The sequence below is a fragment of the Lathyrus oleraceus genome, chromosome 7 (assembly GCF_024323335.1).
Source record: "Lathyrus oleraceus cultivar Zhongwan6 chromosome 7, CAAS_Psat_ZW6_1.0, whole genome shotgun sequence".
Lineage (NCBI taxonomy): Eukaryota > Viridiplantae > Streptophyta > Magnoliopsida > Fabales > Fabaceae > Lathyrus > Lathyrus oleraceus.
Genome location: NC_066585.1, coordinates 349,834,710 through 349,906,798, shown reverse-complemented (window position 1 = coordinate 349,906,798; position 72,089 = coordinate 349,834,710). Strand labels below are relative to the sequence as shown.

General features: G+C 37.3%; 2 protein-coding genes and 1 long non-coding RNA gene across 4 annotated transcripts; 1 reads left to right on the top strand and 2 right to left on the bottom strand.

The window, feature by feature from the left end:
* Nucleotides 1-30,705: 30,705 nt before the first annotated feature.
* On the bottom strand, nucleotides 30,706-34,167 carry LOC127106874 (uncharacterized). 2 transcript variants are annotated; one of them, XM_051044167.1, is made up of 5 exons: nucleotides 34,008-34,167; nucleotides 33,762-33,924; nucleotides 32,085-32,178; nucleotides 31,329-31,528; nucleotides 30,706-31,072 (listed from the first exon to the last, which is right to left on the bottom strand). In XM_051044167.1, exons 1-5 carry the CDS (start codon nucleotides 34,065-34,067, stop codon nucleotides 31,026-31,028), a joined length of 564 nt encoding a protein of 187 aa, XP_050900124.1. In that variant the 5' UTR covers nucleotides 34,068-34,167; the 3' UTR covers nucleotides 30,706-31,025. The 2 variants fall into 2 exon arrangements, with proteins under 2 accessions (XP_050900124.1, XP_050900122.1); XM_051044165.1 differs by having other exon boundaries at nucleotides 30,706-31,010.
* A 5,033-nt stretch (nucleotides 34,168-39,200) lies between these two features.
* Nucleotides 39,201-41,162, top strand: LOC127103780 (uncharacterized). Its single transcript, XM_051041015.1, has 4 exons — nucleotides 39,201-39,658; nucleotides 39,774-40,068; nucleotides 40,144-40,368; nucleotides 40,893-41,162. Exons 1-4 carry the CDS (start codon nucleotides 39,201-39,203, stop codon nucleotides 41,160-41,162), a joined length of 1,248 nt encoding a protein of 415 aa, XP_050896972.1.
* Nucleotides 41,163-48,947: 7,785 nt separating this feature from the next.
* Nucleotides 48,948-50,191, bottom strand: LOC127106934 (uncharacterized). Its single transcript, XR_007795551.1, has 2 exons — nucleotides 49,826-50,191; nucleotides 48,948-49,703 (listed from the first exon to the last, which is right to left on the bottom strand). It is a non-coding gene; the product is annotated as an uncharacterized LOC127106934 (long non-coding RNA).
* Between the last annotated feature and the right edge of the window lie 21,898 nt (nucleotides 50,192-72,089).

The following is a 72,089-nucleotide window of genomic DNA, read 5'->3' as shown; positions in this document are numbered from 1 at the left end:
AAAAACAGCAAAGAAAAATAGAAAGCGATAAAGTCTCCTCCCACACTTAAATCGAACATTGTCCCCAATGTTTTGAAATAAGATAAGGGGAGAGTAACCTGGCATCCTACTGCTGACCACTGGTTCCTTCGCCATCCTGAGGGTGACGACGGGATCGGCTGCGACGACGGTCTCTCTGATCCATCCTGGCCTGTAAGGCATCCTGAGCAGTCCTCACCTCTCGAAGGTTGCTTAAAATGGAACCCCAAGTGGCCTCTATCAGCGCTGAATGTTGACGGTGGTAGTTAAGATCAGGGGGTATGATATCAACAGCTAGGTAATCAACAAAGTCTGCATACCATGGCACGTTACTTATAGCTAAGGATATTTTGAAGTGCTCATGAGGGCCTAGGATATCGTCTTCAATGGTTTCTAATTTAACTATCAGTCTATCATAGGCAAAATCATCATTTATGGGTACTAAGTTTGGTTTCAGGTGTTCTAGCCTAGAAAGGTGATCAACTACTACATTTTCAGTGCCTTTTTTATCTCTTATATCTAAATCAAACTCTTGTAGTAATAGAATCCATCGGAGTAACCTGGGCTTGGCATCTTTTTTACTTAATAGGTAACGAATGGCAGCATGGTCGGTGTAAACTATAATTTTTGCTCCTACTAGATAAGATCTAAATTTGTCTATACCGAAAACTACAGCGAGTAATTCCTTTTCAGTTGTTGCGTAGTTGAGTTGGGTAGCGTCTAGGGTTCTACTGGCATAATAAATTGCATGTAATTTTTTATCTTTCCTTTGTCCTAGAACGGCTGCAACCGCATAATCACTAGCGTCGCACATTATCTCAAAAGGTTCTGACCAATCAGGGGGTTTCATAATGGGTTCTGATATTAACGCTTGCTTTAAAAGATTAAATGCTTCATTACATTTTTCATCGAAAATAAATTCAGCATCTTTCATTAAAAGACCAGTTAAGGGTTTAGTTATTTTGGAGAAGTCCTTGATAAAACGCAGGTAGAATCCAGCGTGTCCAAGAAAACTACGGACCTCTCTAATAGTTTTGGGTGGTTTTAGGTTTTTTATAACTTCTATCTTAGCTCTATCTACCTCTATACCTTTTTCGGAAACTATATGTCCTAAAACAATTCCTTCGGTTACCATGAAATGACACTTTTCCCAGTTTAGCACGAGGTTCACCTTCACGCATCTCTCCAGGATTTTCTCAAGGTTAGCACGACAATTGTGGAAATCAAATCCGCAAACCGAGAAATCATCCATAAACACTTCCATGATACCATCTAGGTAATTTGAAAAGATTGACATCATGCAGCGTTGGAAAGTAGTTGGGGCATTACAGAGGCTGAATGACATTCGTCTGTAGGCAAAAGTTCCATACAGCAATAGATAAGGCTTGGAACGGAGTTCCAACCTCATCCTCAGCTTCCACATAGGAGAAAGATGACAGATGGCTGACCAACAGCGCTTTCTCACCTCCCACAGTCACCAACTTGCCATTCTTGACAAACTTGAGCTTCTGGTGCAGAGTGGAAGTAACAGCTCCTGCTTCATGAATCCATGGCCTTCCCAACAAACAGTTATAGGCTAGGTGAATATCTATTACCTGGAAAGTAATCTAAAAATCACTTGGACCTATCTTGACTGGAAGGTCCACTTCTCCAATGACTGTCTTGCGCGAGCCATCGAAGGCTTTGACAATTACTCCACTATACCTCATGGGATCTCCTTGATAAGATAACTTTGACAATGTTGATTTTGGAAGCACATTGAATGACGACCCAGTATCAACTAGCACGTTTGACAAAGCATCTTCCTTGCAGTTCATTGAAATATGCAAAGCCATATTGTGATTTCTTCCCTCCTCAGGGAGTTCTTCATCGCAAAAGCTCAAATTGTTGCATGAAGTGATGTTAGCTACAATGTGATCAAAATGAGCCACGGTAACATCTTGCTCCATGTATGCCTATTCTAGAACTCTCTGGAGTACTTCTCTGTGTGCTTCAGAATTCAAAAGCAGAGACAGCACAGAAATCTTAAGGGAGTCTAGAGCAACTGCTTAACCACGTTAAATTCACTCCTCTTGATTAGTCGGAGTACCTCATTATCATCACTATTGGATTTAAAATTGCTGGATTCACCAGACTTATCCCTTGAACAACCAACAGGATCTACACTAGGCACCTCCGCCTTCTTACCAACAATCAATTCTTCTCTATTCTTCGGGATCACCGGTCCAAAAACTCAACCACTTCGGGTCACCTTCGTAACATCTGCAATGCTCACTACTGAAATGGTCGTAGGAAACGGGACCTCTTGACCTTTCTCTATCATCGTAGCATTGTACTGGTACGGTACAGCCTTATCATATGCATACGAGACTAGGCCCGCCAACCGTATTACCAACGGCGAAACTGATTTATTGCTGACATTCTGGTTACTGCTGTTATCATACTGAATCACCAACCGCTCTGGTTGCTTGAAAACTGGAACAATGACATTAACATCGTCATCTACATGACGGGATTGAACAATCTGGATCATGCCTTCATCCATCAGGCGCTGGATGTCCCTTTTCACGACAACACACCCCCTTGGGTTCACGCTACAAATATCACAACCTTCGTGATCATGTTCACAGTCACTCACCAAACAGATATCTTTGTGCATCTGCACCAAAGACCTTCGGATGAACCAGACATCAAAAACTTTAAATTCACCAAGACAGCCGTCCACCATGTTCACTGAAGAATTCCCATGGGCGGGCAAGGGATTAGCTTTCACATTTGGCGCGCGGTCTTCAAAAGACACCATGCCACTCATCATAAGCTTTTGCACCTCGTACTTCAGCGGATAACAGTTCTCAATATCATGCCCAGGTGCACCCTGGTGAAAAGCACAGCGAATTTCAGGTTTAATCCACCAAGGAAGTGGTTCTGGTATCTGCAGTGGATTCCTCGGTTGAATCAAATTCTTGAGGACTAAAGATGGGTATAGTTCTGCGTATGACATAGGAATCGGGTCGAAAGAGACCTTCTTCCTCTCGAAGTTCTGTTGCTGGTGATGAATGTTGGTGGAATTGTTGTTGTTGTAGGTGTTTGTTCTTTGTTGCGGTTGTTGTTGACGTTGATTTTGATACCTCTGTTGTTGTTGTTGTTGTTGAATTGGTGTTGCTGGTTGATTGGAGAATACAGGAATGACGAATGATACTTGATGATTATGGTGTTGACGGGGTGGTAAATTTCTTCTGACTTGAGGCCTCCTCTGCCTCCCATTTTTTATTGTGTTCGTTTCACTGTCCTTCCTCTTACTGAAACTACTCACATACTTCTTGCTAGTCGACGCCTCATCTTTCGACAATCGTCCTTCACGGACCCCCTCTTCAAGTCTCATCCCCATATTTACCATTTCGGTAAAATCACTAGGGGCACTGGAAATCATACGTTCATAGTAAAATGAACTCAGGGTTTTGAGAAAGATCTTCGTCATCTCTTTCTCCTCCAAAGGAGGAGTGATCTGGGCAGCCAACTCCCTCCAACGCTGGGCGTACTCCTTGAATGTCTCATTATCTTTCTGAGACATGGACCTCAGTTCGTCCCTATCTGGTTCCATATCCACGTTGTATTTATACTGTTTCACAAAAGCCTCACCTAGGTCATTGAAAGTGCGGATGATTGCACTATCTAACCCCATATACCATCGGAGTGCAGCACTTGTCAGGCTATCCTGGAAATAGTGAATCAGCAGCTGGTCATTATTTGTCTGGGTTGACATCTTGTGGGCATACATCACAAGATGACTGAGTGGATAAGAATTTCCCTTATACTTCTCAAAGTCAGGCACTTTGAATTTGACTGGGACTTTGACATTGGGCACTAAGCACAGTTCAGCAGCACTCTTCCTAAAAAGATGTTTGCCTCTCAGCGTTTTCAGTTCCTTGCGCAGCTCAAGGAATTGGTCCTTCATCTCATCCATCTTCTCATAGACATCCGGGCCCTCATATGGCTCGGAGTGATAGATGGTGTTTTCTACACGCGGCAAAGCGTGCATAACGGGAGGTGGCACAGACATGACCGGGCTAGATGCCGACATGGAAGCAAAAGTGGGAGCGAAACCCTCTGGCACAAAATTAGGTGGCATTCCCCAAGGGAATCCAGCAGGCAGATTCGGAGCGAAGTGGGCGGTGGCAGCAGGCACAGTAGAGGTAACCACTTCAGAGATGACAGTCCTCGCGGGAGGAGTTGCAAGAGTTGGAGAAGCTTAGCTCTAGGCAGCAAGAACTGACTCCATCATGGCAGTCAGTCGGGCAATCTCCTCTTTAAAGTCTAGGTTCTCTTGCTCAAGGTGTTCCATGATCTTTGGACGATTAGCTCTGGTGTTGTACCGGTGAGTCAGCTTGGCTAAAGCACAGAAGAACACCAATCAGACACCTGGCAAAAACCTGCTTATGCAAATGATGCATGAAATGCAATGCTTGATTATTTTCCAAGGAACTTACTATATCATTTGCAAATATATAAAAAATTGAAATGGAAATTGCAATAATTTGATATGACCAAAAATCTCTTTTTATTTATATAAATTGGAAGGATTACACTGAGTAAAATTTCAAAAACCAAAATAAAAGATACAAGAGAAAAGGAGACTAGTCATCCTAAGGATCCCTAACAACAATGTCAGAAGATATGGATGAAGGCACGTACTTCCTTCGAATGCGACGAATCTCGGTCTCAAAAGAAGCCTTCATCTGAGTCTTCTCGAGGACAAGCTGGTCAACAATCTTCTTCCAAGCAACGGAAGGCTAAGACATGCTAGAAGATGAAACCTCTGGCTCTCTCTATCTCTTCGTCACTCAGTCTTCAAGTAGCTCAATCAGTGCATCTTTGTCTTTAGACTCCAATAGAAACTCTTCATGCTTCTTGCTTAAAGCATGGAAACGCTCTTCCCACGTATCTTTCTCTTGCTTCATCTTGATGAGTGCGTCTTCCAACTCCTCTACATCTTGGTTAGGGAGAGTTAATGGCTCAACCAACACCATAGACATAGGTCTTTCACAAGGATAGGGCATCTTCAACTCCATAGCTCTCTTCTTCACCCAAAGAGTGTAAGCTTCCAAAGATACACAATTGCGTGAACCAAGCTCGGATCTTCCTTTCCTATGCACATTATGCCAAGCATGCACAATCTTCTGCTTCAAATGTTGGGGATCTTTACCCTCTCGATATAAAAGACCTTCTACCAAAGTGTTATTAGGCTTGTATCTCAAGGGGAACCCAAGTTGACGACGAGCCAAAGTAGGGTTGTAGCTAATTCCTCCTTGGGTACCAATGAGAGGCACATTAGAGAATTCACCACAACTATAAATAATCTCCAAAATGCTTAAAGACGGATCATACCAAACTATATCATCATTAGTGAGAGACATAAGTCTCTGAGACCACCTTAGACATTGTTTGTTTTCCACAAAAGCAGGCGTCTGAGGCAAGTGTGAAATAAACCACTTGTACAGAAGAGGAGTACAACAGACAATAGTTCCACCACTTTTAGAATTCCTTAGATGCAAAGAGAAATACATATCACCCAACAAAGTAGGCACAGGATTCCCAATCAAGAAAAGTCTAATGGCGTTAACATCAAAAAAACCGTCAATGTTAGGGAACAAAGCTAATCCATAGATGAGAAACACAAAGATAGCTTCAAAAGCATCCATACTACCAGCTTGAGCAAAAGTGGTAGCTTCCTTGATGAGGAAAATAGATGGCAATCCAAATAACCCTCCTTTCTTCACCCAATGAGCCTTTATCTCAGACTTCTTCAAGTGAAGAGCTTCAGCAATAATACTAGATTGGGGAATCTCCTCCAATCCATTAAAGGGTACTCTACTAGAAACAGGTATCCCCAAAAGATGAGAATACTCCTCCAAGGTAGGCCCAAGCTGAAAATCTGGGAAAGTGAAACAATGGTAGAGAGGATCATAGAACTGCACCAATACGCTCAACAATCCTTCCACTACATCAACAGACAAGATGGACAAAAGCTTCCCATGACGTTGTTTGAAGTCCAAGGGATCTAATATAAAAAATGCTAGCTTCCTTAACTCTTTCAAATCTGGACATCTGAAACTGTACTTCTTAGTGTTCCTTCGTCCATAATCCATGGTCTGAAAATATTTGCAAATGATACCTCATTTCCTTGAAATTTTGTGTGATGAATGTTATGATGCACATGAATGCATGAATGCGTGAATGCAACAATCACAAGTAAGGGATCACACACAAGGCAAACAAAGGTCAAGGGATGAATCAAGTCATTGTCAAGTTCAATCATCCATTTTGGTGGATTATGGTTTACACCTTATCAACAGCCAAGTTCCATTGATATTGACAAGACTTGATTGGATCAACCAAGAATCAAGGGTTTGTTGAAAGTCACAAGCATGGAGTCTGGGTAAGAACCATCCCAAAGGAGTGAACTAAGGATAAAAACCTGTAGATCATGTTCTAAAAAGTTCCCAGAGTCTTAATTCCATCTATCGGATATTACAAGTTAAGATGACTGACTCATCGACCCATAATATTCTCAAGAGAAACTCGTCTGAGTGTAGTATCGCGTAACAACTGTTATCAAGTCTACACCTGAACAGTTTCTGCACTACGTCCTAAATAGGCCAAGATGGGTTAGGTGTTCTAAGGTCCTCAACTTCTCAGACCCAATTAGAAATAGCAATGCCTAACCATAAATACTTGCGTGACATTTCCAAATCCAAAGGAGTCTCCACTGAGCAGATGGATATCAAGCCAACTTGTTAAGGACTACTCCACACAAGTCGAACATGACTATACCATCCTCCTATCTTAATTGCACTCAAGTTCGGGTTAGAACTTATCTCACCACTCAGAGATCACCAAGCACAACAAGCAGATTATATCACACTTACATATATACAAACATCACATTTATACAAATATATCTACACAAAAAGTAGGCTAAACCCACTGGAGACTACTCCCTAGCAGAGTCGCCACTTAATTTTTGTAACGGGAAATTCATGATCATTAAGCTATTGACAAGCTAAAGATCAATTAACAAGAGTCGCCACCGCGCTTTTATTGTTTCCAAGGGAAAAGGGAAAAAGTATGAACAAAACCCAAATAGTAAGAAGTTTTCAAATAAAAACTAATAAAAGTCAGAGATCACAGGTAAGGGGGTTGGTTACACAGAGGGAAGGTGTTAGCACCCAAAGTGTCCTAGGTACTCCTAGGGAGCCCTTTTTGTATGCATATGTATTTTGTACAAAGTGATGTTTACAAACAAATGGAATGGAGGGATGAGAAAAGAATTTATTAATTATATTTTTGTGTTTGACAAGACCTTCGGTCTTGTGCCTACGTACCAACATATAAATGAGGGACCAAAACCTCGTAGTCCGTGCTAGAAATTTTAAAGTGAGTATATTGGTTTTAACAAAAATTAAGCTTGAAAGGGACAAAGGCCTAAAATGGTTTGAATGAGTTAGTTCTTTTTTGCTTTTTTGAAAGTTTAAGTCAAGTATAGTTAAGTTCATATACAAGGTTGATTTAAGAAAATAAGTTTGAAAATGCAATGGCATACGGCCAAAGTTTCTATCTTTTTTGTAAAAATGGTCAAAGTTTAGAACAAAATAGTTCACACAAAGAAATTTTGAAAATGGAGGGAGAGATTTTGAAATTTAAGAAATGGGGAGAAGATGAAGAGACTACCCTATACACAAAAATTTAAAAGTTTAAAGTTGAAAAGATCTGACCAAATGGGAGCAATCCACTAGACAAGTGTATCAATAGAAACCCAGAATTCCCTTGGACTTTTTAATTCAAACAACACACAAATACACAACCATATCAATCTTGAAGACCAAAGGCATCAAATAAAGATGGCCTCATCCAAGCTTATCCACTTCATGATCTTCTTCAAAATAGCCTATGTAGCAGATGAATTCCACAAGTCACAGGTTCAACATAACAACTTCACAATGATCAATGTTGTAGGTGAATCTGGAAAGGTCTTGAATGATGTATCAGATGAATTCAAATTTCCAAGCTCTTGGTTCTTCAATAAATTGGCATTGGCCAAGTCCATTAGCACAGGAATGTTGCCTAAATTCTAAGTCCAATTGGGCAAGATCAAACCAACAGTCCACTCAAATGTCTTTTAGGGTTTTTGTTATTATTATGTACATTAATGGTCAAAGACCAATCAAACAAACAAAGCAACAAAGTATATCACACAATATGGTCCAAGTGGACAAAGTGAAAATTGCATAAACATAAACAATTAGAATGATATGTACAATGACAAATGATAATAGAACAATAAAAGTAAATTTCATTAAAAGTAAAAGCTTGAAAGTAAAAGTTAATGGTTAGTAAGTTAATAGTTAGTTTTGTTTTTCTTTTTGATTTCAAGACATTCTTTGAAGAACACTCAACCCACTTTCCACAAGCATGGATCCTTGAACCAAAACATCTTCCAAAGGAAGGAAAGAAGGCCAAGTTTCCACATTAAACATACCACACACAAAAAATATGCAAAGGTGTGGCCTAATCTCATCCATACTCATGTTAATCTTTCAATCAACTAGCATTAGGACTTTGAGATGTCATTGGCCAATTGAAAATGAATGAATGAAGAAGGGAAATTAGATGAAGAGGGAAAGGGATGAATGAGATCACAAATTGTTCAAAGGAGAACTTTTACCAAATTAATATTATTCATTCATTTTGCGAGATGGAATGTACATTCCATCAATCCCCTAATTCCAATAATATTAACGTGACAAAGTCAAATCAACCTTGATCAAGGCCCAACAACAAATGAGAAACTCAAATAAGTCAATCCAAATGGTCAACACAATTAAAATGGCATTTATTCAATTAAAAATATTAAAATAATGCATTAAATTCAAATATGTTTTGTCCAAATCCTAAAATCATATCAAAACACCAAATAAATGGCCATGTGGTTTATCATAGGTTAAACAAGGTCAAAGGACCTTGGATAAAAAAATTCATAATTTTTGGACACTTAAAAATATTTTTAAACAATTAAAAACAAATGAAAAATCAATTAATTCATGAAAAATCAATTAATTCATGAAAAATATTAATAATGATCCAAAAAATAATTTTAATTCAGAATATGAAAGAGAAAAATATTTGAAATTTTTTGGTGAAAGTCCCATATTTTTTGGATCAATATTAAATTTATTATGAATTATTGAAGAAAATGGAATTAAATGGAAATTCAGAAAATACAAAAATACGTGGACCATCAGATCTCCCATATTAATTGAGGTGGCAGATCTGATGATCCACAGCGCGTATTCCACCAACACCTTAGTCAAGCACGCTGCAAACATGGTAATCAAAAGGAATGGCTGAGATTAAAATATAGGAGTTGGATCACATGGTTTAGACCAAAGACACCTCATCACCGGAGCCAGAGCTCCGGTTGTCTTCTCTAGCGAGCTTCGTCGGACTGGTCATCATGAACCATCACCAAAATTTCAAACAGGGACATGATTTTAAAGAGAACACATCACTGAGCACGAATATCACCTCCATTTCTTCCAATTCCAACTATATTTAGAGATATGTGGAATTGAAAAATGAGGTTCATGATCTGAGTTGCTTCGATTTAGCTTCAAAGCAACTCAAACACCTTGCCTACATTGGTAGGACTTCTGAAATTCTGGCGTAGTCGGAATTCAGATGTTCTACTCCAAGTCATGCCATCTGATCCAACATTGTAACTAATGCAGTAAGATAGTTAACACATTAAAATCCCTGAACTGACTCACTCTTTCACAGATGTCACGACATCTCCTTCTATGTCACCCTAGAGGGAAGGAACCCCTAGTCCTGTGCATCTGGTATACAAACTCAACAGAGATCAATCATAACACTCACTTCTGTTGTTTTCCTACACATGTTATCTGCACGATGTCTTAATATTGATCATCTGTTACATTACTCCAGTGTGCTTGCCTTTTACTTGTATTTCCTGAATTAAAGGTTGAATACATTAATCTAATTACCACTTATTAGATTGCTAACAAATAGGCTATTTGTTAGGTTCATTAATTGCAGGGCAGTAGTTGGTTTCCTGGATTTTAACTCAGCTGTTGGATTCCTAAAGAATAGCCTGAGAAAAATACTGAAACAGAAAAACTAATCATCCTACACTTTAGCACATGCTGTCAGGAATGAATGTCACAACATTCAGTTTGACAGTCAGAATATATACATCATGCTATTCTGTTATGTTCTTGAGAACCAGACGGTGCTAAAGTTGTTGTACTGTAGAAGACCAACCAGTCTCTAATTCAGTATCAGCATACATGAACAACTGTCTAGACATCCAGTTTGACAGTTTCACAATGATCCTTTGGCCAGATCTGTTTTCCACTTGGAAACCAGACTTAAATATATACTGAACTGAAGCATAAAACCAACCTGCCTATTATTCAGTATAAGCTGTCAATGATGAATGTCACGACATTCTGATTGACATACAACCAGAAGGCTATGTATCAGGTCTGTTATTATCTTGGTAGGCAGACTGAAATACACGCTTAGTTATGGCATACAGGATTATAACATATGCAGAAGGAAAACAAACACAGGAAATTGTTAACCCAGTTCAGTTCAACATGACCTACGTCTGGGGGCTACCAAGCCAGGAAGAAGATCCACTATTAGCAGTATTAATTCAGAGTTAAACTCCCCCGTTTACAACTCTTCACTTAATCCCTACCCAATGCAATCTATACCTAGGAACTCCTAGATAGAAACCTCCAGTTTCCATTCCTATCACTACAAATACAATGTAATGTTAACCAACTTGAACTTGCTTCACAGCTTCATTCAAGAACATAATCACTCTTGCCTACAGGCTTTGAGTTACAAATACTCTCAGCTTTTACCACTGAGAAACACATGGTAACCTTCCCACAGATTGGGAGGTTTACCTCACACACACCCCTAAGTTTTCATTCTATGAGGCTTACAAAAACTAGGTTACAATGTGCTATTTATAACCTAATCACCCAACTGGATTTGGGCCTTCAGAAATCGCAGCAAACTTGTGCTTTGCTGTTACAAATACAGCAGAACATTTCTGCTACAAACAAGGTCTTCAATCCTAGAATCTCTCCATATATATCTCCTTATTTTGAGCCTATATATATTCTGATTGAGTCTTTTAAGACCTCCACATGGGAGTTAGGATATTCACCAAATATCCTTACTAATCCCAGAATATATACTGAATTAATTAATTCAGTTTTCTACACATGAGCGATGTCACAGACATGATGTTGTGACATCGTACATGACATGTTGGTCCAGATGTTGAACTTCTTCAACCCAACATATTAAAACAACAGAGATGATTCCATTATTTGTTTTACAAAATTAATGCCAATCCTAAGGTATTAACAACTTCAGACAACACAAGAACCAATGGAATTGAGCAAGAAACAAGGAGAATCGAAGAGATCAAATTTTCTGCAAATTACCTTCAATGGAGGTCTGAGCTTGCTAGATCTTGATCTGAATCGTGCTTTGCTTCACTTCAATTGCTTGCAGAAGAGGAATGGAAAGGCTTAGAATCAATGAACTCCTGGAGAATTGAATTCCAAAACAATGGAGATTCAAGCTCAAATTCAACTGAATTTATCAGGGTTATCCTCTTAATGTGAAGGGTTTTTAATGGAGATTCAAAGTTGGCGCAGTGTGTGTGTTAATTCTGAGCATAAGCAACTGTATTTATAGGGGAATTGGATGATATTTGCACACTCACTTTCACTTTCCAAAATTGGCAAATGATGAAAGCATGGTACATGCGCGCGCATAGGCCCATGAAATGATTGTTTGAAAGTCCAAAATGAAGTTCAGATTCTTTGGAGATGGATTGGATTGCAAGGCAATTGAGCATTGTCATTTTAAGTTTGACCCATGCCACAAGATACCAGCATGTTTAAGCCATGCGCAGCCTATGCATTTCTCATCCAAAATGCATGAATTTTAGCTCTTTAGAAAGGTGAGATCAATAGGAACAATTTTGATGTTGAACACTTTTTCATTTGGAGCTTGGAACTTAGAGATATTTGAGGTGGAAGTTTGGAAAAATTTGACATATCAAAAATTTTCTACATGTCAAGCCATATGTCTCAATATTCCACCTTGCTTAACTTTTTATGGGAGATTCAAATGAGAAATGTGTCTTAATCAAAGTTGTATCTCTCTCAAATACCTTCAAAGGGTCACTAATTTCATGTCATTTGGATTTGAAATGATAGAGTTATGCATTTTTTAAGTTTGGCAAAATCACTTTATCAATGGTATAGGTCAAAATTGACCTATAATGTAGCCTCATATCACATGTTCAAAGAAGTTGAATTTTCACCCACTCCAAACATAAAAGTTGAATTAGACACATTTAATTTGATTTTTCAACTTGGAAATCTTTCATCTCATAAAAATTGAGCAAGTTATGGCCTTGGGAAGTTGACTTTCAAATTAGGGTTTAGACAAAATGACCTATAATGTTTCAACATAGAAAATGATTTTACAAGCAAAACTAGCTCTAGATCTCAACATGAAAGTTGTTAATAATGTCATTTAGAGTAAGTTTTCTCTTGGAATCATTTTCATATGGTGCAAAGTGTAGGCGATAGGGTCTAGGGAGACCCAGTTTCGATCAGATGAATTCATCTGGCCGACCACCATCAACCAACTTGCTCATTTCCAAATCTCTTGACTTTCTTGGCTCATGGTAGATCATATATGCATAAGATTATGAAATTTGAAGTGTACCTTGAGAAATTTTATCAATTGGTGAGATAGCTTGTTGGAGAAGTTACTCAAGATACCCAGTCAAACTAGGGTTTCCAAGGCAAATCACCCTCAAACTCTTGAAGCAAACTTGATCAATATAGCATGTAGAGAACATTGGGACTCATATATGATGCTTATAACCATTCTTGAATCAATTATTGATTGTGATCTTTGTTCATGAGGGTCTCAAACCCTAGATGTGATCAATGAATCAAGGAGATCATGTCCCTTACCTACAAAAGAGTTAGATAGATACAAATGCATATTTTTGGTATTTTGGTTAGTAAAATGATAATATACAAGTATGATAATCACAAAATGCTTTGTGATCTCTCTCAAAACAAACCCAATGATAAGGGGTAAGGAGGATGCCAAGGTATGATCCCAATGTTAATGCTTATGATGAAATTTCATGAGGGATCTTAGGGTCAAAATTGGGGTCTTACACATATTAATTTTAATATTGATCCAAAAAATATGAGAGTTTCACCAAAAAAAATTCAAATAATATTCTCTTTCATATCCTGAATTAAAATTATTTTTTGGATCATAATTAATATTTTTCATGATTTAATTGATTTTGCATTACTTTTAATTGTTTAGAAAAAACTTTTAAGTCTGTAAAAATTCTGAAATTATTTCTCCAAGGTCCTTTGACCTTGTTTGACCTATGATAAATCTCATGGCCATTTATTTGGTGTTTTGATGAGGTTTTAGGAATTTGACAAACCATATTTAATTTAAATGTCTTATTTTAGTATTTTTAATTTGAATAAATGCCAAATAATTTTGTTGACCAATTGTGATGACTTGTTTGTGTTTGACTCTTGTTGTTGGGCCTTGGTCAAGGTTGATTTGACTTTGTCAAGTTAATATCATTGGATTTAGGGGATTGATGAAATGTACATTCCATCTCCCAAAATGAATTAATGATATTAATTTGGTAAAAGTCCTCCTTTGATCAATTTGAGTTTTGATCCATTCCCCTCTCTCTTCATCTCATTCCCCTTCTTTATACATTCATCTCATTTGGCCTATGATATCTCAAAGTCCTAAAGCTAGTTGATTGAAAAATTAACATGAGTATGGATGAGATTAGGCCACCTCTTTTGCATATTCTTTTTATGTGTGGTATGTTTCATGAGCATAGTCCATTATACTATGTCTCCAACATGCATTAACACCAAAATTCTATTGCCCTGCCTCAAATAGTTGTGACTTCTACATAAGTCCAATTACGATTGCTTAACATTGCGCTAAATTAGTGACATAAAAGGCATAACATTCTAGTTAGTGAGATTTTAAGTCTCCCCTCTTTCATGGTATTGTGTGGAAACTTGGCCTTTTTTCCTTCCTTTGGAAGATGTCTTGGCTCAAGGATCCATGCTTGTGATAAGTGGGTTGAGTGTTCTCCAAAGAATGTCTAAAAAAATGAAAAACAAAAGCAAAACAAAACTAACTTCTAACTCATTAACAACTAACTTTTAATTTCAATCCATTTACTTTAATGTCATTTAAATCTTACCTTTATTCATTTGTAATTGTTCATATCATTCTAATTGTTTATGTTAATGCAATTTTCACTTTGTTCACTTGGACCATATTGTGTGATATATCTTGTTTGTATATACTTTGCTTGTTTGTGTGGTCTTTGACCATTAATGTACATAATAACAACAAAAACCCAACTTATTGAGGATCCAAGTGCTTGCAATTTGAAACTTCATCTGATACATCATTCAAGATCCCTCTGAGTTCATCTGCAACATGATCATTGTGAAGCTGTTATTTTGAACTTGTGACTTGTGGAATTCATTTGCTACATGAGCTATTTTTGAAGAAGATCATGGAATGGATGAGGCTTGGATGTGGCTATCTTTATTTGATGCCTTTGCTCTTCAAGATATTATAATTGTGCATTTGTGTGTTGCTTGATTCTAAATGTCCAAGGGAATTCTGGGTTTCTATTGACATTCTTGTTTATTGGATTGCTACCAATTTGGTCAGATCTTTTCAACTCTCAACTTTTAATTTTGTGCATAGGATTAGTCTCTTCATCTTCTCCCCATTTCTTTAATTTCAAAAACCTATCCCTCCCTTTTTCAAAATCTTCTTTGATTGAACTTATTTTGTTCTAAACTTTGACCATTTTGCAAAAAGATAGAAACTTTGGCCTTATGCCATTGCATTTTCAAACTTCTTTTTTTCTTAAATCAAATTTGTAAATAAACTTAACTATACATGACTTAAACTTTCAAAAATCCAAAAAGAACTAACTCTTTCAAACCATTTTTAGGCCTCTGTGCCTTTCAAACATAATTTTTGCTAAAAACAATGCATCCATTTTGAAATTTGTATCATGAACTACGAGGTTTTGATCCCTCATTTTTATGTTGGTACGTAGGCACAAGACCGAAGTACTTGTCAAACATATAAATATAATTAATGAATTATTTTCTCATCCCCCCATTCTATTTTGTTTGTAAACATCATTTTGTACCAAATACATATGCACACAAAAAGGGCTCCCTAGGAGTACCTAGGACACTTTGGGTGCTAACACCTTTCCTTTGTGTAACTAACCCCCTTACCTGTAATCTCTGACATTTTATTAGTTTTGATTTGAAAACTTCTTACTTGTGGGTTTTGTTCGTACTTTTTCCCTTTTTCCTTGGAAACAATAAAAGCGCAGTGGCGACTCTTGTTATTTGATCTCTAGCTTATCCATAGCTTGACGATCATGAATTTACCGCTACAGAAATTAAGTGGCGACTCTGCTGGGGAGTAGTCTCCAGTGGGTTTAGCCTACTTTTTGTGTATATATAAGAGTAGAAACTATTGGCTGAAGTAAATAAGAGTAGAAACAATTGGATAAAAGCTCAACTTTATTTAATGGGATGGTAGTCTGTAAATGACAAGACTCCATAGATTTTTACAAAGTTGAAAATGGTAATTTACATGGAAAAGGGCTACACTAAATACAAATGATCCTTAATCCTTCTACCAATCCTTTGATATCCACTGTGCTCTTGACCGCTGTTGGGATGATGAATCAACGTCAACCCTTGTGCTCAACAAAGTACTTCCAAAATTGGACGATCAGTAGACTGCAGTTACTTGCCATAATTCCTAATTTTTGCATAAGTTGCCCCAAGGTGGGGTACCCAACTTATCGGGAAATTTTTCTGTTTTTATGTCTCTAATTTTTACCTGGATCGCCCTTTCGGGTTTTCAATCCACCGAGACGCTCATTTTTGCCTAAGCCGCCCTTTTGGGTTTTCAACTTAGCGAGTTGTTCTTTTCTTTTTAGGCGAAGTATTTCTTGATTGCATCTGCGTTCACAGGACGAGTGAACTCTTCACCATCCATAGTTGTAAGAATCAAAGCACCGCTTGAAAAGGCTCTCTTAACAACATATGGGCCTTCATAATTAGGAGTCCATTTTCCCCTAGAATCTGGTTTGAAGGATAAAATCTTCTTGAGCACAAGGTCACCTTCCCTGAACACATGAGGTATGACCTTCTAATCAAAATCTTTCTTCATCCTCTGCTGATATAACTGACAATGGCACATGGCAGTCAATCTCTTCTCTTCAATTAAATTCAGTTGGTCAAACCTGGTCTGACACCATTCAGCCTCAGTCAACTTGGTTTCCATGAGCACACGCAATGAAGGAATCTCAACCTCTACGAGAAGTACTGCTTCCATACCATATACAAGAGAAAAAGTGGTTTCCCTTGTTGAAGTGCGGACGGATGTACGATACCCATGCAAAGAAAACAGGAGCATTTCATGCCAATCCTTGTACGTGACAACCATCTTCTGGATATTCTTCTTAATGTTCTTGTTCGCAACTTCAACAGCCCCATTCATCTTAGGTCTGCAGGGAGAAGAATTATGGTGTGCAATCTTGAAGTCTTTGCAAAGAGCTTCCACCATATTGTTATTCAAGTTCAATCCATTATCAGTAATGATCTTACTTGGCACACCATAACGACATATGATTTGATTCTTGATAAACCTCGCAACAACTTTCTTGGTTACATTTGCATACGATGCTGCTTCAACCCATTTGGTGAAGTAGTCAATTGCCACCAAAATGAAACGATGTCCATTCGAAGCTTTGGGCTCAATCATCCCAATCATATCAATTCCCCACATGGAGAAGGGCCATGGGGAAGAAATAACATTCAATAGTGTCGGAGGAACATGAACCTTATCAGCATATATTTGAAACTTATGGCATTTCTTCGCAAACTTGCAACAGCCAGATTCCATTGGCAGCCAATAGTAATCTGCTCGCAACATCTTCTTTGCCATTGCATGTCCATTAGAATGAGTACCAAAGGAACCTTCATGCACTTCAGTCATCAACAAGTCTGCTTCGTTTCTATCCACGCATCTGAGCAAAACCATGTCGAAGTTTCTCTTGTACAGTATATCACCATTCAAGTAGAATTTACCGGCTAATCTTCTCAAAGTCTTCTTATCTTTCAAAGATTCCCCAAGCGAGTAAATTTGACTTTGGAGGAAACATTTGATATCGTGATACCACGGCTTCTCGTCTTTGATTTCCTCAACAGCAAACACATGATTTGGCCTATCAAGACGCATCACAGGCAAATTGGGAACTTCATTCCAATATTTCACTAGGATCATTGATGCCAATGTTGCAAGAGCATCTGCCATCCGGTTCTCATCTCGAGGGATATGATGAAACTCAACCTTTGTAAAGAAAGTTGAAATCCTCCTCGCATAATCTCTATATGGTATTAAACCGGGTTGATTTGTCTCCCATTCACCTTTGTAATTATTCACAACCAAAGTTGAGTCTCCAAAGACATCCAAATACTTGATTCTGAGATTCATGGCCTCTTCAAGCCCCATAATGCAAGCTTCATATTCTGCCATGTTGTTTGTACACTTGAAAGTCAATCTAGCTGTAAATGGTAGATGCGTGCCTTGAGGAGTAATAATCATTTCCCGAATGCCATTTCCATATTGATTAACATCTCCATCAAATACCATGCCCCAACGGGAACCAGGTTCTGGCCCTTCTTCAAGCAATGGTTCATCACAATCTTTCATTTTCAAATACAAAATCTCTTCATCCAGAAAATCATACTGCACTGACTGATAATCTTCAATTGGTTGGTGAGCCAAATGGTCAGCCAAGATACTACCTTTGATTGCTTTCTGAGATCGGTATTCGATATCATACTCTGATAACAACATCTGCCAACGGGCAATCCTCCCAGTTAAATCAGGCTTCTCAAATATATACTTGATTGGATCCATTTTGGATATCAACCAAGTGGTATGATTCAACATATATTGACGCGGACGCTTAGCAGCCCAAGCCAATGCACAACAAGTCTTCTCAAGCATACAATATAAGGTCTCACAGTCGGTGAACTTCTTACTAAGGTAGTATATTGCAAATTCTTTCTTTCCAGTCTCATCTTGCTGACCAAGAACACAACACATACTATCTTCAAGCACAGTCAAATACATGATCAACGGTCTTCCTTCAACAAGTGGAGACAAAATCGGAGGTTCGAGCAAATATTCTTTGATACTGTCAAAAGCTTTCTCGCAGTCTTCGGTCCAATCATAAGACTGATCTTTCTAAAGAAGTTTGAATATAGGCGCACATGTGGCAGTCATGTGGGAAATGAATCTGGAAATATAATTCAAGCGATCGAGAAAAACCTTGACTTGCTTCTCAGTTTCGGGCGCATGCATCTCTAGTATTGCTTTGAACTTGGCAGGATCAACTTCAATACCCTTCTCACTGACAATAAATCCCAACAACTTACCAGAACGAACACCAAAAGTACACTTATTGGGATTCAAGCGGAGTTTATACTTCCTCAAACGTTGTAATAACTTCAATAAATGCTCAACATGTTCCTCTTCATTAATCGATTTAGCAATCATGTCATCGACATAAACCTCAACCTCTTTATGAATCATATCATGAAAAAGAGTGCTCATTGCTCTTTGGTAAGTTCCACCAACATTCTTTAAACCGAAAGGCATCACTCTATAACAGAATGTTCCCCAAGGTGTAATGAATGTGGTCTTCTCCATATCTTCGGGTGCCATCTTGATCTGATTATATCCGGAAAATCCATCCATAAACGAAAATACTTTGAATTTAGCAGTATTGTCTACCAACATATCAATGTGTGGTAGAGGGAAATCATCTTTCAGACTGGCTTTATTCAAATATCTATAATCGACACACATGCGGACTTTTCCATCTTTCTTCGGCACAGGCACAATATTGGCCACCCATTGCGGATACTCAGCGGTTACAAGTAAATCGGCATCAATCTGCTTCTACACTTCCTCTTTGATCTTCACAGCCATATCAAGATGTGTTCTTCTCACCTTCTGCTTGACATGTGGGCATTTTGGCTTTAACGGGAATCTATGCTCCACAATCTCAGAATCCAAACCAGACATGTCTTGATAGGACCAAGCAAACACATTTGAATACTCTCGAAGAAGATCAATCAACCCCTTCTTGACTTCTGGACACAGTCGAGGCCTAATCTTGACTTCCTTTACATCATCCTCGGAACCCAAGTTGACTAACTCAACCTACTCTTCGAATGGCTGAATGGTCTTTTCATCTAGCTCAATAAGACGAGATAATTCATCACTCACTTCTACATCACTTTCCTCATCGGCTTCAAACACAGGGAATTCAAATTTTGGAGAAGGAGAAGGATCATTGTATTCAATGGGGTTAGGAACCAACCTGCATAATGATTTGATATTTTAATTTTAGAGAAGTGAATTTGTGACCAAATATTATGCAGATGGACAATTTTATTGTTTATTTATGTTTTTTGTGATTACTATTTTCAGAATAAAACAAAAAGTAAAAACAAGACATCATAGATGTGGATGAATAGAATTAATTTTATTAATGATCAATTTGGAAATGCCCAAACAATGTTCACTTCTCCCTTAGGCATAGGAGAAGGATTTTAAAAACATATAAAAGCAATTACTTAGATCGATGCAAAATAACAGGAATATCAACAGCAGTCTAATTGTTGCAAGCCTTTCCATGTGTCACAAAATTGGTGCAGTCTTCCTCTTCGTCATCTTCTAGCACAACAACTAAGTGTTGTTCATTGCCATGAATGAACCCTCCGCTACGGAAGCTAAGTTGCATATCTTCAGTCTTTGCAGTTGTTGAACCTTTCTGGAATCCCAACCCAGTTCTACCTTTGTTATCGGAGACCTCTACAATGCGCCCCAACTGATCAACATCGCCTTCTTTCACAATCTTCTTAGCATCTTTCAATGAGGACATAGGTGCCCCAACTCTCTTTTCAACAGCAATAGATAAGGCTTGGAACGGAGTTCCAACCTCATCCTCAACTTCAAAGAGGATGCTTTGTCAAATGTACTTGTTGACACCGGGTCGTCGCTGAATGTGCTTCCGAAGTCAACTCTGTCAAAACTATCATACCAAGGAGCGCCTATGACGTATAGCGGTGTAATTGTCAAAGCTTTTGACGGTTTACGCAAAACATTTATTGGTGAAGTGAACCTTCCAGTTAAGATAGGTCCGAGTGATTTTCAAATTACTTTTCAAGTAATGGACATCCACCCGGCCTACAATTGCTTGTTGGAAAGGCCATGGATCCATGAGGTGGGAGCTGTTACTTCAACTTTGCATCAGAAGCTCAAATTTGTGAAGAATGGGAAGCTTGTGATTGTTGGTGGAGAGAAGGCACTGTTGGTTAGCCACGATATGATCGAATTGATCCACTGTAACATCATGTTCTACAAAAGCTTGTTCTAGAACTCTCTGCAGTGCTTCTCTGTGCGCTTCAGAATTCATGAGAAGAGACAACACTGAGATTTTTAAGGGGGTTTGGAGCAGCTGCTCCACCACATTGAACTCACTTCTCTTGATTAACCGAAGTACCTCATCATCATCGTTGGCCTTCACATCGCTGGATTCACCAGACTTACCCTTTGAAGCACCAACTGGATCTACAACAGGCACTTCTACCTTCTTACTCATAATTTATTCTTCCTTATCTTTTAGGAACACCGACCCAAACACTCGACCACTGTGGGTCACCTTGGTAACATCAGCAATGCTCACCACAGAGCTAGTCGTAGGAAACAGGACCTCTTGACCACCTTCTATCATTGTAGCATTATACTGATACGGCACAGCTTTATCAGATGAATACGGGGCTGGGCCCGCTAACCGTATAACCAACGTCGATACTGATCTATTACTGACATTGTTACTATTGCTGTTGTCGTACTGAATTACCCACCTCTCTGGCTGCTTGAAAATGGGAACTATGACATTCACATCGTCATCTACATGACGGGATTGAACAATTTGAATCATGCCTTCATCCATCAGTCGTTGGATGTCCCTTTTTAAAACTTCACAACCCCTCGGGTTAACACTGCAAACAGCACAATCATCATGGCCATTCTCACAATCACTTACCAAACAAACATCCTTATGCATATGCACCAAGGATCTTCGAATAAAACGCACATTAAAACTTTAAACTCGCCAAGACAACCATCCACCATATTCACAGAAGAGTTCCCATGGGCGGGCAAAGGATTCGCTTTCACATTCGACGCGTGGTCCTCTAAGAACACCATTCTACTCTTTATCAACTTCTGAACCTCATACTTGAGCAGGTAACAATTCTTTATATCATGTATGGGTGCTCCTTGATGAAAAGCCCAACGGAGCTCAGGCTTGTACCACCATGGAAGTGATTCTAGAATCCGTGGTGGGTTTCTTGGTTGGATTAGGTTCTTGAGAACCAAGGACGGGTATAATCCTGCATAAGACATAGGAATCGGGTCGAAAGAGACCTTTTTCCTCTTAAAGTTTTTTTGATGATGATTGTTGGTAGTATTGTTGTTGTTGTAGGTGTTTGTTCGTTGTTGCGGTTGTTGTTGTTGACGTTGTGGTTGTTGAACTGGTGTTGATTGTTGATTAGAAAAAACCGGGATAACGGAAGATACTTGATGATGATGTTGATGGGATGATTGATTCCTTCTGATTTAAGGCCTCCTCTGCCTCCCACTTGAAATTGCATTCGCTTCTTGTCCTTTTTCTTGCTGAAACTGTTGCCATACCTCTTGCTCGTTGATGCCTCATCTTTCGATAAACGTCCCTCTTGGACTCCTTCCTCAAGCCTCATCCCCATGTTTACCATCTCGATAAAGTCACTAGGGGCACTAGCAATCATTCGGTCATAATAAAATGAACTCAGAGTTTTAAGAAAGATCTTTGTCATCTCTTTTTCCTCCAAAGGAGGAGTGATCTGGGCAGCCAATTCCCTCCATCTCTATGCATACTCTTTAAACATCTCCTTATCTTTCTGAGACATAGACCTCAGGTGGTCTATATCAGGTACCATATCCATGTTGTACTTATACTGCTTGACAAAAGCCTCTCCCAAGTCATTGAAAGTACGAACGCTGGCACTATCCAATCCCATATACCAACGGAGCGCATCACCGATCAAACTGTCATGGAAATAATGAATCAACAGTTGATCATTATCGGTCTGAGTGGACATCTTGCGAGCATACATCACTAGATGACTGAGCGGACAAGTATTCCCCTTATACTTTTCAAAGTCAGGCACTTTGAACTTCACCGGGATCTTGATGTTGGGCACTAAACACAACTCAGTAGCACTCTTTCCAAACAAATCCTTACCTCTTAGCGTCTTCAATTCCTTGCGCAGCTCAAGAAATTGATCCTTCATTTCATCCATTTTCTCGTAGACATCCGGACCCTCAGACAGCTCAGAGTGATAAATGGTATCCTCTACACGAGGTAAGGTGTGCACAACGGGAGGTGGCACGGACATGACGGGGCTAGATGCCGACATCGAAGCAAAAGTAGGCACAAAGCCTTCATGCATAAAGTTGGACGGCATTCCCCAGGGGAATCCAACAGGCATAGTGGGTGCAAAATGAGCGGTAGAAGCAGGCATGATAGAGGTAGCCACCTCTAAAATAACCGTCCTCGTAGGAGGAGTTTCAAGCGTTGGAGAAGATTGACTCTGAGCGGCAAGAACTGAATCCATCATGGCAGTCAGGCGGGCGATCTCGTCCTTCAGCTCTCTGTTCTCTTGCTCTAGATGCTCCATAATTTTGAAGTGATTGGCGCGGGTGTTGTACCGATGAGTCGGCTTGGCTAAAGTACAGAAGAAACACCAATGAGACATCTGGCGAAAGAGAAACCTGCTTATGCAAATGATGCATGAAATGCAATGCTTGATTTTTTGTTTTCAAGGAACTTACTTATATCATTTGCAAATATATATCAACAATTGCAATAACCTCTTTTCATTTATATAATTGGAAGGATTACACTGAGTACAATTTCAGAAACCAAAAATGAAAAATACAAGAGAAAAGGGGACTAGTCATCCTAAGGATGCCTAACAAAAATGTCAGAAGCCCTAGCTGAACGCGCGTACTTCCTTCGAATGTGACGGATCTCAATCTCAAAAGAAGCCTTCATCTGAGTCTTCTCGAGGACAAGCTGATCAATAATCTTCTTCCAAGCAACAGAAGGCTGAGGCATGCTAGAATATGAAACCTCTGGCTCTCTCTGCCTCTTTGTCACTCGGTCCTCAAGTAGTTCAATAAGCGCATCTTTGTCCTTAGACTCCAACTGCAACTCTTCATGCTTCTTGCTCAAAGCACGAAAACGCTCTTCCCACATATCCTTCTCTTGCTTCATCTTGACGAGTGCGTCTTCCAACTCCTCTACATATTGGTTAGGGAGAGTTAATGGCTCAACCACAACCATACACATAGGTCTTTCACAAGGATAAGGCATCTTCAACTCCAAAGCTCTCTTCTTCAACCAAAGAGTGTAAGCCTCCAAAGCTACACAATTGCGCGGATCAAACTCGGATCTTCCTTTCTTATGCACATTATGCCAAGCATGCACAATCTTCTGCTTCAAATGTTGGGGATCTTTACCCTCTTGATAGAAAAGTCCTTCTAACAAAGTGTTATTAGGCTTGTCTCTCAAGGGGAACCCAAGTTGACGACGAGCCAAAGAGGGCTTGTAGTTAATTCCTCCTTGCGTACCAATGAGAGGCACATTAGAGAATTCACCACAACTATCAATAATCTCCAAACTGCTCAAAGACGGATCATGCCAAACTATATCATCATTAGTGAGAGACATAAGTCTCTGAGACCACCTTAGACATTGTTTGTTCTCCACAAAAGCAGGTGTTTGAGGCAAGTGCGAAATAAACCACTTGTACAGAAGAGGAATGCAACAGACGATAGTTCCACCACCTTTAGAATTCCTTAGATGCAAAGAGAAATACATATCACCCAATAAAGTAGGCACAGGATTCCCAATCAAGAAAAGTCTAATGGCGTTAACATCAACAAAACCATCAATGTTAGGGAACAAAGTTAATCCATAGATGAGCAACACAAAGATAGCTTCAAAAGCATTCACACTACCGGCTTGAGCAAAGTCAATAGCTTCCTTGATGAGGAAATCAGATGGAAACCCAAACAATCCTCCTTTCTTCATCCAATGGGCCTCTATCTTAGACTTCTTCAAGTGAAGAGCTTCAGCAATAATACTAGATCAGGGAATCACCTTCAATCCATTAAAAGGCACTCTACTGGAAATGGGTACCCCCAAAAGACGAGAATACTCCTCCAAGGTAGGCACAAGTTGATAATCTAGGAAAGTGAAACAACGGTAGAGAGGATCATAAAACTGCACCAATACACTCAAGAGTCCTTCAACCACATCAGCAGATAAGATAGACAATAGCTTCCCATGACGTTGTTTGAAGTCCAAGAGATCTAATACAAAAGATGCTAGCTTCCTTAACTCTTTCAAGTCGGGACATCTGAAACTGTATTTCTTAGTGTTCCTTCGTCCACAATCCATGGTCTAAAAATATTTGCAAATAATACCTCGGTTCCTTGAAATTTTCATGTGATGAATGTTATGATGCGCATGAATGCATGAATGCAACAATCACAAATAAGGGATCACACATAAGGCAAACAAAGGTCAAGGGATGAATCAAGTCATTGTCAAGATCAATCATCCATTTTGGTGGATTATGGTTTGCACCTTATCAACACCCAAGTTCCATTGATATTGACAAGACTTCATTGGATCAACCAAGAATCAAGGGTTTGTTGTAAGTCACGAGCATGGAGTATGGGTAAGAACCATCCCAAAGGAGTGAACTAAGGATAAAACATGTAGATCATGTTCTAAAAAGTTCCCAGAGTCTTAATTCCATCTATCGGATATTACAGGTTAAGATGGCTGACTCATCGTCCCATAATATTATCAAGAGAAACTCGTCTAAGTGTAGTATCGTGTAACAACTGTTATCAAGTCTACACTTGAACAGTCTCCGCACTACATCCTAAATAGGCCAAGAGGGGATAAATGTTCTACGGTCATTAGCTTCTCGGACCCAAATTAGAGATAGTAATGTCTAACCACGAATACTTATGTGACATTTCCAAATCCATAAGAGTCTCCACTGAGCAGATGGATCTCAAGCCAACTTGTTAAGGACTACTCCACACAAGTCGAACATGACTATACCATCTTCTTATCTTAATTGCACTCAAGTTTGGGTTAGAACTTATCTCACCACTCAGAGACCACCAAGCACAACAAGAAGATTATATCACACATACATATATACAAACATCACATATATACAAATATATACGCACAAAAAGTAGGCTAAACCCACTGGAGACTACTCCCCAACAGAGTCACCACTTAATTTCTATAGCGATAAATTCATGATCATCAAGCTATGGGTAAGCTAGACATCAAATAACAAGAGTCGCCACCGCGCTTTTATTGTTTCCAAGGGAAAAGGGAAAAAGTACGAACAAAACCCAAAAGTAAGAAGTTTTCAAATCAAAACTAATAAAATGTCAGAGATTACAGGTAAAGGGGTTGGTTACATAGAGGAAAGGTGTTAGCTTGACAAAGTCAAATCAACTTTGACCAAGGCCCAACAACAAGAGTCAAACTCAAACAAGTCATCACAATTGGTCAACAAAATTATTTGGCATTTATTCAAATAAAAAAATACTAAAATAAAGTATTTAAATTAAATATGATTTGTCAAATTCCTAAAACCTCATCAAAATACCAAAGAAATGGCCATGAGATTTATCATAGGCCAAGCAAGGTCAAAGGACCTTGGAGAAAAAATTTCATAATTTTTAAAGACTTAAAAGTATTTTTAAATAATTAAAAATAATCACAAAATCTATTAAATCATGAAAAATATTAATAATGATCCCAAAAATAATTTTAATTCAGAATATGAAAGAGGAAATTATTTGAATTTTTTTGGTGAAACTCTCATATTTTTTGGATCAATATTAAAATTAATATGAATTAATGAAAATAAAAGGATTAAAACAAAAATCAGAAAATATGAAGAAAAAAAACGTGAGCCACTTTATCTCCCTTATTAATTGAGGTGGCAGATCAAGTGGACTAGAACGCACGTTCCATGATGGAACCTAGTCAGTGCGCCACACGCGTGGTAATCAAAACCAACGCCCCAGATTAAAACAAAATGGCAAGATCATGTGGCTGGGAGACGTGTCAGCGCTCGGCCGGAGCTGTAGCTCCGGTCTTCTTCTCCGGTGGACCTCACCGGACTGGTCCACCCTCAATCATCGCTAAAATAAAAAAGGACGACATGATCTGAAAGAAAAAATGGCGTAGAACACGAATCTGACCTCAATTTTAACTAACTCCACATATATAGAAAGATATGAGGAGTTGAATTTTGAGGTGTGTCAACTGAGTTGCTTCAATTTGACCTCTAAGCAACTCAAACTTCTTGCCTACATTGGTAGGACTTCAGACAACCAAAGATCCAAGAGAATTGAGTAGAATTGAGAGAGAATCGAAGAGATGAAGTTTTCTGAAAATTACCTTCAATGTTATGCAGTTCTTGATGTTGCTTGCTCCAAACACGATCTGATCACACTTGAGAAGCTAGCAGGAAGTGATTTGAGAGGTTGCAAGGCTTTAGATCCTGGAGTTCTTGAATCTCCAACAGTTGAGATCCAAACTCAAATTTCAAATTGAAATTTATCAGGTTTTTCTTTAGAATGAAAGGGTTTCAATGAGGGTCAAAGCTGGCGCGCAAGGTGTGTTTTAAATGAGCACAAAGGTCATGTATTTATAGCATGGATGAATGATATTTGCACACTTCAAATTTTGTCCAAATTTAGCAATGTTGATGGCACGAGTGCATGAGCATGTGCAGGTCCATGATGCAATGCAAAAAGGTCCAAATCAATCCAAATGAAGTCTGAATGGAAGCTTGATTGGCAAGGCAAAGTGAACTGAAGTTTTGAAGTTTGAGTCTTTCCAATTATGCAGTCCTGTTAAAGCCATGCACAGACCTAGCAAACCTCATCCAAAATGCATGAACTTGGGTTCTTTGGAAAGCTTGGATCAAGGGGAACAAGTTTGACATTCAACACTTTTTAATTTGGAGCTTGGAACATGGATAATTTTAAGGTGGAAGTTTGGAATTTTCAATATGTCGAAAATTTTTCTAAGTGTCAAGCCATATATCTCAATATTTCACCTTGCTTAACCTTTTATGTGAGCTTCAAATGAAAAACGTGTCTTCATTAAAGTTGTATCTCTTTCAAAGACCTTCAAAATGGTCATCAATTTCATGTCATTTGGATTTGGAATGATAGGGTTGTGCTTTTTTGAAGTTTGAAAAAAATCACTTGTTCAATGGTATAGGTAAAAAATGACCATAATGTAACCTCATATCGCATGCTCATAAAAGTTGAATTAGCTCTCACTCCAAACATAAAAGTTGAAGTAGACATCTTGAATTTGATTGTGCAACTTGTAAATATTTTATCTCATAAAAATTGAGCAAGTTATGGCCTTAGGAAGTTGACTTTCAAATTAGGGTTTAAACAAAATGACCTATGATGTTTCCACATAGAAAATGATTTTCCAAGCAAAACCAGCTCTGGGTCTCCACATGAAAGTTGTTTGGAATATCATTTAGAGTAACTTTTCTCTTGAAATAATTTTCATATGGTTCAAATTGTAGGAGATAGGGTCTAGGGAGACCCAGTTTTGATTAGATGAATTCATCTGGCCAACCACCATCAACCAACTTGCTAACCTTCAATTCTCTTGACTTTCTTGGCTCATGGTAGATCATATATGCATAAGATGATAAATTTTGAAGTATCCCTTGAGAGATTTGATCAAATGGTAAGATAGCTTGTTGGAGAAGTTACTCAAGATACCCAGTCAAATTAGGGTTTCCAAGGCAAATCACCTCCACACTCTTGAAAAAAAAACTTGATCAATATAACATGTAGGAATCAATGGAACTCATATATGATGCTTATAATCATTCTTGGATCAACTCATGGTTGTGCTCTTTGTTATGAGGGTCTCAAACCCTGGATATGAGCTTGATAGATCAATGGTGATCATGCCCTACCTACAAAAAAGTTAGGCAAATGCAAAGACATATTTTTGGTATTTTGGTTAGTAAAATGATAATATACAAGTATGATACAATCACAAAGTGTGTGGTGATCTCTCCCAAAACAACCCAATGAATGAGGGGTAAGGAGAATGCCAAGGTATGATCCCAATGCTAATGCTTATGATGAAATTGCATGAGGGATCTTAGGGTCAAAATTGGGGTCTTACACCCCTGCATGAGATTTCTCTAATATCTCCCAAGCTTGATTCGACGAATCGCAATCACCAACCTTGTCAAAGTTGTCGCCTTCACCACATTGATGAATCAAGAACAACGCTTTGTAATCCTTATTCTTCTCTTCTTTGTTCGTTGTGTGCTGCACTTCAGTAGCATTTTGAATAAGGGGAGTAACACCATTATTAATCACCTCAAGAACATCTCGGTAGCCAAACAACACATTCATTTGCTTGCATCACTTATCGTAGTTCTTTGCATCAAGAATGGGTAAATTTGCAAGGATTCTTTCATTGGAAACTGAATTCATGTTGCACACAAGGTGTTTTTGGATCTAAACTAGGCTCTTGATGCCAAATGTTAGAACAAGCAATCACAAAGTTGGTGAAACTTGGAATGAGTAAATTTTGGTGTGTGTGTGTGTGTGTATGTGTGTGTGTGTGTGTGAGAGAGAGAGAGAGAGAGTGGTTTCATTTACTAGAGTGAGAGTGCATCCTACTCACTTATATGCAAATTACACAATGATTGAAATGTAAATTGATCAAGTACAATAGTAAAAAAAATAAAAACTCGGGGTTGTAATCGGTTACGCCAAAACAAGTAACCGGTTATACCTGACACTGAAATTAAATCAAATTAATTCAACTTCAGTGGTAACCAATTACACCATTTCTGATAACCGATTATCCCTTATGAAAACTTCAATTTTCAGCTAGTGGAATGCATGTCAGTTACAGTTGTAACCGGTTTACACACCAGTGATAACCGGTTACAGCACATGAAATACTTCACAAACTTCAACAATTATCAACCATATTCACACCAATAATTAGCCCCAGTTTTGTTTTGTACTGCTGCTATATTGAACCAAAGGTGAAGTCGTGCAAGAAAGTAGAAACCATATCATATATGGTCCCAAACTGGAACGGATAGTGACGCCACATGTATTGCGTAATAGTGCAAACAAGCAAGATTGTGGAAGCGATGAAGCCCGACCCCTTCCAAAAGTGAGCACTTTTGGTACAAACGATGTTAAACACTTGTCCTTATAACACCGTACAATTTCAAAATAAGCAAATGAAGTGGAGTCTCGCAATATTTTGACCATAGTCTATATATGGTCAGTGACCACATGTGAGACAGTCTACTCCTGAATAGCCAACTGTATCCTAACATGAAAGGCTGCCTCACCACAAAAGAGCTTGTTGTTGTTTGGAAAGCTATAACTCATGCACATACCGCAAGAAGATAAACTTTAAACAATTGAGTATTATTGACCAGAAAACTCAACTCCTTTTCAAGGGACCAACATGCAGTTCTTTACACCAGTCAACAAATGGAGTAATATCATGTGACCCTTAACTCATTCTTATAAGATGTCTATTTTTACAAACTATTTAAATCTTATCCATTTAAATACACCATATTGCATGTACGACGCCCAACACAATTAGGCGTCTGACCCTAATGAATATGCTTTAATACAATATTAAGTTTTTATGTAGTATCTGGACTTTGTAACAAGAACATTTACTTTGCTAGTCACGATTCTTCATGTATTATTGCAACTGGTCAAATTTAACTTTACATGGATGAATACGACATTTCATTATGACTAGAGGTTGTTGATTGCACTCTTAGTATTACTCTCAAATACTATAGGATTTTTGAAAATGTCTCTCCTATGTCTGGGTTTTGGATTTTGAAATTCAAACACATCACATATTATCAGAATTCAAATTCACTTGAAATGCAACCAATGCACAAATAGTCTTGTCTGGATTTTGAAACCTAGACACACCACACATATTACTAGAAAGGTCAAATTCATCCTAAACGCACCAAATATACAAATAACCTCGTCCAGACATACATGTTAAAAGAGAGACGCACCACATATTAGAGGAGAGCTCAAATTCATATACAACGCACCCAAAATTCTAAATCCTGAATCCTATTTGTGCGAAATCCATATGCTACGAGGGAGCATTTTCTGAAATATAAGAGTTTGAGTAATCCTATTGGTGCAATGCGCAAAGTATAGGGAAACTCTGACACTGTTTATCATTTCTTACCACTTTACCTTACAAGACGCTGATAACTGCTTAGTTTTTCTATAGCATCATTTACAAACAAATAATTTCCATTTTATTTTTAGTGACCAAATTTGGCAAAACAGACAATAATAAACTTCAGATATATGAATTAAAGTTTGTTTATAGAAAGGAATTTACAGTAGATCATCAATGGTCCCAATTGTTGAAAGCAGTGTAGTCTTCAATTCATCGATATCTTTAAGCAATCTCTCATTTTCCCACTTCTTGCTCTGTATCTCACCTTCTAATGCTGCAGTAGGAAATGTTATCCTTCATTTGGTATAATGGAATAATATAAACCAACACCAACACCTGGAAGTGATACTAGCATGAAAAACTATTTGGACAATGTTAAATACTAATCAATGATTTTTTATTGGATCTCAAACTTAGAGAGAGTATAGATAAAATTGGTTGGAACAGTACTTAGTTAACCAATTCGGTTAGTTAGTTAGTCTCTTGTTTTCTAAAAAGCTCCTTGTTGAGAGGATAACTGATCTTTGATGAAGGGTCCGTTTCTTTTAAAGCTAAATTACCTTCAATTTTTCTTTTATCCATATATTATTACCTGAGTTAGAACTGTGAAGATCTTCAAGGATTTCCTCTACAAATGCCAATACCGAATTTTTCAAAACACAATTCTTGTCATCCAAAACTTGAATTTCACTTTCAAGCGAATATTTCTCTGACAACAAAGTCCTTACTTTAAAATTTTCCCTCTTGTCAATTTCTCTTTGAAATTTTAGGCATAGTGCTGTAAATTCTTCCCTGAATGCCAACAAATCAAATAAGTTAAGATCACATTATGAGTTAGAATAGAGACATTTTTGTTATTTGAGTTGTAGTAGTTTGTTTTTGAATAAAAATACTAATACACAGACATATGTACATACAGAAAGGCATCAATTCATAAATAATTTCATATATATGGTTTATTCAATGTAGCCAAATGTAAACAAAAAAAAGTGAGATAAGAATTAACTTCATAGTTATATATCTAGTCAGCTATAGGTTTTTAGAAGTTATCCTCAAACTATTACTGAATCTTATATTAATAGTAGATATCACAAAAAAACACATGCGATGTGACCATACCACATGTAAATGGCTAGGTACTGTTTTTTTCACACCAATTATTTGAAGTACTACAACATATATGCATACACTACATAAGACAGACTTTAAGGGAAACTAAAAGATGAAAATTGATATATCTTACACTACAGTATTGATTTCTTTGCAAGTTGTTAGTGAAATTCTAAATAAAACAAGACTTCAATAACAATATTTGTATTTACAGATAATGAAAAAAATCTTTCAGTACCGTTTTACATCCGTTCTTTTAATCATATCATCCCGCTTGATTTTAAGACAACAGAGCTCTTTCTCCAAAGTATTCACTGATGCCCTGAAATCAGCTATAACAAGAAGAGAAAATGTGACACAGCAGCAAAAGCAAAACAGTGTGATTAAAAATGCCAGACAATTAATTATTCAATAAGCTAGTTTTAGAATATCATATTTTGATAACCATGTTATATAGGTTAAAAAGATTAATGGTTGTTTAGCAGTGACTATTAATCTCCATGTAGAACTTATTAGACACACAAGGTAAATTCTCCTCTCTCAACCGGATTTTCCAGGTAAGCTAGTTTCAAGAATTTAAGGCAGTTTTAGATTTTCCTAAAAATTTGTCAAAGTGCCAAACTGTTAAAAAATATAAACACTGTTAAGATTAAGTAGTTAGTTTGTTAGTTAAGTTGGTTAATTGTTTGTGAAGTAACTGCTTCTTGTATGCTTAATCCTAGTTAATGAGAATCACAAAATGCAAACACTCAAACACATCACATCAATAAATATAGACTATAGGAAGGAAGGGAACATAACATGTCAAACAATGCCTTACTATTATATTCTAATGTCCAATTTATTGGAATGAATTTATTGAATATAAGCTATATCAATATGGGATTGGGCCAGGAATACATTTGGTACTTCTTATATCCAGACACTATAATTCTCAACATGGGCCTGTTTAGCTAGAATGAGTGCAACCTGATTTTTACACCTATTTGCAAACACAAAACTCACATTGAAAAAAACCTAATTTTGAGAATGTTTTTAGCTATTAAACCCCAAATACTTCTAAGTCTTGCAATCTGATTCAAAGATAGCATTTTTGAAACAAGAATCAATTGCAAAATCAATAACATGCATAATGGTTTTTGCTTCTGCTACAATAGCAGTAATAAGTGAAGGACTGAACTTGATAGCTATGTAGGTATTTGCTTGAATTAATTAATTTTTTATCAATAAAGAACAATTTGTGGAATATGACATAGTCTACATCATCCAAAGTTCAAGTTTTAAACAGTTTCAAAATGAAAAGCGCATCAAATATACTTCCAAAATCCAAATGCTGCACTAGTAATAAGTAAGCAAAGAATAAAACCCTAATAATTAACAACAACAACAAAGTTTTATCCCACTAGGTGGCATCGGCTATATGGATCAATTTTCGCCATAATATTCTATCAAGGATCATATTTCTATCCAAATCATTAATCTCGAGGTTTTTCTTAATAACTTCTCTTATAGTATTTCTCTTCCTCGAATTGTTTGTCTTCTCTCCATCTGGTCCACTCTCCTCAATATATAATCTACGGGTCTTCTCACTACATGCTCAAACCACCTAAATCTATTTACCACTATCTTCAATACTATAGGCGCTACCCCGACACTCTCTCTAATATTTTCGATTCTAATTTTATCATGTCCAATCTTACCACGCTAACAGAAAATAATTGATCAATTTGATTGATTTTTTTTGTAAAATTGGGAGTTTGAATTCAATAATAATAATAATTAAAAATTGATCTATAATTTGAAACCTCCTCCTCTAACAAATTGATCTACAAATTACCGAATTAATTAGCAAATTAGAACAATCGATCATATATGTAAAATTAGGAAGATGAAATGTGAAGTGAAAAACTCTAACCAGCAACTGTCACATATCCAACAGTGTCGAACTGCAAAGCTCCACTGGTTGCGATCAATTCAGCTTCCTTAGTTGCAAAATGACTCTCCATCTCCTCGCATTTGACGATGCTGGATTCGATCTCTCGTGTGACCTGAATATGAGCTTCGATTTCTTCGTTGACCTGATGTGATCAATAATAACAATGAAATTATTATTATAATTTAACAATGAATGAATAGCAAGATGGATCGAAGAGAGTAGTACCTGATCAAGCATTTCTTTCAGAGATGAAATGTGGGAGAGAATCGCTCCTGAATCTTCCATTGCGGTGATGTTCTGTTACCAAAGCAATGAGCGAGACTTACCGCTACATTTCAACCTTTCAGCTTCATGTATCCCGCGCCTCAATATTTCATACCAATTTTTTTTTTTTTTACACTGAAAATTTTACATCATACCCATCCAATTATACTTATATCCCTATATTCGGTTAAAATTGTCAATTTCACCCTTATTTATTTTTAATCAATTTATCATTTCACTTTTAATCATTCAATTAAGACTTCCGAAAATTATACCCTTCAGCCTCGTACCGGAATACATTAGAAAAGATTTCCGATATGTATTTTTTCTTAACCAGGACATTTTGTGGAAGACATCTGATTTAGTGTAAAACGTGTTTCGGAACACTAACTTGAAGAGTTCGGTTTAGTTTTACAAAAGTACTGTTCCGGAATACTTAACATATATGTTCCGGTTAACACACTAATATATACCGGAACTATTTCCTAAAGAGTTCCGATGTGTTATTTATGTGTTCCGGAACTCTTCAATGAAATCTTCTGATTTGCATTGTTAATTTTTTTTTGGACAATTTTTTATTGTGCATATATAGAAATTCTTCCTCAAATATGTGTAGATATTTCTGGTGCTTTTTCAACTACTTAAAAATTTGGTACACGAGAAGAAGTGATAAGGTGGATTAAAGATGTTGGAATCCATAATAAACTAACCGTTATTATCAATCGTTCAGATATTGAAACAGGCAAGAGAGGGAGAAGTAACAAATTAATATTTGGTTGTGATAAAGGTGGGAAATACAAGGATACTGATAGTGGAACCCAAAGTGCGACCAAAAATTATGGATGCCCATTTAAAATCGAATCAACTCCGGCAAAAGATGGGTTTGACTGGAATATTGATGTAAAATATGGAGTTCATAACCATGGTTTACCTGATAGATTAGAAGGTCATTCCTTTGTTGGTAGGTTAACCACGGATGAGAAGCAAAATGTCGTTGATTTGACAAAGAGACATGTACCACCTAGACACATATTACTTTCCTTGCAAGATCGAGATCCAGAGAATGTCACTCGGATCACACAAATATACAAGCATAAGAGTATGATAGAAAAAAAGATAAGAGGTCCTAGAAGTGAGATACAATATTTGCTTAAGCTTATTGAGAATGCGGGTTATGTGTATTGGAGTAGAAAAAGAGATGACTCGGAAGTTGTGAGAGAGATATATTTTGGGCCCATCTTGATTCAGTTAAGTTGTTGAATATTTTTCCTATTGTGTTAGTTATGGACAACACCTACAAGACAAACAAGTATAAACAATTTTTGTTTGAAATTGTTGGCATGACATCAACCAAGTTGACTTTTGTTGTCGCATTTGCGTATATGGAGTTTGAGCAGACAGAGAATTTTTGTTGAGTATTGGAGAAACTTAAAGAATTGTTTGTGAAGAAAGATTTGTGTTCACAAGTGATTTTGACAGATAGAGATCTTGCTTTATAGATTTCACATTAACAAAAATGTTGGTGCAAAATGCAAGCAATGTGTGGTGAATGACATGCAAAAAACGATCGACACATTATGGATGGAAGTTGTTTGGGCTAGTGATGAGGTTGAGTATGATCAACGGTTGCATCAACTTGAGCACGCATGTGTTAATTTTAGTGGATTTATTAATTACGTGAAAGACACATGGTTGACTCCACATAGACAGAGATTTATTGGAGCATAGGTTAATCGAGTGCTACATTTGTGTAACACGACGACTAATCGATATATGTTATATTTTTTACTATGTATTTTTTTAATATGTGATATTTTTAATATTTTCAATATGTACTATTTGTAGGGTTGAGTCTGCTCATTGGAAGTTAAAGCAGATGTTGGGAAATTGTATAGGTGACACGGTCAAATGTTGGGAAGCTATGAATAACAAAATTGAGGTTACAACTGGGTAAAATTAGAGCTTATTTTCAAAAAAGTTTTTACGAAGTTGAGCACACGCACATAAGTCCGTTTTATGGTAATCTGCGTGGTCTAGTGTCTCGAGCTGCTTTGAGACGTATTGCCGAAGAGTTACTGAGAGTTGATTATGTTAGAACTAACAAAAAAATATGTGGTTGTACTCTTAGAACATCTTATGGGTTACCTTGTGTTTGTGAGTTAGGAAGATACACACTTGGTGGTATATCGATACTAATAGATGTGAATCGCTATAATGTTGTACTTGTTTGTTTAGGCAATCTGGGAATGACTTTCTATCCTATGACAAGTTCACATTCACCAAATGTCTTCCTTTATTGCATTGGTTTTGTAAACCAAAATCATTTGATTCAGGTACGTACTTAAAATTAAATACATGTAGGAGAGTAGGATATTCACTGAGTTGCTTGCAACTGAACATGGAAGCATCTCTGAGGTATCTGTAAAGGGTAACCACTGTAGCTGCTCCCCAACTGTATCCCGAACATCTCTCTAAGTCTGTAAATAGTAAGAGGTATCGTGTCTCAACAAGCGTAAAAGTCTGGCAGGCCTCTCTGAGTATAAGACTATGTCATCAAAGGGGCGCATCTCACGGCGAGTGACATAAGTATGGAAGTGTATAGTGGTAGTAGCGATATGTCTGACAATATGGTCCGAGTATAAATGAAGCAACGATAAGTCTGGCAGGCCTCTTTAAAACCTCTCGGGTGCCTCAAGTGTCTGTGGAGCCTTGGGTACCTCAGGTGCTTGAGTAGGTGACATTTGTCTCCTACGGAAAGATGAACGGAGACACATGCGCCTCAGAAGTTGACGCCTCCACATCAACCAGTCTAGAAATGACAGGTGACTGCGATGAAAGAGCTTTTTTCCTCTAAACAGATGTATGTTGTGCAACTTTTCTGTGCCTCAATCTATCTAGGTTATCGGCCATAATGCCTGTAAGTAAACCACACAAGCATTATACATATGAAATATAATGAAATTAAGCCAAAAAAATGCAGACTGATATATTACATATATGCATCTCCAGATTCTAGAAATCAAAAGATTGGAAAATTCCTGAGATGAATCTTCGTAAGGTTATGAAACTCATAAGCACGCTAATGGCAGTAATGCAGTCCATGCCAACATCCAAAAGAATGCATTGGTCATTTAAACTATCTGTCAAACACATTTCTCATTTCAATAACATATATAAACTACCTATTACATAACTAAATGATCAATTTCTACAACTAAATATATAAATAAAAAATAGAGAAATAATAAACTTACCAAATGTGAGTTTAGTTTGATTTTGAGTGAGCTCTTTGATCAATTTGATGTTGATGGAAGATACTTTAACTTTGAAGTGAGTTGAAAGATTTTTGAGAGAATGTAAGTTAAGAGAGTTTCATTCTTGAGAGGTTGGGAGTTTGAGAGAGTATTTTGAGAAGTGAAGAATGAGAAAGAGTCTAGCGTGTTTTTTATTAAAATAAAGTCCAGAGATGCATCTGGGTAATATACACGGAGATATATTTCCATAATTTTTTACCTTAGCGTTATGTGTTTCAGGTTGGTCCGAAGATGCATCTCGAATTCTAGAGGTATTTTTAATTTTTCACAAAAGTTCCCAATTAAAATTAATTGTAAAATTTGAAAACTTTAAATTTTAAATAAAAACATTTCCATGTAAAATTTGTTATATATTTTTTTTATTTTAAAATAATTCCTCAAAAAGCTTCAACACAATAGAAAAATATGCTTAATTACACCAAGGGTGCTTTAGGATATTCAATTGTAACAGGTTGGTCCTTTAGGACTTTTTTGCTACATGTCAGTCTTTTAAGTTGCGTAACGTCTACAACATTGCCCATTTTTCATGACTTTGTTCCAAAAATGCACAAAACTGTCATTAACAATGCTTATGTGGCTGTTACGTTGTTGTGATGGTTGTAACTTTGCTGAGATGTAATTGTTGTAAATTTACCTTTATTTAATCATACAAAATCCTCTAATTTAAGTTTAAGCATTCCTAAAGTTAACCTTAATTTGACAAACTCTGCAAATACGAGTTACTGCGAATGAAGATGATGGATTCCAAAGGGAGATGAAGGATTCGAGGGAGACAAAGGATTTGAGGGATACAGACTTAGATACGAAGCGTTGAACGTTTAGGTAAGTCTCATTTTCCCTACGAAAATGTATTTGATTCATTGAGGTCTAGAGTTTTGTACGTGGTCCCTTATACTACTTATTGATTTCTACAACTTACAACTTTTCTGCCAAAAATGGATGTTTTTTATGTTAATTTTCATCATGGAGGAAAGTTTGATGATAATGATATATATGTAGGAGGGATAGTGTCAAATTGGAAGTGTGATGGTGACAGATGGAGTTATTTTGAAATTTTGGGTGTTGTTAAAGAAAATGGGGTATCCCAGGGTACTTGAAATATGGTATGATTTTACTAGTACTTTAAAGGAACTAATTAATGGCTTTGGTGCAATACAACTGCTAAATTGATCCAAGACTAATGGCAAGGTAGACATATACATAGCCCACCCTATTTTCCAACCTGATGAAGTAGATGTAGTTGATGTCTAACTGTTATTAACTTATGTCCAACCCACTGTAGTGGCTTAGATACCTGAAAGTAATATACCTGATGTAGTAAATGACATAGCTGAAACTGACATGGCTGAGGGCCACCATGACATACTTGAAACTGACATAATTGAGGCCCAATAAAGTGATGATAGTGCATTAAGGTGCAGGTTTGATGACTCTGATGATAAGGTATTAAATGATGGAGTTGATGAGGTTCTGGTAGGAGTATGAGGATTTGTTGGTGGGGAGAATGATCAAGAGGTGGATGAATTATAAGTGGATGATGCAAGTAAAGGAAAAAAAAGTAAGGGTGGTAGACCTAAGAAAAAAAAAGGCCAAGGGATGTTCCAACAAGAAAAAGGGACGACCTTTCAAATAAATCATGGAAGAAGCCATGTCTGTTGAAAATGAACCATGTAGTGATGAAGATACACTTGATTTCGGGTTTGTTGAAAGGAGTAAATGAAAAGTGGTAGATAAGGGTTTGTCAGATTCAGATTATATATCTGAAGAATTGGAGACTGCTGAGGATTCAAGTAGTGAGTACTCAAATAAAGGAACTAAGGAAAAATATTCATCATTTATGATGTCTAATAAGTGTGTGGATTATAAATGGGTTTTGGGTACCCAGTTCTCAATAAAGGAGGAGTTTAAAGAACTAGTAGCAAACTATGATGTTAACAATGGTAGAGATTTACACTTTATAAAGAATGATAAGACAAGGGTTAGAGCAGGATGCAAGGAAGGATGTGAATGGGTTGCATTATCTTCCAAATTGCCAAATGAGGATACATGGCAACTGAGAAAACTGAATAACACTCACACATGCAATATAGAGTTTAATGTAAGTATGTTTAACACTAAATGGCTTGGGAAAAAGTTGTACTCAAGTGTTAGAGTTAATCTAACTGTGAAACTCACTATAATATGTGAGAAAATTCATGAGAAATATAATACTGGTATGAGTAGGATGAAGGCTTATAGGGCAAGGAAGGTTGTACTTAATTATGTAGAAGGGTCATTAAAGGAACAATATCTGAGATTGTATGATTACACATGAGTTGTTGAGATCAAATTCAAACATCACAATTAAGTTGAAAGTGCAACCAACTGAACCACAAAGTGAGGAAACTGAGCAACATGAGAACTATGTAAGCAGGCCATTATTGCCAAGTTTTCAGCGACTATATATGTTCCTTGATGCTTGTAAGAGAATTTTTCAAGTTTGTATACCAATCGTTGGAGTTGATGGGTGCTTTCTCAAGGGTCATTATGGAGGACAAATTCTTGCAGCAATAGGTGGAGACCCTAATGACCAAATGATGCCCATTGCATTGGTTATGGTTGAATTAGAAACTAAGGACTCATGGGCTTTGTTTCTTGATCTTCTAGTTCAAGATTTAGGTGGGCCACAAGTTTGCAATAAATTCACTTTTATATCAGACCAGCAAAAGGTACAATTCACTTTCACATAGTCATTACAACTTTAGTAACATAAAGTATATGTTTAACTATTTTTCTATGTTTAGGGGTTGTTACCTGCATTGGAAGAATTATTGTCAGGTGTTGACCAAATATTCTGTGTAAGACACTTGTACAACAACTCTAGAAAAATATTTCTTGGCAAGCAATTGAAAGAACTGATGTGGGGGGCAGCTAAAGCAACATATCCTCAGGCATGGGAAAGGGAAATGAAGGAGATGAGAATGAAGAGGCCTTCAAATACCTATGGAAGATTCCACCTAGATTTTGGAGTAAGTCTATGTTCAATTATTACAAAAAATTTGATGTGATGGTTAACAACAGGTCAGAAACATTCAATAGTGTTATAATTGGACCAAGACAAAAGCCTATTGTTACAATGCTAGAGGATATAAGAGGGTACCTTATGGATAGATAGGTAACAAATAGAAACACGATTGAAGCTTATAATGGTTTTGTACTTCAAAGAATTAAAAGGTTTTGGAAAGACAAACTAAAATATCAAGGTTCTATATGGTTAGGTAATTCACAAACTAAAATCTCATAACTATTGCACTTATTTTATCTCACAATACTTACTAACTCAGTGCAATTTTATGTTTACAAGGCTTGCTGGTGATATGATTTATGAAGTAAGGCATATCAATGTGTCAGGAGACAAATTCACAGTTGACCTCAAGCAAAAGGAGTACTCTTGTAGGAGTTGGATTCTCATTGGCATTCCATGCTACCTTGCAATTTCATGCATCCAAAGTAGAGTTTAAGACCCTGCATATTGCATTCCTACCATGTACAGGAAAGAGACTTACCAGGCTTGCTACATACCTATCATCTACCCAACCAATGGCCTATAGTAAGAGACACATACCCCAACATACTTCCACCACCATCAAGAAGAGCACTCGGGAGGCCTAAGAGAAGAAGGAACAAAGGTGTTGATGAGAAGAGAAAAGATAAAACAACTGTTAGCAGGAAAGGGCTGCCAAATAAATGCTCAGGTTATGGTAAATCTGGCCACAACAAAACCTTCTTCCCAACTGCACCATCCCAAACTGCACTATCCTAAACACAACCAACTATAAGACTTCAAACTATAATATCACCAAGAAGAACCCAACACACAAATTCACAATCCTAACCACAACCTACAATAAGACTTCAAACTAGGCTATCACCAAGAAGATCCCAAACTCAATAAGACTTCCGAACAAGAGTATCACCGAGAAGAGAAACTGTAGCATTTCAGGGACCAATAACAGCTTTTCAACCACCAATAATAACAACACCTAAGCTTCCTATAAAGAGAAAAACCATTAGAATGTTGACTGTTATATTTTGATGAACTAAGAATCTTGTAATTTTGTTGACTTAGAAATATGTAATTTGAATTATCACTTTATGTTTTGGATGTCTACTATGTATTTAGGATGGATTTTTCATGTATTTTGTATGGTATTTTGGTTACTTAATGAAAGATATTAAGGCCTTATCATTATTTTGGTTAATAGGTGTTTTATGTTTAGTCAATGATGTCTACAATATCTCTTAAAGTGTGACAAATATGGACACAAACTATGTCCTTACTGCAACATAAAATGTGACCGTATACTAAGTTGTCAAACACGGGTTAATTCAGTCTCTTAAAGTGTAACAAATATGTCCTTTAAATATTCTTTAGTGTAACAAAAATGTCCTTTAACTATTCTTTAGTGTAACAAATATGTCCTTTAACTCTTCTTTAGTGCAACAAATATGGGCACAAACTATGTCATTACTGCAACAAATATGGGCAACATAAAATTTTACAGACAAATTGGGCACAAAATAAGCATCAAATTAAAGAAGTTCATTAGAACAACACATGTTCAACATTATGGTTAAGGCTAAAATCAACATTACTAACATCAACATAAATCATAATCATCACTTATGGATCAACATACACATCAACATTACAATAATCACAACTAAAAATATTATGACAAAAACTAACATCTTAAACATGTTTTTCGTCATCTCTTTTGTGTATTAGTCCTTTCCATGGATCTTCATATTTTTTCAACATGTTGATTTATGCGTCCTTTTCATCGCATTTTGAACATCTCCTTTGAGTGTTGATTTATGTTTTCCCTTCACCATAGAACTCTTTTTCAACCCACTCAAAAAATTTGCAGCCACTGTTTGAACTTTCACTCTGTTAACATCTAACAATTAGCATTGTCAAATAAGACATACTAGACAATAGCAATTAACTTACCATAAAGTTTCTGCAGCACCAAAAAAGCTTCCCAAAATTTTGTCCTTTCTTCCTCATTGTTCGTATCGTGGCCTTTGCTCCACAAGCACACCTTAGTTCGAAGACTTGCACTCAAAATCAAGTAATTACAGTCAGGGCTACGTGAATTTGACAAATTTGTACCGTATGAAGCCATTGTTGGAGAAAGTAGGAGAATAATGAAAATGGTAATGATACATATATTCTAGGGATTTGATAAAGAAGAAAGAGATTTTTCCCAATTATTTCAAGTAATATTCAAATATATGCCATGTTAGCAACATAACAGCCGCATAGGCACCGTTAATGACAACTGTGCATTTTTGAAACAGAATAATTAAAAAAGACCAATGTTGTAGACGTTATGCAACTTAAAGGACAGACATGTAGCGAAAAAACGTAAAGGACCAACCCGTTACAATTAAATATCCTAAAAGACCCCTGGAGTAATTTTTCCTATAAAATATAACTAATTTTTAATTGATTTTTTTTTCACCTTTAGGTGCTCTAACCATTCTTTTCACCTTGTACAAAGTTTATCTTGATTGATTAAGAATAATGTATATGGCCAGGTGATCACAAATAAAGACAATATTCCCTTGAACATGATGGAGTTACATGAGAACTTGAAGAAAACATGAGCGTCGATTAATAATTGGGAGGTGAAACCTTTGGATTGTGGTTATTTTGAGTTTTCATTCCAATTACCTGAAGACCTTAACAAGATTTGTAGTGTGGAACCATGGATCATAAATCCATATATGTTGCGGTATTCAGTATGGACACCTAATTTTCAACTAAAATACTTGAAGATCATCTATGATATTTTGTGGTTAAGATTACATGGACTGCCTCTAGAATATTATGAGCCTACTACTCTCTTTGTTATCACTAAAAAAATAGTCATTTGAGACGTGATATTCACGCCACAAAGGTGAGAATCACATCACAAAGCCAAACTAGCATCGTAGATTTTCACGAGGTAGTAACAATTGTGACAACTTTTTTGCCATGTGAAAATCACTTTACAAAGTTGCGTCGTGATTTTCACGTCACAAACATTTGCCACGTGATTTTCACATCACAAACTTCTGCTGCAATTTTGCTGCACAACAGGTTTGTTGGTCAGACTTGCAGGTTTGCCACGTGAAATTCATGACACTAATATCATTTTTGCGTCGTGTTTTCCACACCACTAAGTTGGAAAAATTTAAATGATTAGCCTCGTGTTTTCCATGTCACAGATTAATTTTTTATTAAAAAAATTATTAATATATAATTAAAATACAAAATTAATAATTAAAATTTTATAAATTTACTTACAATAAAAATATTAATTTCAATTAATAATTAAAAAATACTAAGATTTTCAAATAATAATTAGAAATAAAACTTCAATTAAAAATTATTAAATTCAAAATATTTCCAAATATTTTACAAAAATTAATATCTAAAAGTAAAATAACAATAAAAAATCAATCAACATCATCATCTTCATCACCTTCATCACCATCCATAGCTTCGTATAAATCATCATCATCATCCACATCATCGGCCATTGAATGATTTGTTTGGTTTCCTTGTTGTGAGAGCAATTGTTGCATTATTTCCTCCATTTCAATTTGTCTCTTCTTCACTTCCTCCATTTGGGCATTTATGGTTGCCTCACGTTTTACCGCCTCGCGTCTCGCCTTAGTTATCGCCAAGTGTCACACTGTTTCCATCATTTGGGGTGTCAATTGTTTTGGACATGACGATCCTTCCCCATCTATAACTCTTTCAAATAATATTCTATTTCCTGGTTTGTAGTTCCCGGTCAAAGATCTATCACCAAATAAACACCTGCTAGGTCCTTTCCCGCCAATTACTAAATTCCAAATATAAAGATCCACACAATCATCGATCGGGGTTGAACCTATCGAAATATACTGAGGATTTTGAACTAAAAATTTTGCGAGCAATGTGTCATAGTCCTTCTTCACATATAAGGAAAAAATTTAAATTAAATATAATTTAAACAATATATAAGAATTAAATTAAATTAAATAATGAAATATAACCACGTGATTTTCACGCCACAAACATTAAATTAGTTGCCACATGAAAATCACGCCACAACTTTTCCATTAGATATTAAAAAAATTTAAACAATTAATTCATATGCATAAATTAATTTAAATAAAATAATACAATATGAACAACTTACCAAAGCTAATTTGGTATGTTTGTCAACAAATTACTCTGATTTTTTGGTACGAATCTTTGCAACCAACTCATTCATTCGTGGGTGTCTCCCCAAATCCTTAGACTAATTAATAAAATTAAATTGAATTAAAAATATATAGTAAATCAAAATATAACTTAAATAAGTAGTTATAATTACCATGTGTCGAGCATGTTCGACAATACTAACGCTTCTAACTGCATTAAGGTGACCCCTCATTTTCTGATGCTCTCATTGTTTTTGCATTTTCAGATCTTGCCTTAAAACCAGGTGAATATCAATAGACAATAAGTTCTTCAAAAACTTCCTTTCCTATCCAATTAGTACGAACATCTTTCTCTTCCCAACCATGTCTAGCATGTCGTAGCATGTTAGAAAGTCAGACTATTGTTCTGCCCTTCCAATTTTTGTCAATCCTAGCCTCGTCAATTTGTTCCCACATACATTTTTCCTGTAGTGTTGTATAAAATTCAAATTAATTGTTACATAAATATAATTTAAAAAAGTAATTAAAATAACAATAACTTAAAACAAATTCGTAATACCTTAAATTTGCTAAACCAATCATCTTTATCATTCTTGGAAAGTTCTCGAAATCTCTTCAAAGATTTTTTATACCTCAGAGTTGATGTCAATATTTCTTAGCTTCAACATCAGAGTTGATGTATATCATCTTACCCCAACCTCAGAGTTGATCCTATTATATCTAACCCCAAAGTTGATGTCTATCATTTTTATCCCCAACCTCAGAGTTGATGCCTACCTTTTCTATTCCATAGCCTCAGAGTTAATGTATGTCTCTCTTTAATCCCCAGTTTCAGATTTGTTGATTAGTTTATTTCCAACCCCAAAGTTGTTGTCTATCTGTTATGCCCAACCTCAGAGTTGTTGGTAACCATTATTCTCGACCACCGAGTTGATGTCAATCATCTTAACCCAAGCTTAGAGGTGTTGATGATCATTTGTATCCCAATCACAAGACTGATCTCTGCCACTCCTACTTTCAGTCACTAAATTGATCTTGGTCATGTCATCATCCCCAGTCTCGAAACTGATGTTGACCATATTATGTTTCCAACCGCAGAGTTGAAAATGGTCAGTTTACCCCAATCGTAGTATTGAGGTCAAATACATTTCTATCCCCAACAGTCAATGTTGGTCGTGTTTCTATCTTCAACCTCAGAGTTGATGTCACATTATTTGTTTTCAAATCCCATAGTGTCTTCCCCATCGAAGTCATTTATCACTCCAAAGCCCAGGTTTTACCTGGAAAACCACTTCAAAACCTATTACATGATATATCCCCCATCAGAAAACTTATTACTCAATGCTTGATAAAACTTGTTAGTGGAGAAAAAACATAAAAAAAATCAATCATACACTACATACACAACATATTGCATATCTCATACATGTCTAACATCTCTTTACAACTAGCACATTCTCCCCACAGACATCTCATCTAATCCCTAACAGATAACCATATACACCACCCATTAAACAATTTCCCATTAATACCTTTATCTCACAGTTCATTCATTTCATTCATTCAATGGGAGAAAATTTCTTGGATATTTTAATATTTAATCATCTCCTACCTCGAACATCTGAAAGTCGTTGCTATTCATATGTTCAGGTCTGAGAATATTAAATAGGGGTAGCTGTCATACCTCAAAATTTTCCCTCCCATTTTCATTTCTACCTAACTTTTGGTTTGAGGTTCCATATGTGTATCCATGACATCATAATACATCCATTTGCATTAAGAAACTCAAAATCATAAATTCAAGGGCCTTGATCACACAAAGCATGGAAGAGACGCTGAGTCCCCAAGCTAGGTCTCGTTTTGATGGCTTTGCTTGTATTGGTAAACCCTTCATCTTGGTTATATTCATCATGGAGCTTGGGGGAAACATTAATTCATTGGTGTTGGATTGCAAGCATCATCAGGGTCATTCAATCCCTAAAACCCTAATTTCCAGTTATGGCCTTATCATTCATTTATGTGTGTATTCAAGATTGAGATTCATCTGATTCATCTAGTCATTCATGGAGGTTTCATTGGTTTGTTCAACAATTCATCAGAGGTCATACTTGTTCATGATCCCAATGCCTTGATAAAGTTGCATTCGTTAAAATTGTTGCACCTTTTGCTTGGTTAAGTTTGGATGGTTTTGCTTGATTGGGTTTCAAGTCTAATAACATGGCATATTTCATCTAGTTTAAGGATATTGTGTTATCCAGTCAAGTCCATTTTCATTCATTATATCAAGTCATTACATTCAATCAAGTCCACAATTCATATCCATTAAATTTCATTTCATTCAAAGTCAATACAAACCTCATTCCATTCACATTTTGTTCATTTCATTATAAAAATGTCCATAGCATGCAAAAATTACATTTTTGGCCAAAATTTATTATAGTTCACTTTTGGTCAACATTTGACTTTTTGGTCAACTGACCCTCCCTTAACCCCCTAAGATCTATTTTCATCCATCTTGCCCTGATTCATCACCAAAATCATGCTTTCCTTGGATTTATTTATGGCCAAGTAACTTGGTCTATAACTTGGTCCATGTCCAGGTCAGACCACCAAATGGACCACCAATTGGACCAGGTCAGACCAGCAAATGGACCACCAATTGGACCAGCCAGACCACCACATGAACCTACATAAACCATTTTTCAAAATTTCCATTTCCATACACAAAACCCAATACCATTTAAAACAATTTCAAGCATTTGCATTAACCATTCAATTCCACTTTACATTACATTCAAAATAACATTTTCCATACATAAACCATTAATTCCAATTCACATCTTCATTCAATTTCCAACCATACAAATACAATGTTTCTAATCCCATTACAACATTAACATTTTTAATTCAAATTATTTCATTATAACATTCGATTTACCATTCATCTTACAAATACAACTTTAATCCAAATTATTGATAACGCAAAAATGTATCGTATATTTCGACCCGATTCACATGCTATTTAGTGTCTTTTTATCATGTTTTATTACTTTTATGTTATGTTTTGTTTGCATTTCAAGTACTTGTCAATTATATAGTGTCCACGCATAGAAATCGGAAAAGGAGCAAAAAAGGGGAGAAAAATGTAGAAAAAGCAAGTTTCTGGTGCATGGCGTTCGCCATCACCATATGGTGTTCTCCATGCACCCAACCACGTCATCATCCAACTTAAGCTCATGGCATTCACCATAATCCTAATGGTGGTCTCCATACATGTGCATTAACAGAAAGTGGAAAAACCAATTTGACTAATTCTTTTCCATCTTTCTACATTCTCTCAACAAAATTCTACACGTTTGGAAAGGGTTCTGCAATATTAGGACTTTATATAAGACGTTGTTTTCAGGAGTTTTAGGGATCCAAGTATTACGCGAAAGCTTTGTTGTTTTTAGTTTTAGGCAAATATTACATTCAAAGTGATAACCGCTCATATCGAGAGGTTATCACAGATTTAGTTTAATTTTCTGCACTCTTGGATCACAACATAATTGAAGTCATTTATTTCCATTCGTGTTATTTGAAGTTTCTCGCAATTTAATTCAAGTTTCCATATTTTTACGTTATTGCTTTATATTTTCGTTTATCGCACTTTAATTCGATTATCATGTTGTCTTTAATTTCAATTACCATGTTTAGTTTGTTTAAGTTCAATTCCATGTCTAGCTAAACGTCTTTGATTCCGGTATGTGAGGACTCTCATTCCGACGGGACTCGGTAATGAATTTGGCATAAAATTTTGTTAAACTATTTTTCTGGCTTTATTTTTCAAGTCTAATTCAAACGTTTTTGCACGAGAGTGAAAAAAAAAATTAAGGTTCGAGTCGATAGCACGAGAGTGTGAGACTGGAACTGGATAGTGGAAACTGGGCGTTGATTCTAAATACAGCGAGAGCGCTTTAGGTATCAATTAGGACTTATTTAGTTTTCAAAAAATGATTCTTAATTGAAACGGGCGAGCGAGTGCAAAATCTCATGGTTAGGGGGTGTAGCTTTAATCAATAGCGCGAGAGTGTGAGATAGAACTTTTAAACTAGTATTTTCTACTGAAAGAAGCTTAACATAAAACAAACACCAATGAATTACAAAGTCCCTGAGGTGCACGGAATCCATATTCCGGCCTCCCTTTCTTGATATTTTCCTAAATCCTATTCCAATTCTTGTTTTTAATTACGTATGAATTAAGTAATCATGAGAATTAGCTTTACATTGCATCAATTGATAATACTAGATTGATTATTAGTCCTTGTGGGTTCGATATATTTTAAAACTACGCGATAGATTGTATATTTATAGTTAGATAATCCGATAAACTCATAAAGTCGTGATCAATTATAAAGATTATAACACAATCCAAGATCACAACCCAAAATTAACATGGCCTTTGATACACATCAATCCATTGCAACAAGTCCCTAGCAAGCTCCAATCCATTCCAAGCTAGCAAATACATTCCAAGCGCCTGCCAGATTCAACAAAAACATATTCTCATGGCAAATAAAACTCAAATTTCCATAATAAAAACCATTTTCTCCAACCTGCATAAACAATTCCACAAGAAAACCAATAAGAACCCTACATCATTATCCAAACGCAGGAAAAAATAAAAGCCAATTCATGTACCCTGCATTTATCTCTTAACCTTAAAAACTAGTTAACTTCACTCCTCCAAGGGACCTAACTCTAACTGAATTCAAATCCAACCACTAACTGACTCCAACTCACCTTTAACTAACCTAATTGAATTCTCCAACTAACTTCATTTTCCCCTAACTAACTCTCACTAACCTCTAACAATTTCTCCACAACTTGTAACCAAAGATAACAGAATCAAAACATAAAAAAGCTAAAAGGGGAAGCTCCGAACATAAACAAAAGCATTGCATAGAGAAAGAAAGGCATATAAAAAAACCATTCACTTCAATTCTCATGGGACCCTTTCACTTTCCTTCTCATTCATCACAAAAAACCATTTTCTTCACTCTTCACAATTTGGACACTCTTCATTCTTCACTCTCAGACTCTTACAATAATCCACGCTCTTCGATCTTTCAACCTCAATTACCTAATCCAATAGCACGCAATCACAGTAAAACAACAACAACATACGTGAGCAAAATAGCATCAATATAACAGAAGCAGAGAGAGAAGAATGAAGAGAAGAAGAAGATTAAAGGAGGAGATTACCTGAGCCACCGTGTTGAAGCGTGATTCCGGTAGGCTATTTGTCTCCCTTTAATTTCTTTATCCAGGTACAAGAACGAAAATGATGGATTCAATTATATAAGTGATTTCAATTTTGGTTTTGAATTTGATTTGATGTTGAATTTCCACGCGGATATAATTGTTGTTCTTGGTTCTTCTATGGAGTGGTGGAAGCGAATTCTTGAGTTCTTGTGGTTGTTTGTGTGAAATTGAAGTGAGGTTGAAGGCTGAATTCATGTTGGCCATGTTGTTCATGTTTGTTTGCGCGAAATCGAAGCGAGTTTGGATCCGTAGTTCTTGTGAGTGAGAGCTTTGGTTTCGTAATTGAACGTTTCGTGCATTTGAAACTAGGGTTTTTAGGTGTGTGGCTTGGGTCATTTGTGTTGAACCCGAGTGATTGCTTGGAGCTTGGGCCTATGGCCCAAGAAGTTTCTTTGGCCCAAGTGTTTTTCTTTGTCCACCCCTTTAATCAATACCTATACCTCTTTGGCCCTAATTCAATTTTCTTTCCATTAATCCCATCTTAATACTTAATTATTTATTTATCTTCATTTTTTTGTGTGATTAATCTTGCTGCTGATTTTTTGATATTGTGCATTAAGTTAATTTTAGATTTTAATCATATGATACAATTAGGTTTGATTAGGAATTAATTAGGTTTAATTAGGAATTTATTAGGTTTAATAATTTTTAATTAGATTTTGGATTCCTAGAAGTTAATTTCACATTAATTAATTTTTCCATGACTTGTACACTTGCCATCAGGGTTTGCTAATCCATTTTGCTGAACTAATTCATGATAGGATATTATGCTTAAATGTTGATTTTACCACGATTTGTCCATTTTCAATTGCATTGTGATTAACATGTTCATGTTTAGGTTAAGTTAAAATCAAATTATGATATAGATTGTTAATTTCCCTTTGCTAATTTGAGTTCATAATCCATGTTTAGATTGATTTTTGATCATTAGTTTTAATGTCCATTTTGAATTGTTCATTAGATTGATTATCTTGAAATTGAAAATGTCTCAATTTTTGTGATGTGTGCCTTTTGTATGTCATTTCTTTCACCATGACCATGTGATTCATCTTTGATATTTGTCCATATCGATTATTTCTCATTTGAGTTGATAAATGCTTTGAGTATATTTACTTTGATGCATTGTTTTCATTTACCTTGATTCCATACTAACTTCATTTTCCTTGTGTGTTTACTTAAACCATGTGACTTTAAGTTTGATCCAAGTTAGGTTCCTATTATCATCATTACTCATCATTTGTCTTGTATTGTTTGAGGACACCATGTCACTTGATTGTTTTAGGCATGATACTTGGATTGTAACTTATATGGTTTCCATTCCCTTGCCTTGTATTGTTTGGTACAATCCCCTCATTATGGGTCACATGTTCCCCCTTCCCATAAAAGTATAATAGATTAGGTTTATCTTCTTTTAATGCTTTCAATGCATGCTAACTAAAAAGATAAAATCAAACGATAAAAAAGAAACTTTCAAAAGACCAAAAGCATACTTGATCCAACATCAAGTGGTTTTCCAAATCAAACTCACTACATAGTAACGTGAGTGCTTGATCCGACGTCAAATATCTCATCATCATTATCCATTATCTCATACCATATCTTCTCAATCTATTTATATCTCTATCTCCATTCTTCACACACTTTTCACAATAAATTCCAAATGCTTGATCCAACGTCAAGTGCACTTTCAAAATATTTTCTCGATAAACTGTAATGCAAAAATGGGGTTTACGTACTTGTACAAAATATTCAAGTAGTTGGGTTGTCGGTCGTACCTAGCTTATGGCCCGATGCTTGACTTCCTTTCAAAATACCTACCTATAAAAGAAGTTCAATCTGGTACTCTGAGAGAGAAAAAGAGTGATTAGGATGCCACTATCCTCTCAACTCTTGAGTATTCTATTTGTTGGTTGTACTTAGTCAAGGGTTAAATACTAGTCTCCCTCTAAGTACCAATGATTAAACTTGCCAAATCATTTCAAAAATCAAAAATCCTCTTGAATGAAAAAGAATGGTTAGGATGCAATTGTCCTCTCAACTCCCAAGTATTCAAATTGTTGGCCATACTTAGCCAAGGGTTAGATACTTGTCTTCAAGTCTAAAATCAACCCTAACCAATCAAATAATTTTTCTTCCTTAGGGCTTTCAAAAACTTCCTTTTCATAAAAGGGCATGTTACTTTCATTCTACAATGAACAAAGCTTAAGCCTCCCATGCGTGAGCGGACAAGTAATGTTTAACTGCTAGAGTGTGATCCAAGTGCATCCATTTTACCTTAAACAAACAAACACTTAAGCCTCCCATGACGTGAGCATACAAGAAAAGTTAAGCGCTAGAACGCAAATGTTAACATTGACCATTAAACTCAAACAACCAATACTCTATTTTATGATCGAAACTATGGAGCTCTGACTTTTTTATTACATGAATGAGGATACGTAGGCACAAGGGTTCGAAACCTTGTCGAGCACACTAATTTAAACCTTATTTTTCACTCCATTAACTGATATCAAGTAACATTAATATAAACAAAATCCATATGCATGATACAAGCATAGTGGTTCCCATCGAGTACGATGGATGTGAGGGGTGCTAATACCTCCCCCTTGCATAACCGACTTCCGAAACCACTCTTAGTTGAGAAGACCATTCTCTTGTGGTTTTATCGCTATTTTCCCTTTCCTTTAGAATAAATAAACTCTGATGGAGAATCTGTATTTTTCGTGGCGTGACAGTTAGAGACTATGTTGAGGACCTATTTTCTAAGCAAGTAAATCCTAGATTTCCTATATCCTTTTGCCTTGGATGTTTATTTCTGTATTACTCGCCTTTATCTATTTTTTCTATATATTCCTATTATATATATTTGTGGTACTCTTGTGAGTTAGATTTTGTTGCTTGAGTGAAAGTCCCAATACACAGGCTTAGAAAGTACACCTAACATAGGAGGGAGCTTCGTATTGACTCGTCAGACGTGGTTGTCTTGGGGGGAAGATACGAAGATCCTGCTTGGAGTAGATTCTTTTTGGAGTTTCACTAGCACATAAGTCATTTTGCATAGACATCCATTCTTCAAAAGGGAGTCCGCGACTCTAAGGACCTTTAGAAAACCCATGGCTTTTGAAGTTAAGGGTGACCTCACTTAGAGTAGATCATCCCGAGGGTATTGTTGACTCGCAAGTTATCTTGTGGTGACAATGATATTCTAGCCTCATGATCCGTGACTTTAAGCATCTTCATATGTCTTAGTACTTACCTTGTGAGGGGACATGGTTATTTCTTGTAGGGAAACTTAACCTTCAACCTACCCTGAGCTTCATGATCATACTGTCCAAGATGCTGCAAGCCCTTATAAGACCCCAATTTTGACCCTAAGATCCCTCATGCATTTCCATCATAAGCATTAGCATTGGGATCATACCTTGGTATCCTCCTTACCCCTCTTTCATTGGGTTTGTTTTGGGAGAGATCACCAATCACTTTGTGATTATATCATACTTTTATTTTATCATTTCACTAACCAAAATACCAAAAATATGTCTATGCATTTGCCTAACTCTTTTGTAGGTAGGGCATGATCTCATTGATTCATCAAGATCACATCTAGGGTTTGAGACCTTCATGAACAAAGAGCACAACCAAGAATTGATTCAAGAATGGTTATGAACATCATATATAAGTCCCAATGATCTCTACATGTCATATTGATCAAGTTTTCTTCAAGAGTTTGAGGGTGATTTGCCTTGGAAACCCTAGTTTGACTAGGTATCTTGAGTAACTTCTCCAACAAGCTACCTCACCAATTGATCAAATTTCTAAAGGGGCACTTCAAAATTCATCATCTTATGCATATATGATCTACCATGAGCCAAGAAAGGCAAGAGAATTAAAGATTAGCAAGTTGGTTGATGGTGGTTGGCCAGATGAATTTATCTATCAAAACTGGGTCTCCCTAGACCCTATCTCCTACAATTTTCACCATATGAAAATGATTCTAAGAGAAAACTTACTCTAGATGACATTCTAAACAACTCTCATGTTGAGACCTAGAGCTAGTTTTGCTTGGAAAATCATTTTCTATGTTGAAACATTATAGGTCATTTTATCTAAACCCTAATTTGAAAGTCAACTTCCCAAGGCCATAAACTACTCAATTTTTATGAGATGAAAGATTTACAAGTTGCACAATCAAATTAAATATTTCTACCTCAACTTTTATGTTTGGAGTGGGAGCTAATTCAACTTTTTTGAGCATGTGATATGAGGTTACATTATAGGTCACTTTTGACCTATACCATTGATCAAGTGATTTTTCCAAACATCAAAAATGCATAACTTTATCATTTCAAATCCAAATGACATGAAATTGGTTGCCATTTTTAAGGTATTTGAGAGATCTACAACTTTGACGAAGACACGTTTCTCATTTGAATCTCCTATAAAAAGTTGAGCAAGGTGGAACATTGAGACATATATGGCTTGACACTTAGAAAATTTTTAATATATCAAAATTTTTCCAAATTTCCACCTCAAATTTCTACAAGTTCCAAGCTCCAAATGAAATAGTGTTCAACATCAAACTTGTCCCTCTTGATCTCACCTTTCCGAAGAGCTCAAATTCATTCATTTTGGATGTGAAATGCATAGGCTGCGCATGGCTTAAACATGCTGATATCATTTGGCAAGGATTAAGCTTCAAACACCAATGTACATTTGCCTTGCTATCCAAGCTTACCTCAAAGTATGTGATCTTCAATTATGGACCTCAAGCTATCATTTCATGGGCCTATGCACGCCCATGCACCATTACATAATCATTTGCCAAATTTGGAAAGTGAAAAAGAGTGTGCAATTATCAACCAATTCAGCTATAAATAGAGCTTCAATTGCTCAAAATTTGATAGACATTGGCGCCAACTTTGATCCCCCATTGAAAACCCTCACTTCTCAAAGGATAACCCTTATAAATTCATTTGAATTTGAGCTTGAATCTCCACTGTTTGGAATTCAATTCTCCAGGAATCCATTACTTCTAAACCATTCAATCCTTCTCCTGCAAGCAAGTGGAGTGAGTTAAAGCATAAGCAAGATCAAGATCCATCGAATTCAGACCTTCATTGAAGGTATTTTCCAGAAATTTTAAATTCTTCGATTCTCTTAAATTCCTGCTCAATTCTACTGATTCTTTGGTTGTCTGAAGTCATACCAATGTAGGCAAGAAGATTGAGTTGCTTTGAGGTCAAATTGAAGCAACTCAGTTCATGTACCTCAAATTTCAATTCCACATATCTCTCAATATATTTGGAATTGGAGTGAATGGAGGTCAAATTCGAGCTCAGTGCCATTTTTTCTTTAAGACCTTGTCCTTGTTTTTCTTTTTGGTGATGGTTCATGCTGCTCAGTCCGGTGAGGTTCACCTGTGAAGATGACTGGAGGTCTGGCTCCAACGATGACTTGGCAAGGCTAAGAACCACAAGATCCATATGTTTTGTTTTAATCTCGTGCAGTGGTTTTAAATACCACATTTGCCACGCGCTGACTAAGGAACACGGTGGAATGCGCGCTAGGGACCATCAGATCTACCACCTCAATTAATGAGGGAGATCTGATGGTCCACGTATTTTTGATTTTTTTATTTTTTATTTTATTAGCGTTTTCTTCAATAATTCATATTAAATTCAATATTGATCCAAAAAATATGAGACTTTCACCAAAAAATTTCAAATATTTTTCCCTTTCATATTCTGAATTAAAATTACTTTTTGGATGATTATTAATATTTTTCATGAATTTTGCATTTGTTTTTAATTGTTTAAAAATATTTTTAAATGTCCAAAAATTATAATTTTTTTTCTCCAAGGTCCTTTGACCTATGATAAATCTCATGGCCATATCTTTGGTGTTTTGATGAGATTTTAGGAATTGGACAAAACATATTTGATTTAAATGCACTATTTTGTTATTTTTTTAATTGAATAAATGCCAATTAAATTTTTATTGACGATTTGTATTGACTTGTTTGAGTTTGCTTGTTTGTTGTTGGGCCTTGGTCAAGGTTGATTTGAATTTGTCAAATTAATATCATTGAACTTAGGGGATTGATGGAATGTACATTCCATCTCCCAAAATGAATGAATGCTATTAATTTGGTAAAAGTCCTCCTTTGACCAATTTGTGATCTCATTCATCCCCTTCCCACTTCATCTCATTCCTCTTCTTCATTCATCCATTTCCATTTAGCCTATAACATTTCAAAGTCCTAATGCTAGTTGATTGAAAAATTGACATGAGTATGGATAAGATTAGGCCACACCTTTTGCATATTTTTTGTGTGTGGTATGTTTCATGAGCATAGTTCATAATACTATGTCTCCAACATGCATTAACACCAAAATTCTATTGCCCGACCTCAAATAGTTGTGACTTCTACATAAGTCCAATTACGATTGCTTAACATAGCGCTAAATTTGTGACATAAAAGGCATGAGCATTCTAGTTAGTGTGATTGTAAGTTTCCCCTCTTTCATGGTATTGTGTGGAAACTTGGCCTTCTTTCCTTCCGTTGGAAGACGTTTTGGCTCAAGGATTCATGCTTGTGATAAGTGGGTTGAGTGTTCTCCAAAGAATGTCTTGAAATGAAAAGCAAAAGCAAAACAAAACTAACTTCTAACTTACTAACTATTAACATTTAATTTCAAGCTTTTACTTCAATGCAATTTACTTTTAGCACTCTATTTCATTTGCCATTATTAATATTTTTCTAATTGTTTATGTTAATGCAATTTTCACTTTGTCCATTTGGACCATATTGTGTGATATATTTTGTTTGTATATACTTTGCTTGTTTGTGTGGTCTTTGACCATTAATGCACATAATAATAACAAAAACCCTAAAAAACGTTTGAGTGGACTGTTGGATTGATCTTGGACTAATGGACTTAGAATTTAGGCAACCTCCCTAAGCTAATGGACTTGGCCAATGCCAATTTGTTGAAGAACCAAGTGCTTGCTATTTAGAATTCATCTGATACATCTTTGAAGATCTCTCTAGGATTCATCTGCAACATGATCATTGTGAAGCTGTTATTTTGAACCTGTGACTTATGGAATTCATCTGTTGTATGGGCTATCTTGAAGAAGATCATGAAGTGGATAAGCTTGGATGAGACCATCTTTATTTGATGCCTTTGCTCTTCAAGATTGATATAATTGTGCATTTGTGTGTTGTTTGATTCTAAAAGTCCAACGGAATTCTGGGTTTCTATTAACATATTTGTCTATTGGATTGCTACCCATTTGGTCAGATCTTTTCAACTCTAAACTTTTAATTTTTGTGCATAGGATAGTCTCTTCATCTTCTCCCCATTTCTTTAATTTCAAAATCTCTCACTCCATTTTCAAAATCTTCTTTGTGTGAACTACTTTTGTTCTAAACTTTGACCACTTTTGCAAAAAGTAGAAACTTTGGCCTTATGCCATTGCATTTTCAAATTTCTTTTCTTAAATCAAACTTGTAAATAAACTTAACTATGCCTGACTTAAACTTTCAAAAAAAAGCCAAAAAGAATTAACTCATTCAAATCAATTTAGGCCTTTTGTGCCTTTCAAACTTAAATTTTGTTAAAATCAACACATCCACTTTGAAATTTGTATCACAAACTACGAGGTTTTGATCCCTCATTTTTATGTTGGTACGTAGGCACAAGACCGAAGGTCTTGTCAAACACAAAAATATAATTAATGAATTCTTTTCTCATCCCCCCATTCTATTTGTTTGTAAACATCACTTTATACCAAATACATATGCACACAAAAGGGCTCCCTAGGAGTACCTAGGACATTTTGGATGCTAACACCTTCCCTCTGTGTAACCAACCCCCTTACCTGTGATCTCTGACTTTTATTAGTTTTTATTTGAAAACTTCTTACTTCTTGGGTTTTGTTCGTAATTTTTTCCTTTTCCCTGGGAAATAATAAAAGCGCGGTGGCGGCTCTTGTTAATTGATCTCTAGCTTATCAATAGCTTGATGATCATGAATTTAAGTGGCGACTCTGCTGCGGAGTAGTCTCTAGTGGGTTTAGCCTACTTTTTGTGTGAATATATTTGTATATATGTGATGTTTGTATATATGTATGTGTGATATAATCTGCTTGTTGTGCTTGGTGATCTCTGAGTGGTGAGATAAGTTCTAACCCGAACTTGAGTGCAATTAAGATAGGAGGATGGTATAGTCATGTTCGAATTGTGTGGAGTAGTCCTTAACAAGTTGACTTGAGATCCATCTGCTCAGTGGAGACTCCTTTGGATTTGGAAATGTCACACAAGTATTTGTGGTTAGGCATTACTATTCCTAATTGGGTCTGAAAAGCTGAGGACCTTAGGACATTTAACCCATCTTGTCCTATTTAGGACGTAGTGCAAAGACTGTTCAAGTGTAGACTTGATAACAGTTGTTACGTGATACTACACTCAGACGAGTTTCTCTTGAGAATATTATGGGTCGATGAGTCAGTCATCGTAACCTGTAATATCCGATAGATGGAATTAAGACTCTGGGAACTTCTTAGAACATGATCTACAGGTTTTTATCCTTAGTTCACTCCTTTGGGATGGTTCTTACCCAGACTCCATGCTCGTGACTTGCAACAAACCCTTAATTCTTGGTTGATCCAATCAAGTCTTGTTAATATCAATGGAACTTGGGTGTTGATAAGGTGTAAACCATAATCCACCAAAATGGATGATTGATCTTGACAATGACTTGATTCATCCCTTGACCTTTGTTTGCTTTGTATGTGATCCCTTATTTGTGATTGTTGCATTCATGCATTCATGCGCATCATAACATTCATCACACACAAAATTCAAGGAACTAAGGTATCATTTGCAAATATTTTCAGACCATGGATTGTTGACGAAGGAACACTAAGAAGTACGGTTTCAGATGTCCCGACTCGAAAGAGTTAAGGAAGCTAGCATCTTTTGTATTAGATTCCTTGGACTTCAAAAAACATCATGGGAAGCTTCTGTCCATTTTGTCTGCTGATGTGGTTGAAGGACTTTTGAGTGTGCTGGTGCAGTTCTATGATCCTCTCTACCATTGTTTCACTTTCCCAAATTTTCAGCTTGTGCCTACCTTGGAGGAGTATTCTCATCTTTTGGGGATACCTGTATCTAGTAGAGTGCCTTTTAGTGGATTTGAGGAGATTCCCCGATCTAGTATTATTGTTGAAGCTCTTCACTTGAAGAAGTCTGAGATAGAGGCTCATTGGGTGAAGAAAGGAGGGTTATTTGGATTGCCATCTGTTTTCTTCATCAAGGAAGCTACCACTTTTGCTCAAGTTGGTAGTATAGACGCTTTTGAAGCTATCTTTGTGTTGCTCATCTATGGTTTAGCTTTGTTCCCTAACATTGAGGGTTTTGTTGATGTTAACACCATTAGACTTTTCTTGATTGGGAATCATGTGCCTACTTTGTTGGGTGATATGTATTTCTCTTTGCATCTAAGGAATTCTAAAGGTGGTGGAATGATTGTTTGTTGCATTCCTCTTCTACACAAGTGGTTTATTTCGCACTTGCCTCAGACACCTGCTTTTGCGGAGAACAAACAATGTCTACGGTGGTCTCAGAGACTTATGTCTCTCACTAATGATGATATAGTTTGGCATGATCCGTCTTTAAGCAGTTTGGAGATTATTGATAGTTGTGGTGAATTCTCTAATGTGCCTCTCATTGGTTCACAAGGAGGAATTAACTACAACCCTGCTTTGGCTCGTCGTCAACTTGGGTTCCCCTTGAGAGACAAACCTAATAACATGTTGTTAGAAGGTCTTTTCTATCAAGAGGGTAAAGATCCCCAACATTTAAAGTAGAAGATTGTGCATGCTTGGCATAATATGCATAGGAAAGGTAGATTCGAGCTTGGTCCGTGCAATTGTGTAGCTTTGGAAGCTTACACTTTTTGGGTGAAGAAGAGAGATATGGAGTTGAAGATGCCTTATCCTTGTGAAAGACCTATGTCTATGGTTGTGATTGAGCCATTAACTCTCCCTAACCAAGATGTAGAGGAGTTGGAAGAAGCGCTCATCAAGATGAAGCAAGAAAAGGATATGTGGGAAGAGCGTTTCCATGCTTTGAGCAAGAAGCATGAATAGTTGCAGTTGGAGTCTAAAGACAAAGATGCACTGATTGAGCTACTTGCAGACCGAGTGACGAAGAGACAGAGAGAGCCAAAGGTTTCATCTTCTAGCATGCCTCAGTCTTCCGTTGCTTGGAAGAATATTGTTGACCAGCTTGTCCTCGAGAAGACTCAAATGAAGTCTTCTTTTGAGACTGAGATTCGTTGCATTCGAAGGAAGTACGCGCCTTTAGCCAGATCTTCTGACATTGTTGTTAGGGATCCTTAGGATGACTAGTCTCCTTTTCTATTGTATCTTTTTATTTTGGTTTCTGAAATTGTACTCAGTGTAATCCTTCCAATTTATATAAATAAAAAGAAATTTTTGGTCATATCAAAGTATTGCCATTTAAATATTATATATTTATAAATGATATAGTAAGTTCCTTGGAAGTAAAAATAATCAAGCATTGCATTTCATGCATCATTTGCATAAGCAGGTTTTTGCCAGGTGTCTGATTGGTGTTTCTTCTGTGCTTTAGCCAAGCTGACTCACCGGTACAATACCAGAGCCAATCATCAGAAAATTATGGAGCATCTAGAGCAAGAGAACAGAGAGTTGAAGGACGAGATCGCCTGACTGACTACCATGATGGAGTCAGTTCTTGCTGCTCAGAGTCAAGCTTCTCCAACGCCTGCAACTCCTCCTGCAAGGACTGTTATCTCAGAAGTGGTTACCTCTACTGTGCCTGCTACTGCTGTAACACCCTTCTAAAATACCCCAAATATTTAATTAAAACAACATATAAAACTCAGAGTAATTATGCAGTTAAGGGTGTCACACACAAACACTGCACACCATTCAACAATATGACGGTCATGCTCCTTTATTAATTCAAAACATAACATTTGCATAAAACGCAGCGGATATAAATCTCATCATTCATGTAAAACATTACATGTAAAATGGTTCACAACCAACAATAAAACATTTAAAACAAGTTAAAACATCCCATCCCGATGTTACATCTATCAGAGCACGACCCACTAAGGAGACTACACTAGACTCCAAGCATTAGCTTCTACTCAACTCATTGCTCGTTACCTGAAAAATAGTTGTAAGGGTGAGTTCCTCAATCGATATAATAAGCATTATAAATTATCATGTCATGTTAAGTAAATAACACATTTCATCACCCAAATCAGATTACACATTCAGCAACGGCAATATCAACTCAATCATACTCATACTCAATGTCAACATAACCACAAGTATAATATTGGAATACATCCATTCATATTATACGTCATACATACATTATGCAATGAGACTCCACACATGCGGTACCGACTATTCTTGAACATATAGTTCAAGCTCACCGATCAAATCCAGATACGGCTACTAAGCTCACTAGTCCCACTCATTTGAGACCTAGTGACTCACTCACTAATTCCTCACCATGGGAATTAGCTACAGCCCCAAAGGCTATGCTATGCACACTAATCATCTAGCATGCAAACATCAACAACAAATCCACAATGATTCACTCACTAATTCCTCACCATGGGAATTAGCTACAGCCCCAAGGCTATGCTGTGCACGCTAATCATCTAGCAATGCAACATCAACAACAATCCACAATGGACACATGCTCACACTCTAAGCCATACAACAGCCCATTCACAAATACATGCATAATATATACATTCACAACATTATGCATATCATCATACATCATCAACACATTTGTCAAAACATCATATCATCTCAAATAATTGAACACAGTATTAGCAGACTCTACTAATACCTATACTGCTCAAAACAGCGGGAAATGATCCCTACCATATCACACACTGATATAGGCAACCACCAATTAGGCACACAACATTTAAATTAACAATTTTTCCATACTGCAACAGTGTTAACCGGTTAACGCCCTGGGTTAACCGGTTAACGCAGGCAAAACACGCTTACTGCCCAAAACTTATCAGTGTTAACCGGTTAACGCCATGGGTTAACCGGTTAACGCAGGCAAAACAGCACTAATTCTCAATTCGTAACAGTGTTAACCGGTTAACACCCTGGGTTAACCGGTTAACGCAGACAAAACAGCAGTTCCTGCGCTAACACAAAGCAGAATGCAGAATTCTCCGCATTTTCCGCCGTTGGAGGACTTCCGGACCTCCGATTCTAATTCCGTAAAAAGCTCTACGTTCGGGAAATTACAACACACTCAATTACAGGTTCAATTTCAGTTTTTACACAACATATCCATCACAATTTTCAGCATTCAACAATCCCAATTAGGGTCAATTCCACGGTTTATCACTACCCATTACATGCTAACCCATAATACCCATTAAACGACGATAAACCCCCTTACTTGATTTAATCCGGCAACTTTGAGCTTCCAGCTTTTCCGTTCTCCAACCCTTGCTCTCTAGCTCTTCCTCTTGCCCTTTCTCCACTTTCTCAATCGCTTCTCTGTTTCACGTGAAAAGTTTCTTTTCCAAATGAACTCTTTTTACTTATTCCAACTTATATATTTTCCAAATTATATTATTATTCCAATAATAATAATAATTCAATAATTCCAAAATAATAATAATAATAATAATCCAATTATCTAATTAAATTAATAAATATATTATTAACTTAATTTAAATAATTATCATATTATTATCGGGGTGTTACAACTCTCCCCCACTAAATGAGTTTTCGTCCTCGAAAACATACCTCAAGCGAACAACTCTGGGTAAGACTCCTTCATCTTACTCTCCAGTTCCCAAGTCGCATTGCCACCTGCTGGTCCTCCCCAAGCTACCTTCACCAAGGCAATCTCTTTACCCCGCAACTGCTTCAACTCTCGATCCTCAATCCTCATAGGTGATGTTTCAGCAGTCAAGTTATCTCTCACCTGTACATCATCTATTTGGACTACATGCGACGGATCATGAATGTACCTCCTCAGCTGAGACACATGAAAAACCTCATGCAAATTCGCAAGCGACGGCGGTAAAGCGATACGATAGGCTACCTCCCCTATCCTCTCCAAAATCTGATAAGGACCAATAAATCGAGGTGTCAACTTTTTTGACTTCAAAGCTCGACCAACCCCAGTTATCGGAGTAACACGAAGGAACACATGATCTCCCTCTTGAAATTCAAGTGACTTCCTCCTCTTGTCATGATAACTCTTCTGACGACTCTGAGCAATTCTCATCTTCTCCTGAATCATCTTAATCTTTTCCGTAGTTTGTTGAACAATCTCCGGTCCAACCACAACACTCTCACCGGACTCATACCAACATAAAGGTGTCCGACATCTCCTACCATACAAAGCTTCAAACGATGCCATACCAATGCTCGAATGAAAACTATTGTTGTAGGTAAACTCAATCAAAGGCAAATAACAATCCCAAGCACCTCCCTTTTCCAAAACACAAGCCCTCAAAAGATCCTCTAGTGACTGAATCGTCCTCTCAGTCTGACCATCAGTCTGCGGATGATATGCAGAACTCAATCTCAGCTTAGTTCCCAAAGCCTTCTGCAAACCTTCCCAGAACTTCGATGTAAATCTAGGATCTCTGTCTGAAACAATACTCGACGGAATACCATGCAAACTTACAATCTTCTCAATATACAACTCGGCTAGCCTCTCTAACGAATAATCCATTCTGATCGGAATGAAATGAGCCGATTTCGTCAATCTATCTACAATCACCCAAATAGCTTCACAATTCTTACTTGTCCTCGGTAAACCAGAAACAAAATCCATACTGATACTATCCCACTTCCACTCTGGAATAACCAACGGTTGCATTAGCCCAGATGGCTTCTGATGCTCAATCTTTGACTTCTGACAAGTCAAACAGGAATAAACAAAACTCGCAATTTCTTTCTTCATTCCCGGCCACCAAAATAACTTTTTCAAATCATGATACATCTTCGTAGCTCCAGGATGAATACTCAGGCCACTACGATGTCCTTCTTCAAGAATACTCTTCTTAAGTTCGATAACATCCGGAATACACACCCGATTACCAAATTTCAAAACATCATTCTCATCAACTCTGAATTCACCACCTTGACCTTGATTCACTAGAGTCAACTTATCAACCAAAAGCACATCGGATTTCTGACCCTCTCTAATCTCATCCAGAATACCACTCGTTAACTTCAACATTCCCAATTTAACACTATTGTGAGTACTCTCACACACCAAACTCAAGTCTCTAAACTGCTCAATTAAATCCCATTCTCTAACCATTAACATAGACATATGCAACGATTTCCGACTCAATGCATCAGCCACTACGTTTGCTTTACCCGGATGGTAATTCAAACCAAAGTCATAATCCTTCAGAAATTCTAACCATCTCCTCTGTCTCATATTCAGCTCTTTCTGATCAAACAAATACTTTAAACTTTTATGGTCACTGAAAACCTCAAATCTTGACCCGTACAAGTAATGCCTCCATAACTTCAGAACAAATACCACAGCTGCCAACTCTAAATCGTGTGTCGGATAGTTCCTCTCATGAATCCTCAGTTGTCTCGAAGCATAAGCTATAACCTGCTTATTCTGCATCAACACACCACCCAAACCCAACAATGAAGCATCACAGTAAACTTCAAATGATTCCGACGGACTCGGTAATATCAGAATAGGAGCAGTAGTCAACCTTCTCTTTAACTCTTGGAAACCTTCTTCACATTTTGAGTCCCAAACAAATGCTTGCCCCTTTCTAGTCAACATCGTCAACGGTAAGCCAACTTAGAAAATCCCTCAATGAATTTCCTATAGTAACCAACCAATCCCAGGAAACTATGAATCTCAGCAACAGACTTCGGAGCTTCCCACTTAGATACCGCTTCTATCTTAGAAGGATCAACAGCAACACCACCTCTTGAAATCACATGACCAAGAAAACTAACCTCTTCTAACCAAAATTCACATTTGGACAGTTTAGCAAATAACTTCTTTTCTCGCAGAACTTCTAAAACCACTCTCAAATGCTCAGCATGCTCTTCTTCAGATTTCGAATACACCAAAATGTCATCAATAAACACCACAACAAACTGGTCTAGGTACGGATGGAAAATCCTATTCATATACTCCATGAATACTCCAGGCGCATTAGTCACACCAAAAGGCATTGCAGAATACTCATAATGTCCATACCTTGTTCTGAAAGCAGTCTTCTGAATATCCTCAGTTTTCACACGTATCTGATGATATCCCGATCTCAAATCTATCTTGCTGAACACACTCGCACCAACCAACTGGTCCATCAAATCATCAATCCTCGGCAAAGGATACCGATTCTTGATCGTCACTTTATTCAGTTGCCTGTAATCCACACACAACCTCATAGTGCCTTCTTTCTTCTTAACCAACAACACTGGTGCACCCCACGGGGACACACTCGGACGAATAAATTTCTTATCCAACAGATCTTCCAACTGACTCTTCAATTCCGTTAGCTCAACAGCAGACATACGATACGGAGCCATCGACACCGGCCTAGTACCAGGTACCAAGTCAATCGAGAACTCAACTTCACGCTCTGGCGGTAATTCATTCACTTCTTCTGGAAACACATCAGGAAAATCACACACCACAGCTAGATCGCCAATCACCAGTTTATCTTTAGCCTCCAAAGTCGCTAACAGCATAAACAACTCTGCCCCATCTGCTACTGCCTCATTCACCTGCCTCGCTGATAGAAACAAACTCTTCCCTTCCTCAGTCTCAGGAAATATTACAGTCTTATCAAAACAGTTGATGGAAACTCGGTTAAACACCAACCAGTTCATTCCCAAGATAACATCAATCTGCACTAGTGGAAGACACACAAGGTCTATCCCAAAGTCTCTACCAAAAATACTCAAAGGACAACCCAAGCAAACTGAAGTAGTAGTCACTGAACCCTTTGCAGGAGTATCAATCACCATACTACCATACATCTCAGATATCTCTAACTTAAGTTTCACAGCACAATCCAAAGATATAAAGGAATGAGTAGCACCGGTGTCAATAATAGCTACAAGAGGAAAACCATTTATATAACACGTACCTCTGATCAAACGATCATCCGCAGAAGTCTCAGAACCCGATAAGGCAAAGACCTTGCCTCCTGACTGATTCTCCTTCTTCGGCTTAGGAAACTGTGGACTGATATGACCCACCTCTCCACAGTTGAAACAAGTTACAGTCTTCAATCGGCACTCTGCAGCCAAATGACCACCTTTGCCACACTTGAAACACTTCATCTCAGCACTGGTACACTCATGGACACGATGTCCAGCCCGACCACATCTATAACACTTAGCAGGGGCACTAGAGTCTCCCCCACTAGGCCTCTTCATCCCACTCTGTCTCTGAAAACCCTTGCCAGCTGCATACGGTTTTCCACGATCATTCTGATTCTTGCCTTTCCTATCAACCCTTTGCTGATAGCTCTCTGCTCTGGCTTTGGAATCCTGTTCAAAAATCCTGCAACAGTCAACCAAGTCGGAAAACACTCTGATCCGCTGATATCCAATAGCCTGTTTGATCTCGGGACGCAACCCGTTCTCAAACTTCACACATTTTGAAAATTCTCCAGCAGCCTCATTATAGGGAGTGTAATACTTCGACAGCTCTGTGAACTTAGCAGCATACTCCGTAACAGACTTGTTACCCTGCTTCAACTCTAAGAACTCTATCTCTTTCTTTCCTCTGACATCTTCTGGAAAGTACTTCCTCAGGAATCTCTCTCTGAACACAGCCCAAGTGATTTCAGCATTTCCAGCAGATTCCAACTCAGTGCGGGTAGCAACCCACCAATCATCAGCTTCTTCTGACAGCATATGCGTACCGAACCTGACCTTCTGGTTATCGGCACACTCAGTCACTCGGAAGATTCTCTCTATCTCCTTCAACCACTTTTGAGCGCCATCTGGATCGTATGCTCCCTTGAACATTGGAGGATTGTTCTTCTGGAACTCACTCAGTTGACGAGCAGCTCCCATTCCCACCACATTCGGATTTCCTCCAAGTACTCCAGCTAGCATACCCAGAGCCTCAGCAATCGCAGCATCATCTCTACCTCTTCCAGCCATCTCTATTCTGAAAACCCAAACAAACTAAAACAATGAGTACTGATAGGGTTACACAACACCTATACCGTACAGGGGAAACAGAATAATTACGACTCGACTCGACCGACTATGCTCTGATACCACTAATGTAACACCCTTCTAAAATACCCCAAATATTTAATTAAAACAACATATAAAACTCAGAGTAATTATGCAGTTAAGGGTGTCACACACAAACACTGCACACCATTCAACAATATGACGGTCATGCTCCTTTATTAATTCAAAACATAACATTTGCATAAAACGCAGCGGATATAAATCTCATCATTCATGTAAAACATTACATGTAAAATGGTTCACAACCAACAATAAAACATTTAAAACAAGTTAAAACATCCCATCCCGATGTTACATCTATCAGAGCACGACCCACTAAGGAGACTACACTAGACTCCAAGCATTAGCTTCTACTCAACTCATTGCTCGTTACCTGAAAAATAGTTGTAAGGGTGAGTTCCTCAATCGATATAATAAGCATTATAAATTATCATGTCATGTTAAGTAAATAACACATTTCATCACCCAAATCAGATTACACATTCAGCAACGGCAATATCAACTCAATCATACTCATACTCAATGTCAACACAACCACAAGTATAATATTGGAATACATCCACTCATATTATACGTCATACATACATTATGCAATGAGACTCCACACATGCGGTACCGACTATTCTTGAACATATAGTTCAAGCTCACCGATCAAATCCAGATACGGCTACTAAGCTCACTAGTCCCACTCATTTGAGACCTAGTGACTCACTCACTAATTCCTCACCATGGGAATTAGCTACAGCCCCAAAGGCTATGCTATGCACACTAATCATCTAGCATGCAAACATCAACAACAAATCCACAATGATTCACTCACTAATTCCTCACCATGGGAATTAGCTACAGCCCCAAGGCTATGCTGTGCACGCTAATCATCTAGCAATGCAACATCAACAACAATCCACAATGGACACATGCTCACACTCTAAGCCATACAACAACCCATTCACAAATACATGCATAATATATACATTCACAACATTATGCATATCATCATACATCATCAACACATTTGTCAAAACATCATATCATCTCAAATAATTGAACACAGTATTAGCACACTCTACTAATACCTATACTGCTCAAAACAGCGGGAAATGATCCCTACCATATCACACACTGATATAGGCAACCACCAATTAGGCACACAACATTTAAATTAACAATTTTTCCATACTGCAACAGTGTTAACCGGTTAACGCCCTGGGTTAACCGGTTAACGCAGGCAAAACACGCTTACTGCCCAAAACTTATCAGTGTTAACCGGTTAACGCCCTGAGTTAACCGGTTAACGCAGGCAAAACAGCACTAATTCTCAATTCGTAACAGTGTTAACCGGTTAACACCCTGGGTTAACCGGTTAACGCAGACAAAACAGCAGTTCCTGCGCTAACACAAAGCAGAATGCAGAATTCTCCGCATTTTCCGCCGTTGGAGGACTTCCGGACCTCCGATTCTAATTCCGTAAAAAGCTCTACGTTCGGGAAATTACAACACACTCAATTACAGGTTCAATTTCAGTTTTTACACAACATATCCATCACAATTTTCAGCATTCAACAATCCCAATTAGGGTCAATTCCACGGTTTATCACTACCCATTACATGCTAACCCATAATACCCATTAAACGACGATAAACCCCCCTTACCTGATTTAATCCGGCAACTTTGAGCTTCCAGCTTTTCCGTTCTCCAACCCTTGCTCTCTAGCTCTTCCTCTTGCCCTTTCTCCACTTTCTCAATCGCTTCTCTATTTCACGTGAAAAGTTTCTTTTCCAAATGAACTCTTTTTACTTATTCCAACTTATATATTTTCCAAATTATATTATTATTCCAATAATAATAATAATTCAATAATTCCAAAATAATAATAATAATAATAATCCAATTATCTAATTAAATTAATAAATATATTATTAACTTAATTTAAATAATTATCATATTATTATCGGGGTGTTACAACTGCCGCCCACTTCGTGCCGAACCTGCCTACCGGATTCCTGTGGGGAATGCCATCCAACTTTATGCCAGAAGGCTTTGCGCCTACCTTTGCTTCTATGCCGATATCTAGCCCGGTCATGTCTGTGCCACCTCCAATTGTGCACACATTGCCTCGCGTAGAGGATACCATCTATTATTCCGAGCCGTTTGAGGGTCCGAATGTCTATGAGAAGATGGACGAAATGAAAGACCAATTTCTTGAGCTACACAAGGAATTGAAGACGCTGAGAGGTAAAGATCTTTTTGGGAAGAGTGTTGCTGAATTGTGCTTGGTACCCAATGTTAAGATCCTAGTGAAATTCAAAGTGCCTGACTTTGAAAAATATAAGGGGAACTCTTGTCCGCTCAATCATCTTGTGATGTATGCCCGCAAGATGTCAACTCAGACAGATAATGACCAATTGCTTATTCACTACTTCCAGGATAACCCGACTGGTGCTACACTCCGTTGGTATATGGGGTTGGATAATGCAAGCATTCGCACTTTCAATGACTTGGGAGAGGCTTTTGTGAAGCAATATAATTACAATGTGGATATGGCGCCGGATAGGGACCAACTGAGGTCTATGTCTCAGAAAGATAAAGAGACATTCAAGGAATACGCACAAAGATGGAGGGAGTTGGCTGCCCAGATCACTCCTCCAAAGGAGGAGAAAGAGATGACAAAAATCTTCTTGAAAACCCTGAGTTCATTTTATTATGAACGCATGATCGCTAGTGCCCCCAGTGATTTTACCGAAATGGTAAATATGGGGATGAAACTTGAAGAAAGGGTCCGTGAAGGACGTTTGTCAAAAGATGAGGCGTCAACAAGTAAGAGGTATGGCAGTAGTTTCAGCAAGAAGAAGGACAGTGAGACAAATGCAATTTCTAGTGGGAGGCCGAGGAGGCCTCAGATCAGAAGAAATCCACCACCCTGTCATCATCATCATCATCAAGTATCATCAGTAATTTCGGTATTTTCTAATCAACAAGCAACACCAATTCAAAATCAATGTCAACAACAACAATTGCAACAAAGAACGAACACTTACAACAACAACAATACCAACAACAACCATCAACAACAAAACTTTGAAAGGAAGAAGGTCTCTTTTGACCCAATTCCTATGTCGTATGCAGAGTTGTATCCGTCTTTGGTCCTCAAGAACTTAATTCAACCGAGGAACCCACCGCAGATCCCAGAACCACTTCCCTGGTGGTATAAACCTGAGCTCCGATGTGCTTTTCATCAGGGTGCACCCGGGCATGATATTGAAAATTGCTATCCGTTGAAGTATGAGGTGTGAAAGCTTATGAAGAGTGGTATGGTGTCCTTTGAGGACCGCGCGCCTAATGTGGAAGCTAACCCTTTGCCCGCTCATGGGAACTCTTAAGTGAATATGATGGATGACTGTCCTGGAGAATTCAAGGTTTTTGATGTCCGGTTTATCCGAAGATCTTTGGTGCAGATGCATAAAGATATTTGTTTGGTGAGTGACTGTGAACATGACCATGATGGTTGTGTTATGTGTAGTGTGAACCCTAGAGGGTGTGATATGGTGAAAAGGGACATCGAACGTTTGATGGATGAAGGCATGATCCAGATTATTCAATCCCGTCATATAGATGACGACGTCAATGTCATAGTGCCCGTTTTTAAGCAGCAAGAGCGGTTGGTAATTCAGTATGATAGCAGCAACAACAAGAATGTCAGTCAGAGATCAGTATCGCCGTTGGTAATACGGTTAGCGCGCCCAGTCCCGTATTCATCTCATAAGGCTGTACCGTACAAGTACAATGCTACGATGATAGAGAATGGTCAAGAGGTCCCGTTACCTACGACCAGTTCAGAGGTGAGCATTGCCGATGTTACGAAGGTGACCCGCAGTGGTCGAGTATTTGGACCGGTATTTTCGGAGAATAAAGAGGAAATAATTGTTGGAAAGAAGGCGGAGGTGCCTAACGTAGATCCGGTTTGTTGTTCAAAAGATAAGTCTGGTGAATCCAGCAACTTGAAAGCCAATGATGATGATGAGGTACTCCGACTGATTAAAAGGAGTGAATTTAATATGGTTGAGCAGCTGCTCCAGACTCCCTAAAAAATTTCCGTGTTGTCTCTGTTTTTGAATTCTGAAGCGCACAGAGAAGCACTTCAGAGAGTTCTTGAACAGGCATATGTGGAGCAGGATGTTACTATGGATCAATTTGATCATATTGTGGCTAACATCACTTCATGCAATAATTTGAGCTTTTGCGACGAAGAACTCCCCGAGGAGGGAAGAAATCATAATCTGGCTTTGCATATTTCAATGAACTGTAAGGAAGATGCTTTGTCAAATGTGTTAGTGGACACCGGGTCGTCACTCAATGTGCTTACGAAATCAACTTTGTCGAAGTTATCTTACCAAGGAGCGCCCATGAGGTACAGTGGTGTGATTGTCAAAGCCTTTGATGGCTCGCGCAAGACGGTAATTGGTGAAGTGGACCTTCCAATTAAGATAGGTCCAAGTGATTTCCAAATTACTTTTCAGGTAATGGATATCCACCCGACCTACAGCTGTTTATTGGGAAGGCCATGGATTCACGAGGCAGGGGCTGTTACCTCCATTATACATTAGAAATTGAAATTTGTCAAGAATGGCAAGCTGGTGATTGTTGGAGGAGAGAAGGCGCTATTGGTTATCCATTTGTCATCTTTCTCATATGTAGAAGCCGAGGATGAGGTTGGAACTCCGTTCCAAGCCTTATCTATTGCTGCTGAGAAGAGAGTTAGGGCACCTATGTCCTCACTGAAAGATGCTCAGAAGATTGTTGAAGAGGGTGTTGTTAATCAATGGGGGCGCACGGTAGAGGTCTCCAACAATAAAGGAAGAACTGGTTTGGGGTTCCAGA

Bases quoted from the DNA above. Each gene is read 5' to 3' on its own strand.
- LOC127106874 (XM_051044165.1), bottom strand. From the start codon at position 34,067: ATGGAAGATTCAGGAGCGATTCTCTCCCACATTTCATCTCTGAAAGAA. The intron at 33,925-34,007 runs GTACTACTCTCT...TGATCACATCAG, and splicing joins TGAAAGAAATGCTTGATCAG to GTCAACGAAGAAATCGAAGC. The intron at 31,011-31,328 runs GTAATAATATAT...TTCCTACTGCAG, and splicing joins TCTTCACAGTTCTAACTCAG to CATTAGAAGGTGAGATACAG.
- LOC127103780 (XM_051041015.1), top strand. From the start codon at position 39,201: ATGTCTAATAAGTGTGTGGATTATAAATGGGTTTTGGGTACCCAGTTC. The intron at 39,659-39,773 runs GTATGATTACAC...CTATGTAAGCAG, and splicing joins AAGGAACAATATCTGAGATT to GCCATTATTGCCAAGTTTTC. The intron at 40,069-40,143 runs GTACAATTCACT...TTCTATGTTTAG, and splicing joins TTATATCAGACCAGCAAAAG to GGGTTGTTACCTGCATTGGA.